Here is a 62,109-nt window from a genome sequence, read left to right as displayed (position 1 = left end):
ACATAATACCTTTGCTGCAACTTGCCCTACTTAAAAACGTTTCATATTTTAGCTTTTGTAAAACTTACATAACGTCTTTGTATAGAACAGCAGGTGGCGACCATGAAATGACACGGAAAGAAAATGCCTGTTAAATCCAGCAGCAACTTTATTCTTCTTCATGTTTACTTACGGCTAAACTACTTATTAAATTAAATGTCGTAATTATTTTTATGTTTTCAATTTATGTACACTTATGAAATTCAAAAATTCATCAAGCGAAAACATTTTGCGAATATCTGAAACAAATAAATATGCACTAATGACTAATGACTGGGACTTGTGTACACATGGAAGAATTGTACTGTCGGGATGCATTGCAATATCAGAAAGAAGAAATAGGCTTGAAATTGTTTCAGTGGAAATTATGCTTGGAATTACTAGGTAATATGGTGACGTGAAGAAAGATAAATTACGCCCGCGGAAAATAAGCTTGGAATTACGGTTAAGGTTATGTGAGAAGTATTATTGGTGAGAGCAAACATCGGTTATCAAAATATCGCAAGTATTTACCGATATCCGATATTGAAAAATGTGCCGATATTACCGATCTCCGATATCGAATATTGAATATCGGGCCATCACTAATAGAAAAAGTGAACAAAAATTTTATGTCACTGGCTTTTTTGGCTGAAAATGTTTTTACAATGTCCTTAAAATAATGCTTTCAAACTAACTTGTTCTCTATTGATATAATGCTCAGGTTGGATAGTCATTATAGTCTTGTAAGTTTCTGAGGTAAATTTTTTATTTTTAGTTTGCTAAACCTCCATTCATTTGAGATGATCGAGAATGGTATTGTGAGGAAAACCTTAAATGCTTGGGGTACGCGTCTTCAAATCCGTTCTTATGTATTAACGGCAAAAGATGTGCTGCTGTTGTCCCATCACCTTGTGCTGCACAAGGCAATAGCCAACTACCACGGCTTCACCTCACCTAGAATGCCTCAGTCTTGCTGAGGTCATGTTACAACCCAGCTTCAGGGCTTAGCACTCCATCATCAGGGTGTACTTACTTCTTCCGCTAGGGCTTTCTCATGAGGCACTACCTCAAAGATAATTGGGCCATATGTGTGCCGCGTCGTACAAGCAGTCGGTGTAGTGGGATGTTAGTGTATAGGAAATAGCGTGCGAGAGAAAGGAAAGCATTTGTTCATAACATGTGGACAACAAGCAATGGTATAATCACATACCAAAAAATCTGTTTCATTTTATTTATGTTTTGCAGTGGTAAGACACTCGTATTACTGTATTACTCGTCGTACTCGTATTACCAAATAATCTGTTTAGAATCTTGTTTTGGCCATCTTGATTTCGGTTTATGTTTTTTTCTCTAAAGCAGTCGGGCAGATCCTGGGATGGTTACTCACTATAGGCCATGACTGGTGGCTGGCCACTCTCCTGGAACTGTGTTGTTGAGTTTACCCTTCTGTAATGATCTTTGTTGACAAGACTTTTAACCCATGCAAAATATGTATCAGTTTGGCTTAACTTGTTTGCTTTTGTTTGCTTCATGTGCAAAAAACTATAGTCTGTGTGCACCTGTGTGTAGAGCTTGGTGTGGGCATTGGCTGCAGGAACAGCCTTAGCATCTGATTGGTTCCTCCTGATATTTGCACCATTACAGATGAATGAATTAGGACCTTACATATCATCTACAACGGGATTATTAGGGACTATTAAAGGATGGTGAGAGGAGGTTAGATCACGAGAAGAATTAAAATATAAGTAGGAATTGTTAGTAACTCGAGAAACAATGACTAGAGACAGCAATGTTCACTAAATTTTCTATTGTTTGAAATATCAAGGGTTGCCACCCGCCAGGAATAAAACCCATTCACCTCACTGATGTAGCCTTGAGTCATTGGAGTTTTGAATAGGAGATAGGTAATATGTATATGTTATTACTGTGGGATGGCCACAAGTTACTCCTGTGGGCCTTGCAAATATTAGCAACTAAAACAATCATTATTGAGATAATCCTACTGTGTATAAGATTTTTTTTACATGCATTAGTAGTACTTTAAAAAAAGAATATTGAAAATGTATTAAAAACTAATTTGTGTAAACATGTCCTTTTCACTCTAGCAATATAAATGAGTGCTTAAAGCCTCATGTAAACACATTCTGTTACAAAGTTATCGGTTAGAATCCAAAATTCTGCACTCGCCAGCCACAGAGATGATGGTACAGGCAGTAAAAGCTTGCAGTCATTCTCCCAGGTACAAGGTCACGTGGGACTCCCCAGCACCTTTTACATTGACAACCCCGAGGTGGTGATTATATGGGCAGCTACATTGTGGCAAACTCATTGACCGGTTGCCTGCCATCCCAAGATCAATCGCAGAGCCTAAACGTCATTCCCAGCACAGCCAATATAATGCAACTACCATAGCTTATACACTGTCACCTTAGTTCGGAATTGTGCGATTTGTAGTTTGCGTTACCTTTACCCCATAATCTTACGTGTTTATTTAGACTATAACTATATATGTTAATAATAAAAAAAACTGTATTGTTTTATCAGGATATCTCAAAACTATTACAGCAAAATGAGAAAAAATACTGGTTGAATGCCAGAAAAAAAGTTCATATTTTTCTTAGTATGCTTAAAATCAAATCTGTATGTAGTTACTGTAAATCTTAATACTTATCGTTGTAAAATATGCCTAAAATGTTTTCTGGAACGAAAAACCCTTGCTGCAAGGGGTACTAAAATGCTGAAGTAGCTTGGCTTCTGGGTTATAGCAGTTTCTTGGCGAATAATTCACAGACGTTTCAGTCGACATTGCAGTCGCCATCATCAGGGAGCAGTTACCTACTGAGGTTCTTACAAGTTATCCTGCCTTTATATACTCTAGCCTGAGGGGAAGGTGCTTCCTGATTGGCTGCAGCGTGGGCCTTCCTTTCTTCTGGTTGGCTGGGCTGTTTTGCCAATCAGGGGCGATCTGTCTGATGATAATGACCTTTAGTACCCACTCCAGCTTCTCATGTCGAAAATTCTGCACTTTTCATTTCTATTCTTAAACAACTTTCTCTTAAACCAACAGATCTCCTGGTCAGCTTTGATGTCGTTTCACCCTTCATTAAAGTGCCCGTCCCAGAAGACCTTCAAGTTCCAAGTTCCGTGTGTCAGTTTATTGGTGCTTAAGAAATACTTAAAAAGTTAAACAAAATAAACATTATTTTGATAGAGTATATGGTACGGAAGTTTTATTTATTTTATTATATCAACCCTTTTCAGTGATGGTTTATATCATCAAAAATTGTTTTAAGTAAAAATTATAAGATTTACAAACAATTTGAACAGATTTAATAGTGTAGCTGTTAACGGAGTTATAAATTTTTTTTTAAATTTTAAATTTTTTTTTCAACCCCTTGCAGCAATGGTTTGTCTAATCAAAAGTTGTTTCAGACAAAAGTTTTGGATAAAAATTATAAGATCAATACAAAAATTGTTAAATTCAATGATGTGCCTAAGAAAGGAGTTATGATTTTTTTTTATTCCCCTCCAACCCTTGTTTTCTCAACCCCTTGAAATTATGGTTGGTCATATCAAAAAACCTATTCAGACGAAAGATTTTGGTATTACTCCTACAAGTTATAATACATTCAAACGGATGTGATATTTTCTATATTATGGGAGTTACAGCAATTTTTTTGATTTTCAAAAATACTTTCCCATTTCTACTCCTTTGGTCGGATATTGCCTATTAACGAACTCGACGGAGATTTTCTTTTTATTAGATTTTATTTATGTAACAGTTTGGTAGTGATTTGTGAAAATTTGCGACAGTTATCATATACACAAAATTTGATATATATATATATATATATATATATATATATATATATATATACATATACATATATATATGTATATATATATATATATATACATACATATATATATATATATATATATATATATATACACACACACACACACACACACACACACACATATATGGTTTTGGGGTCTATGGACCATGAAATTAAAAACTATAATAAAAATTTTCCGAAACTCGCACCATGGTAACGGCTACAAGGGGTAGGTAGTATTTCTTTGAAATCTACCTAAAACCTGTCGATAATATATGGCCACATGCACTCACAGAATGTACACACACAAAAATTATCTGGAATATTTTTAGATTCTCCCCTCCTTCAGTGGAATGCTAGCCTAGCAAGTCACGTCACTTGCCGGCGCGCCGGCTGGGCGACTGGCGTGGCAGCTGGAAAGACAAGCTCAAAGGTGCTATTTATAGTGCTTTTCATGCCCTGCTGAAATATTTTAACTACAGTAAACAGTTTTAAACACTGCAATTGAATTTTTTCTTTTAAAAACAAAGCTATAAATTTGCATAGTAACACTTAATTTTTTTACACTAAAAATGAAATAACGTCGCATAAAATTGTGCACCCCATAAGTGGGTTAATATAGCAATCACTTTCCGGCACCAGGTAGATGGCAAACTGCGCTGTACAAGGATATATTTTAATGAAATGAACTATGCCAGCTCGTGGAGTTACACTTACTAAAACCAAAATATGCTAGTTATTTACCCACATATTCAATTATTCAGTATAATGTTAATTTTGTTTTTACCGAGTAATAAACTCATGTAAGGGTATCAATACTTTTTTTCAATTAAAAAATTAATTATAATGTGCAATCCATACACTGTGTAAATGTGGTATGTATATTGTTAGCTAATAAGATGAAGAAAAAATAGGCTGCACACTCTTGCATTTTACTTTCAGGAAAGTGTGAAGTAAAACATAACAGTATTGATAGATACCCGGCGGTTAACCAAATGTTACATTTGACTATGTGGTGATATTCTTGTTATAATTTCTCTACGCTAGTTACTGTGACCATGCTTCATGATATTACCAGGTCTCTGTGATGCAGCCCAGTAATTATTGAATATAAATTTAATTAAACTTAAATTTTTGCAACCATATTGCACTAACAATTTTTTTTTAAGTATAAAAAGGTCTATGAATTTTTTTGTGGTATTCATCTTAAAAGGCATGAAAACCTTTTTTTGGCAAAATTGAAATAGAGCTATTATAGTTATTTGTACCCAAGAATAATAAGTTTTTAAACATTTAGAATGTAAAAACAAATTATTAGGATACAAACAATACCTATATATGTATTTAAAAACAGACGTTCCCTGAAGTGTTTAACAAAAATATCCAAAACATTGTAGCCGTCTTTGATAGCTACTGTAAAGATAAATAATGTAGTCCTTGTGAACTAAACAGGTGCCAGTATCTTAACTTATGAAATTTCATTACTGAAATATTTTTCTTAGAACTTTTTATCATACAAATCTTTCAAATAATTAAGCTATAGTGGGTTTTTATTGGGTAATTCCCACTATTAAACATTAAATGTTAACCTATGTATTTATAGACCTAGTGTGAAATTATTTTGATTTTTCAACAAAAAATCTTAAATTAGACCTGGAGAGGGTTTTTACTGAATACGTACTACTTCACAACAGCTGGTGTGCATATATTTTTGCAAGAGTGGAAGCACCCACTATAAACACTTGTCATTTGCCACACATCTCCCAAGTGTAAAACGTACAAAACTACACTTTAATAAGTAACACACTGGAAGGAAAAGACACACTAAAACACATTCATTTTTTTCACACTTTTTTTTTGTATACAGTTTAATAAATAAAAAATTTATTGACTGAAGTTTGTCAATGTGATGGTCGCTCTAAAAATCAAGAGTAATAAATTACTAACACTGTGACACCAACTTCTCAAACAGAAAAAGAAATGAACTTATTTTCAAGCTCAGCACCATTGATTTTTATCTAAATGGAGTTTATTTTTAATTAGGGATGGGTTGAGTACACATTTTTTTCGATTCCGATACCGGTACCGATTCCTAAATTTCGATTCTCGATTCCGAGTCATTCCAGTTTTCGATTCCTGGTAATTCTGGTCACATAATTAAAACTACTTAAGAATTGAATGCATTACATAATGATAATAACATGTATAAAGGATAATTATAAACTTAGGATTAAATGTTGAGGGTTTTTTTTTTTTTTTTCAATTACCAGTGAAGAAGCATCTTCACATAAAGTTTGTTTGCTAGTAAGTACTAGGCTGTGCACAAAGAAGTTCACAGGGTTCTTTAACAGGCGATAACGCCGATAACATAACATCTTTGTTCAAAATGGGTTCAAAGGTAGCACTACTTTTTTCTGTGGTACCTTTTGACTTAGTTGGTGACAGTGCTGTAAACAAAAGTTTGTTTTTCTTCAAAGACTATTTTTTCTGGTAGTAATGTGTGCCGGGATTTCAAATGCTTCATTAAATTGGTTGTAGATTTGTAAGTACCGCTCCGTGAAATTTGCGCACTACCATGATTACAAATTGCATATTTGTCATTTTCACTTTTGATGCGAAAATGATCCCAAACTTTAGACATGTTGATACAATATCAGACCATTCGCATCGTAATTTGAAACGACAGTCGGCGAACATTTTTTTTACTAACAAACTAGCAAAACACTTGAAAATAGTTTTAGCAAAACAATATTTGTGCCAAATAAATAGCATAAATGCGAAACAATTCACAGTAACCTCAATAGCACGACGGTGAATTACGCCGTTTAAAATCGATTGTTGCTTTCATTATACAATTTGTCCCGTACGCAACGAATCGATACGTTTCGACTTGACTTTATATTTTATGGCCACCAGAGATTTTGTGGAGGCCATCATCCTTGAATGGCTCACAACCACGGTCTAAGAAGGGGAGGTCTGGACACTCGCCAGATAAAAGTGACCACTTACTGTCTCCATAGTTCGTTCGACGTCCGCTATTCAACTCTAGCGCTAGGTGTCTTGCGGTGGAAATATATCATTAGGCGTTATGATGATTTTGTAAATTCTCGTGAAAAACAAACAAGAGGTAAATAATATACGATACAACGATAGTTTAAAATCATCGCCGGAGGACGCACAGTAACGTGATAATCGGGCATAGGGCCACATTTCCGCAACCTAATTTGTTAATGTCTATTAAACTTTAAAAAATACACTCGTTTAAAAAGGTAATTTTTATGCAAATTACTGGAAATATCGCAATGCCGTTTTGCAGAATGATCAGGAATCATGTAAGGAAGTAAAATAAGTTTTGTTTTTACTTTTTTTATTTCCATGGTGGCCCTATACTCCATAATTACAAACGTAGAGAGTTACGACAGTATTTGATGCACTGCAATGAATTTTAATATAATTACACTATATTTTAACATTTAAAATTAAAGGCTGAATCAAATTACATAACTTGGCTGATTTACGTATTTGAATAACAATACCAAACCTGCATTTACAATACATTATTTGCTACACAAATAAGTGCCATCGTCAATGTTTCGTGTCTCATGTCAAGTGTTGACGCTTCAGCTTGGGTGCATAGTAGGGACGTATTTTTTTAATTTTTTTTATTTACATTGCCTTACAATATCCAAATAAAAAATATATACGTTTTTATAAGTTGTCGAAAACAAACAAGACGCACATACACAGCAAGCAAAAATAATTTTGATAGCCGCATGAATGCACAGGTATTGTAATGTAAATTACAAACTGCTATTACTCCTAAACGAGTTTGAATTCCGTATCTGCGCCTTTTAAGATAACAAAGGAAAGTTTAAAGCACTGAATTAAAGTATTTTGGGATTTTTATAATTTTTTTAAGGAAGAGATCGCACTCGTTTTGCAAATTTTGTATTTTAATAAACAATGGTGTATTGTCAAACTACTACTTACAAACAGGTATTATCAGGGTTGTGCTGGTCATTAATAAAATTCGACATCATACATTCCATTTTTAAAAAAGTTGGGCCTATACAAAAATAAGTAATCTTTAGACTACATTCATACAAATAATAAAAATTAACTTACTATTCCAATGACGTTTCCGAACTGATCTTTGTGTTCCTTTTTTTGTGAGAATGTCGTCTTCCACAAAATGTTTTTCGCATACATAATGGGATCTTTTAAGTACAAACTTGTCTCATGGAATTGCTTTCTGCCACAATTGCCTAACATTGTCATCATTGGGAACTCGGAATATTGCAACTTTCTCGTCCGACTTTGCCTGATAATTTGTTTTGCACCCAGGTGCAACATAAAGGTTAGGCATTTTCACAATTAAAATAATATACGCTTATTCTCTTTACTAACAATCAATGCTCCTTGCTCACAATGAAGTTCCCGCCAATGCTAATGTGGAAACTATACTTCGTAACCTAATTGACCTAATTTATGAAATAATTCCCAAACTTATAAAAAATAAACACATCCAATTCAATACTGTATCGATATCTGGAGATTAATGCATTTTAAACATTTAAACGAAAATTTAAATGATTATTATGTTGAGTTGTTCATAACAACAAAGCTTAAAATACCACCGCAGAACAACCAGCGCTACACGTCAGATGGTGGAGCGGAGCGGAACTACGGAGACATTAGGTGTGCCACTTTTGCATGCTGGCCAGGCTGGGGAGTGTCCAGACCTCCCCTTCTTAGACCGTGCTCACAACTAAAATGGTGACGACACGTGATGTGAACTCGTTTCATAACCGTCACTTTCTTCACAAACAACAATGGACTTTTCTTAACTGCAAATAAAATTAATAAGTCTTTTTACAATTTATTTACGTCTAATACATGAGTGAGGAATAATGTTCTTCGATCGTGGAGTTTTAATTAGAGGTTAAACATGCCCGGTAACATTGTTTTTATTTATTTTTATTCGTATAAAATTAATATTTAATAATAATGAGCATTATTAGGAATTTTATGCGCATACGGCAGGTAAGATGTATTAAAATAAGTAAGTAAAGTTCAGACGAAAATATATTACTTCTGTATTTTCTTAACTTAACCGATTCCTAACCTACCTTGCCCTTTTTTAGTACCCGATACTGAGTACCCAAATTTTTTAATAATCGGTGGTATCGAGGAATCGGAGAATCGAATCGACCCATCCCTATTTTTAATATGTAGTCCCAAACAAACATTTTTTTAAACCATTTAATTTATGTTTGTTTAACTAAAAGTTTTGAAAAAATTAAATCATGAAGATAAAATATTATTCCAATTATTTCACACATTCTAACAGGATGTAAAAAAATCTGAGCTTTAATTAATTACCAAATATACTTGATTTTAAGACGCACGTTTTTCATTATTTTTTGTATTCTGAAAATGGGGTGTGTCTTAAAATGAATTAATAGCATTGTTCATTTGAAAAATCTATTTAATTATTTTTGATAAACATAAGTTTTCTATTATCTTAGAAATGACTGCGCCAATTCGAGTAACCTCTTTTATCGCATAATCGTCGCACGCACGTAATCGACACACCTATATTTTTGGCCATCAAAATTGGGATAAAAAAACTTCTCGCTTAAACATCGAATTATGTTTTTGGTCCCGCTATTAGATGCTGAGCACTTTGTGTAGGTATCTTTTCCATATGAAACGATGTATTTAAAAGTAGAAATCTAATATTTATTCGAAAATTACCACTTACTTATTTAATTAACTGAAATACGAAGTTGTCTAACGTGTAAATTTACTTTTAAAGACGTTTTTAAAAGTTATTAACTTTATCTGATCGTCTGCGTCGCTGCGGTGTACCGGTGTAGATATCTTTTCCGTATAAAACTATGTAATTTAAAGTAGAAATCTAATATTTATTCGGAAATTACCACTTATTTATTTAACGGAAATACGAAGTTGTCTGACGTGTAAATTTTCTTTTAAAGATGTTATTAAACGTTATTTCCTTCATCTGATCATCTGCGTCGCCGCAGTGTTCCGCTTATGAACATGTAGCCAGCGCTAGTTGGCATTATTCATGTTTGGTTATGTTGCTTCCCGTATAGAGCGCGCGCACGTAGTCGAATATCGATATCTCGCCGATTGCATGCAGTGCGCGCTCTCTGTCGAGTGCCGAGTTAACTACATTTGATGGTCCGCATTCTTTTGTGGTAAATGTGTACTACGGCAATAGTGACGCGTTAGTTCACGTCGCAGATTCAAGTGGCCTGTGTTCGCATTACAGTTTGGGTTTTCTATTTAAAGTTGAAGAAAGGTTTGTGTTTAATGAATTATTAATATAAATTGTTTGGTGTGCTCTTGTATACTCCAACATTTTTTTTTTTAATAAATGTATTTTCCATGAACGGTTTTTTTTATGAATAACTTTACCTAATAAAAGTTTGTTTTTTTTCCGCATAATCGTCGCACCCCTACTTTTCAAACTTGATTTTAGAATAAAATGTGCGACGATTATGCGAGAAAACACGGTAAATATGGAATGTATAATGATGCAATGTGTACTCAGTTCCTGGCAATAGGAGTTTTGTACTGTTCAAGTAAATAAATACTCTACAAAATGGATAAAACATACATAATCAAGTAACAAAATGACAGTCCAAATCATGACAAATTTACAGTTACTTTCCTTGTTCTCTCACAAGTGTCACAATTCAACGAAACAAACTGAGCACTTCACACATGTCCCCTGCTTCACTCCCGACATTTTCCCGTGACATTAGCTCGCACTGTCCATCAAGAACGGCTAAAACAGGTTTCACAATAGCACGTCAAAATGAGCTCCAACCAATCAGAGAGTTGCGTGAGCAGCCAAAACACCATTATAGCTTGTTTACTTTTAGCCGAGAAGCGCATAAATAGTCGAGGTTAATAACATGTTCACAGTAAAAAAATCTAGGTGATGTAACTGTATGCAAACACTAATATAATGTTGTGAGGTACGTTTAGTTAAAAATGAAAGTATGTTTTTTGTTCCTTATTTACTGTTTTATCTTTAAATATTCTCACAGTTATGGCAAAATGGCTAAAGCTGGAGTGGGTAGCACGAATGTATCACTCGTCACTCACAATCCGTCGTTCCACTGTGAAATGTCAGGAGAAACTCGTTGAGCATGACATGCAATTGTGAAACTCACAGTTAACATGCAACCCACGCCCGCGCGCACGTCTTGCCTACTCCAGCACCAGCTTGGCCGGCTTGCCATTCAGTTCCCTGCGCAGGCCGTGGTACAAGGAGAACTCCCGCTTGATGTACGCGAACAAGATGTCAGTGATGAGGAAGATCTGGAATTAAAGCACATTACCAAATCTCCTTCCATCATCTTTTATGTGACACAGGTACTATCACATTAGACAAGTGGTAACTTATAAACTGGGGATGGACCAATCAAATCCTTGAATCCTCAAGTATCACAAAATCCTTAGTATTCGAAGGATTCAATATTCGAGGAAAATGATTCAATGAAAGATAGTAGAGGGAATAAAGCAAATTAAAAAATTCAACATATAACCTCTGAAGTTAACTATTTTTTTTTTCTACATACCAGTTCTGTTACCATTCCCCAAGATAGTGTACTTTTAACATGTAACTATATAAATAAAATTACAATATGTACTGATTATGAAAACATAGTTTGTGAAACATTTAAAGGGTTGAAATTTTCAGCACCATAGTTGATACTTTTCATTTCTTGTTAATTATTTTATTTTTACCCTTGTGCACTAGATTCGGATTCGAGGGGTATATTTAAGATAATCTTTGAGATTTGAATTTCAGTATCGGATTCAAGAAAATTCGACCAATCACTATTATAAATCTGAAAAGCTTGCATAGCATTTTCATCTTAAATGCTGATACAGTAAAAAACACTCTTCAAAAACTCCCACTTAAGAAAATTTCATTATAATATGTTTAAAAATTTAGCACTGGACATACATACATATATATTAGACACACACACACATACATGCACACACTCGCACATGCGCGCACGCACACACACGCACACACACACACACCACCCCGTGTTTTATCGCATAATTGTGGCACATTTTATATAAAATTAGGGGTATCGTTTATGCAAAAAAAATTTTTTTGTTAGTGTAAAGTTATTTATAAAAAAAAATCCATGGAAAGTACGTTTATTTAAAAAGTGGAGTATATAAAAGCACACCGAACAATTTAAATTAATAAGTCATGCAACGAAAACCTTTCTTCAACTTTAAAAAGAATAACAAAATGTGAATGTGAGCCTGAACTAACTCATAACTATCGTCGTAGTACACACCACAAAAGTGTGCGGGCCAACAATTGTAGTTAACTCAGCTCTCGATAGACAGCGCGCGTTGCATGCAATCGGTGAGATATCAGTATAGATATTCGACTACCTGTGCGTGCTCTATACAGGAAGCAACATAACCAAACATGAATGATGCCAACTAGCGCTGACTACATTTTTATAAGTGGTACACTGTGGTGAGGCAGACGAACAGATAAAAAAGTTATAACGTTTAAAAATGTCTTTAAAAGAAAATTTATACATCAGACAACTTAGTATTACAGTTAATTAAATAAGTAAGTGGTAATGTCAGAATAAATATTAGATTCCTACTTTAAAACACATCCTTTTATACGGAAAAGATACTGACACAAAGCGCTCGGAATCTATTAGCGGGACCACAAACATTATGCAACGTTTACGCGAGAGGTTTTTTGACGTGATAACGTCTTATAAATCGATGAACGTCGGCTGCACGCAGGAAAAAGCATGACTCATTGTCACGTTCCGCCTGAGCTGAGCGTGCAAGCGATAGCGCGGAACAAGCAATAGAGAGGCACGATTGGCTTGTGACGCATCTATCTCTCTTCCACTCCATCGGCTGATGTGTCCGAGTAGAAGAGAGACAGCTGCAGCACACAACCTACACGTGAACTGTTTTGTCAACTGTTTATAAAGTGAAGTGAAAAGTTAATGTGGTTTCCATTGTTTATTACAACAACAATTGCGGCAAAAAAGGTAATTAGTTCTTGCATTTTAAGAATTTGATTAGCGATATAATCTAATATATTTGTTCTCTGATTATTAAAAATGTAGCATTGGTTGGCGAGTGCAGTAATAATAGGTTATGTTACAATTATGACTAAAAAATTATTATCTCACATAAACGATCATATAAAAAGTCAACTGACTTTATTTAGTATTCAATGTAAAAAATTGTAATTTTCAATTTACTCCTTCTTTGTATTATACAAAATAATGATAATTCAGTAATAATAATTCAATTCATTTCAATTCATAAGAGTATGCAATTTTTTATCAATGTTTTCTTATGACGTTATCACGTAAAATTATCGTCCGTAAACCGACTTTACAGACAACCCCTTTTTTTTTTCCAAATTTTGACACCCTAAAATATAGGTGCCACAATTATGCAATAAAATAGAGTATATATATTTTTTTAAATCAAATTTTTTCCTTTATTAAATCTAAATTTCTAAGTACATAGATAAGAGAGAGAGAGAGAGAGAGAGAGAGAGAGAGAGAGAAGACTATTTCCTATATAAAAATGAATTAAAACAAATTATTACTCACTTCAAAATAATTGCTCAGAATATCAATAATTATTGATCAATCAATAATGATTAATTAACAATATATATTATTCACTGTTGAAATCTCACACCATAAAGAAAAACTGTGCATGTGTTACTGTTTCTTCAAACAATTCTGCCATTCGGAACATGCCAAATCTCTGAACAATATATGTAATTCACAACAGGTAGTGCTATCTATGTGGGAAATGCAGTGACTGTCTGAACCGCGCTTTCTCGCTACTGGTTGAACAAGGAGGAACGCGAGCGCACTGGTAGCAAATATATATTTCAGGGCACTCACTCACATCTAATTGTATAGGTTACCTATATCTATTTTATGAAACAAGCACATACACTCTCACTCTGTCTTATTGTTTCGTTCATCTATCTCTGTCGGTTCCATTTTTTTAGGGCAGACGAAACACTGAACAAAGAGAACAAAAACGAGCCCAGCAACGTATATATCGTAGTGCTCTTTTTATATCTCTTTGGACTAGTACCTATTCTCTGTCTTTTTCACGTCACAAACATTTCACAAAAATGTTTCACGAAAATGTTACACTAAAATTCAGCCTTGAAATTTCACTCTCATCACACCTAAAGAAGTTACACTTAAAAAAAAAATTAAAAAAAAAATCAGGAATGAATGAATTAGTTGAAAATGACGTCTCACTGAAACTGAGGTCATCAGAGATGATGAGGGGTAAAGTGGTGGTGATGGAATTTCCTGGGGGTGAAGACGGGAGCACCCCAAGAAAACAGATCGTATCACTGCAATGTTTGCCACATTGCCCACTAGTGAAAAATTCAGGATTGACCCTGCTCAGGATCAAACTGGAATAGCATTAAATGGGAGGCGAGTGATGTGAATGCTCAACCACCGTGGCTACTTAAAAAAGCATCATGAACGTGTAAAGCAAGAAAAAAAGTGGTTGGTCACAATATTATCAAGACTTTTTTTTTAAATACCAAAGGGAGTATAGGATAATGCAGGACAAACTCCGCTAATAGCAACAAATTACAGTCGCAGGTTTCTAATGCCTACCTGGGCCGTAGCAAATGCCAGCGTCACGCCAAAGTAAAAGTTCGCATTGGCGGAACGAGAATAGATCCACAGGTGCCAAACGATCGGTGCCAGGACCGAGGTGATGAGGAAAAAGCAACCAACCACAAACCCTTGTTGCATATCTGGAATAAAAAAAAATAACAAAAAAAAAATATAAGTATATAAAGCTGAACAATTTGCAATACATCATCCAACATGAAATGTTGCATAAGAAGAACAACCATATTGTTGCAGATTAAGCCTGTTAGCAATATAAATTTAATTCTTCATTATTTAATGGTTTTAAAGGATACGGTTACCACACAGTTCCAACAAACCAAAAATTTCAAAAATAATAATTTGCTATCAGAAAAATTAACATTTAAACCTATATATTGAACTCAGAAGCTTTAATTATTATTATTTCTGATGGTTAAAAGAATAAAATTAAATTCCTGTCACCATAACTTGTAATGACTTTTATAGTTACACAGGATGCTATTGTTTATAACTACATATTAAAAAATATAGATGGGCCAAAATTCTACTCAGCTTGAAATTTACATTCTTTGTGCTCATCAGGACAAGACACAACATAATTTTTTGTCAATTCTATAAATAGGTATTCGACACGGACAACAAACATAAAATAACTCAAGACTAATATGCAAATATTTTATTGTGAAATATTGTTTTTAAAGTCTTACTATTTATGTTTTCCCTGCCTTTCACATAGTTTTATTAATGTATGGGTTATATATTAAATTGTTATAATAACAGGAAAACGTTTATGCCGATATTTATGTCTCATAATACTGGAAATTAATACAATTTATTGTGGAATGAAATACCAGCAATATGCCATGGATATGTTACACAGCAAACAAACTTTGAGAACAAAATATTTTACTGTCAGTATACAGTAGAATCCCGTTGATGCGACCCCTCACGGTTTCGGGAAAAACGGACTTATAAACGGAATGTTCGCAATAGAGAATTCTGGGCCCCCCTCCCCCCCACAAATATATTCAAATACATAAAATACTCGCGCTAAATGAATTCACGTCACGCGAGTTCGGCTATGCTAGCCGGCTGGTTGTTATTTTCGTTCAAAACGTGGCGAAGGAACTTGTGTGGATCAGGTAGAAAACATTCGACTATAAACGAAAGATATAAGAACAATGCTATCCTGAAATGCTGTGACATGTTTTTGGAGTAGATAATCACAGCGACAGACCGACAGGATGCGCTCCCGCCCTTGCCGTCAGAGATGTTTATTTTGACAGCTCAAGCAATTATCTTTTCCACGTCCCTTCGCAGCGTAAAAACAAAGAAGAAAAAAAAACACGTTGGAATGCAGATGGAAAAATAACTATGCAGTAAAATAAATATATTTACGGCCCTCCTAAATTTTTCTATTCAATAAAACTCGAGGTATTAGTGATTTTTCAGCAGCACAACTGCTGTGTGATTAATAAACAAATTGTATCATAATAATTTAAACTTATAAAGTATTCATTAATGGCGAAGGACAGTCGTATAAGCCCATAAAAATATTTTACAGAGAATGGACTATACAACCTGGCTTTTGCCGCACACGGTGTGGGAGGGGAGGAGGATGCTGACAGTTTCTCACGCAGGATGAAATAAGGGAGGGAATGTGTTGAAATGTTATTTGGAAAAAAGGGGGGGGGGGGGGGGGTGTTTTTACATAGTTTGTGGTGCGGGAGGGTAAGATAACATGACAGCTGAGACGGCTTTTCGTGCGACAGTGGAGCGTTGAGCTCGTCTAGACACTGCCGCTTGGACAGTCTAGAGGGGTGGTATATATTTTTAGCCGTCTTTTGTATGCCTGCCTGCTTACGGTACAGTTCCCGCCAAGATAAACGTGAACACATAGCGCCCAACAAAGTGTAACAGACTTGTTTTTCAGTCGATTTTACTCAAATTTTCGACTTTCTCTGCTTAATTTTTTCACGGATTTTTAAAAAACGGTCGTATAAACGAAATGGACGCATCAGAGGGGGGGTCGCATCGGTGGGATTCTACTGTATTTTTTTCTACTACTTGCAATCGATAATATTGATATTATGCAAGAACGGAGCAAAAACAAAAATTATACGTCATGTAGCTGCATTTTCATATCTTTGATTACCTATTTACAATATTGATGACATTATTTTTTTGTTTGTAAACAAGGTTATAATGCAAATTACACTATTGAATGCCATTTTTTAAATACATGATGTGATGTTTGAAAATGCCTAAGTTTTGTGATATTTGAAGTGGGATAAGGAGGTTGCTAACCAGAAAATGGAAAAGAAATACTGGCTTTAACCTTTCTTTCAGTTGTGTTTACAGTTTTCATTTCAGTTATTTTATAGTGCAAGTTTAAGTTTTTAATATGTACATTGAATGGTGTTGTGTAACGTATTTTGGGTCTGGTCAGATACATTAATAATACACATATTTTATACATAAGTAGTAAGTAATGTAACTGACCCAACAGGCCAAACTTTCACTTAGTTATTATTTCTCTTACTTACCAAGAAGCCTCTTTTCTGAAGAAATATCAAAATACTGTGTTTTATCGCATAATCGTTGCATGCGCGTAATTGTCGCATGTGCTTTATCGTCGCACCGATATTTTAGGACATCAAATTTTGGCGGAAATAAATTTCTCGCATAAACGTTGCATGATGTTTTTTTAGATTCCGAGCGGTTTGTGTTGGTAGTTTCCCGTATAAAACAATGTATTATAAAGTTGTTACCGCTTACTTATTTAATTAAATGAAATACGAAGTTGTCTGATGTGTCAATTTTCTTTTAAAGACGTTTTAAAACATTATAACTTTTATCTTTCGTCTACATCGCCGCTATGTACCGCTTATAAAAATGTAGCCAGAGCGTAATTCATGTTTGGTTATGTTGATTCACGTATAGAGCGTGCGCACATAGTCTAATATCGATACAGATAGCTCATCGATTGCATGCAACGCGCACACTCTGTATGGTGCAGAGTTAACTACTTTTGATAGCCCACGCTTTCTCGTGGTGTGTACTATGATAGTTATGCGCTCCAACTCACGTTCGCGTCACAATTTTGGTTTTCCTATTTAAAGTTGAACAAAATGTTTTTGGTGCATGACTTATTAATTTAAATTGTTTGGCATGCTTTTTTATACTCTACTTTTTAAATGAATGTTCTTTCCTTGAATAGGTTTTGTTTTTATGAATAACTTTACCTAACAAAAAATGCTGTGTTCACATAATCGTCGCATCCCTACTTTTCAAACTTGATTTTAGTATAAAATGTGCGACAATTATGCGATAAAACACGGTATATTATATACCCTATGGAAACAAGGAAAAAAAACTTAGTACTAAACCAAGACACTGATTAAATTAATTTTCAAAAATTATTTTACATTTACCACAATAAAATCTTTACTAATAAGTTTCTGCATGCAATAGGTATTTACTTTGATCATTAGTATTATAGCATAACCCATTTTAATACTCTACACCTTGGGGGAAAAAAAACTGTAACTTCTCGAGCTCGACTCAAAACCAAAATGTGACTCATCCATCTGCCACCTATAATTAAAAATATAACAAAATTTTTTTTATCCATTCTCTAAACAATCTGTTATATTACATAGTATATACAGGTAATACCGTATTTACTCGCAAATAGGTCGCCATCACATATAGGTCGCACCCATAATTTGAGGTCTTGAATTTGGTATTTAAGATTCCCCCCATATAGGTCGCACCGGTAATTTAATGACGCGAACGGCCGGCGCGCCGTGCACGAAAGAGTTAACAGGTACTGTAAAACTCCGCTACTACGAGAGCTGATAATGGCGTGATAAATTGTTGTAACAACAAGTACTCGTAATAACCGAATATAGAAAATTGAAGTCAAGTTAGATTCCTGACTTCTTAAAATGTCTTAATTGTAGACTATAACTCGAAAACAGGGATTTGTATTGAAAAAATGCACAGAATAAAAGTAGTAGTAAATTTAATTACGAATAAAAAAGGCCTGTTATGATATTTATATCTACAGCGGTTTTCATTATGGGTTCCGATAAATACTCACGCTAAGTGAATTCACGTCACGCGAGTTTGGCTATGCTAGCCGGCTGGTTGTTATATTCGTTCAAAACGTGGCGAAGGAACTTGTGTGAATCAGGTAGAAAACTTTCGGCTATAAACGAAAGATATAAGAACAATGCTATCCTGAAATGCTGTGACATGTTTTTGGAGTAGATAATCACAGTGACAGACCAACAGGATGCGCTCCCGCCCTTGCCGTCAGCGATGTTTATTTTGACAGCTCAAGCAATTATCTTTTCCATGATCCTTCACAGTGTAAAAAAAAAAGAAGAAGAAAACACGTTCGAATGCAGATGGAAAAGTAACTATGCAGTAAAATAAATATATTTACGGCCCTGCTAAATTTTTCTATTTAATAAAATTTGAGGTATTAGTGATTTTTCAGCAGAAACTGTTGTGTGACTAATAAACAAATTGTATCATAATAACTTAAACTTATGAAGTATTTATTAACGGCAAAGGACAGTCGTATAAGCCCATAAAAATATTTATTTTACCGAGAATGGACTATACAACCTGGCTTTTGCCACACGCGGTGTGGGAGGGAAGGAGGATGCTGACAGTTTCTCACGCAGAAGGTTGAAATAAGGGAGGGAATGTGTTGAAATGTTAGTTGGGAAAGGGGGGGAGGGTGTTTTTACATGTTTTGTGGCTCTGGGAGGGATGAGCCTTGAAGAATTAGCAGGGGATGGGAGAGGTAGCGTCACGTCATGTAAGACGTCAAGCCGCCGCTACCGCCAGCCTGGCCGGACGAGTTTCTTATGCTCTCGCAGAAGCTACCACAGTGGCTTTTCGTGAGGGTGGGTAAGATAACATCTAACATGACAGCTGAGACGGCTTTTCGTGCGATTGTGGAGCGCCGAGCTCGTCTAGACACTGCCGCGTGGACAGTCTAGAGGGGTGGTATCTATTTTTAGCCGTCTTTGTATGCCTGCCTGCTTACAGTACAGCTCTCGCCAAGATAAACGTGAACACTTCGGCTCAACAATGTGTAACAGACTTGTTTTTCAGCCGATTTTACTCAAATTTTCGACTTTCCCTGCTCAAATTTTTCACGGTTTCTCAAAAAAGGTCGTATAAACGGTTTGGACGCATCAGAGGGGAGTCGCATCAGCGGGATTCTACTGTATTGCAAAAAAAATTCCTCAAAAATTTTAAAAAAATTTTCTTCACATATAGGTCGCACTTCATTTTCCCCCCCATCAAATCTGGTAAAATTGCCGCGACCTATATGCGAGTAAATACGGTAAACAAAATAATTTAATTTGCTATAAATAACAAAAAAAAAATTCTTTAATTTTTTTTTTAAATTACTTTATTAAAAATTTGCATTTAGCAAACAAAAACCAAAAACTATCATGGCAGGAAACGCCGAACCTTAAATGACAGTAATGGGTAGAATAAAATAACCATTAAGGTGTGTGCCACAGTCTTAATAGGATGTCAAACAAATCCACAATCTTGACTTTTCCCTGACTCCTCAAGGTATTTTACAGTCTTTTATTGACCATAACTAGGGACAAGATTATGTGGTGAATTGCGATAAAGCGAAAATTTACACCAAGAAACATATCAATATACCATATAACACCAAAATGTATGTTAATACACCATAGAGCACCAAAATGCACCAAAATATAAAGAAATTAATGCAAATTTAATCAAAAACATAAACACACAAAAACTTAATCTTTTAATATATTAAATTCAATGAATGTAAATTATTTAGCATGGAGTTTGTTAGTACCAAAATGTACAAACCAAATAAATTGAATTTTTTTTATAGTGGAAACCCTGAATTACACTTTTCAAGGGGAAAACTGAAAATGGTGTTATTCGGGGGAAAGTGTAATTGAGGGGAAAGTAAAATTTTACTAAAAACTTCATGAAGATGTGTATAATTCTTCAAGTCAACGCTTGCTGTAATAAAGTTTTACAACAATAACTATAGGTATTATTTTTGTTTGCAATTAACTTGAGTAGTTAATGGCAATCTCAAAACTTAAGTAAAAATATATTATAGGCCTAACATTTAACAACTTGACCATTCTCATGGGCATTAAATATGTCCTTGGGTGATAACCCTTCAACAAATCTGGCAAAGTGTTTTTCCAGTGTTCAACTGTTTCCAGATCAACACTTTTGCTTTCACCGCAAACAGTATGGTACACAACATTATATCTCTTTTTGAACCGATCATTCCAACCATTTGAGGGGGTAAACTCAATGCCTAAGCGATCCGCAATCTGCGTTGCTTTCTCGCGAATCAACCTGCCGTCCACTGGAATGTTTGCTGCCCGTGTAGCATCAAACCACTCATTAACTAAGCCGTCCAGTTCTTGGTATTTGGACACCTTCAAAGTTTTGATATTTTTGCCATTAGTACACTTTGTTCTGCGGCATTATTGATGGATGTTCGATGACGAACAATTATGTTTAATGTAAACACTGGAATATCCAATGCCTTGGCTAAGGCCACACGCGATCCAACGTGGTTGTCAAACTGCCTCAAAATATTACATTTTTGCTCAACTGTTAAAGCGTTTCTTTCACGACCACTCGCCATTGCACGAATATTGCAAAAATTTAATCACAAACGTGAATAAATTATCTGTAGAACGTGTCAATAAAGCGCAAAAATTTACGTCAAGGTAAACAAAAATAAAGCCCAGAATTACTGGTACCAAACCAACACACGAACACAGCGGTTCGCAGTAGTGTTTCCAACATTTGCCAAGGAGCGAGAAACTGTACATGTATGTGCTACGTGGACGTGTTCCTTTCACTACATGGAACAATCTGAAGAACGAAAAACATTTTGTAACAATAAAAGCACACGAATTTCCATTTGCGACGTAGTGCACAACATTTATGTACGTAACGGAACGATACTCTGTTTGAGGAATCGATAGAATCGAAATGGAATATGTATTCTTACTACAGTTGCGGTTGGCAACACGTAACAAACGCTTTATTCGATGACAACGGTGTATATCACGGGAAGGCATTTGATTTTACCATGTGATTAGCGGGAATGTAATGTATTGTAAACATAGGACAAATGGCGGGACCAGTAAAAAATGGTTTAATTGACGGGAAAACGCTATTCGCGGGAACGTAATTGCCGGGTTCCACTGTATTGCAACTGTTATTAGTAACTAATTTTTACATTATGCCATTGGTACATTTTTTTAAATGTACATATACTTCCTGATTTATTTTTATTGTTTCCAGTAGTTTGATGTGCTTATTAGTTATTACTAATAATTATATTGTAAAAGTGCATCATGTATCAGTCAAAATTGACACTATTTTGGTGAAATATCATTGAACAAATATGTGTCATATTTGATGAAAATTGTGCTATCATTGTGAATAAACAGAGTTCATAAAAAATAACAGCAATAACCCCAAAATCTTCTGCTTTAAAAATGAAATTAACCTAAAAATTAAACCATAATATCTTGTTTCTACCCATAACACATAATAGTAGTTCTGCCTTACAAATTCTTCAAATTCATAAGAGAAATGTTTACTCAATGAAAAAAAAAAGTAAACAATGCGGATGTTTATTAGATCACACTCCGAGACACCCTCACTAGATAAAATTCAGCCAAGCTTGCCTTTAAATACAACTCAGCTGAAAAACACTTGGCATGACAGTATCAAAATATAAATCAAGACTGAACACAAATTTGATATGCATGGCTAAGTTAATGGGTCAGTAAGACAGAAAGGGCCTTTGTAAATCCAGCTCTACAAATCCCGAGTGCCAGGTCGCCAAGACGTCAAATTTTTCTTGCTGCCAATATATAGCTATCTTAAAAACATCAGCCAATTATTTTGCTATAATACAGTAAAACTCTGTTAAGATGATTTTCAAAGGACTGTCTTTGAAAAAAAAAACCACTTTCCTGAGAAAACTTCATACACGGGAAAAGGAAATTTCTTTTTTCTTTTTTGTTTTTTGAAAGTACACATGATTAAATTGACAAATGACAACATTTTCTTACCAAATATAGGTCATAAACCTATAACACAACAAAAAGTTAAAAATATTATTGAAAACATTAATTCTTACTTGTATATATGGTTGAATAAAAAAGTGTAAAAAGAAAAATTGAGGTTGTGTTTGTTTTTTGAAAGAGAATTGACACACTGAAAATATATTATAATTAAGTGTTAAACTCCAGTTCAGTTGACACCAAATTACTAGTAAATAAATACTACAAAATAAAAGCATATATTGAACCATCTTAAAAGAAATTGAAAACAAAAACAGTGGCCTAAACGTGTGACAAAACTTGCGTAGCGTATCCAATACCTATAACTAACATCACAGTACACACAAAATACAAAAAGAGTTCAGAAGGCTATCAAACATATTTTACTCAACCTTGATAGCCGCACGTAACCGACGAGTAACCAATATGCAACTATTTTGTTGTATAGAAATGACATGTGTCCAAGAAATCGGAACTATATTTAAAATGCAATAAGTTCATGCGTATTACCGACATCATAAAAGAAGAACTGCTCACAAACGTATTGTGCAATGGCCTGCTGCACAGCGACCAGGGAGACACTCACAGTTGAAGAGGTGCTTCCACATGGGCAGCAGCGCGAGGTAGAAGCCCACGTCGCCCAGGCCGGGGTAGGACCGGAACACGGCCGAGAGGGCCGTGAGGCTGGCGGCCAGCAGCATGGGCTCGGCGTGCAGGCGCAGCGCGAGCGAGGCGGCGTACAGCGCTGCCGCATTGATCTGGAACGCGCAGACGAACAGCGGCCGGAAGTGCTCGAACATCTCCGTGAAGAAGTACCAGAAGAGGCCGATGTTGGGGCGCAGGTCCGGCACGTTCAGGCTGCGAGGACACGACATGTCGACGACGCCATCACTCTCTCAGTCTACACCATTTCCCTGAGTTTTCCCTGTTTTCCCTATACAACCAAACTACCTATTTTTCCCCTGTAGCATCAATCAATCTTTTAAGATGATAACCGTAAATTAAGCTACAAATACTTATCGAAACAAATCTTTTCCTGCACAATACACAGTTTGCTCTGTTTCCATCAATGCTGCCAGTCTGTAATATAAAAGCACTATATTTAATAAAATCTGGTAAGAATATATAATTACTGTGACTACATCAATGAATAAAGCATTTGATTGTGCTTCAAATCATTAAATTAATACATAGTTGATTCACTTATTGTATCATGCTACAGTACAACCCCATTTTTAGAACCTAGTTTGTTACGACCACCTCTCTATTACGACACCTTTTCAAGGAAACATGAATTTTTTTAAAAGTAAAAATTTTGAAGTAGATAGGCCAAAAATACTTTTAAAGTGTGTTGCGCTATGTTTCTCTTTCAGAACTGTACTTCACGTAGTGCAGTAGACACCACCTCCTCCCACATAACAGTTCTGTGGTGCCGGCATGTCCCGCCACTAGACAACCACTGTGATATTGCTTGCTCTTGCACATGCTACCATCTTTGTTTGCAACTTTTACTACGACTTGGATTTGCACGGCTTTGTGTCTCTCATGGTTTTAATTACTGTTTATTGATGACTTGTTAGTTTTTACTCCGATTCAGAAACTTTTTTTGGTTTGATTTGGAGAACAATAATAGGTGACCCAATCAAATTTTTTTTTGGAACAGCTCCAACTTGGTTGCGCTTTACGCTAGATTTTGTAAATATACCTACTTTTTGAGGGCCTGCTTTTTTTTTATCATCATATGGACAATGAAAAGATCAGGAGCCTAAAATTTTGGTAATTTTCAGGGTCTCTAAGTTGTTTTTCTTTATTTCATATGCAGAATAAAATTCTGATTTTTCAAGATATTCTAGGGTTATTCACAGGAGGGTTACATTCAGCAACTAAACATAGAGAAAACTAATAAAGAAAAATATTGATTTAACACTGTTGGTCAGCCATTACAACTGCATCATCGGCATAATTAATTTTATAGAGAAGAGAGTTAAAAATATATTAAAAAAAAAAAAAAAGTCGGAAAACAGGAAACTGATAACGTTTATATGTGTCTGTAAAACAGCGGACAACACTATGCCCACCCAGTGAATAGATTCGTTCAAAATATGGCGAAGAAAACTTGTATGGATCTGATAGAAAACATTCTTCTATAAACATGACTCGTTTATCTTAGCATGCTACATGTTTCTGGAGTAGATAAAAAAATTTAAAAAAAAAAGTCACTTCACAGCAACCAAAAATTTTCACCCCTTTCACATAATGTGCATCTAGCTGCTGTCCATCCTCCCCTGCACTCCCCTTCCCCTCCCTTCAAAACATTACACATCTCACCCACACAAGCTAGTGATAAAAAAGTGGTGTCAGCGCTCAACCTCTTTAACTTCTCTGGATGGTGTGGTATATAGTTAAGACCCACATCTAGTAAATTAACATTTTCATTATGAAATTAGTGTCCAATGTACTTAATGCTCTTTGCACTGCACTAAGTTCATGCTAGTTTTGGTGACAGCAGTAAGTGATCAAATATGCTTTTCATTTTCAAAGATATGTTATTACAATAAATTTTATATTTAATTTTGAAAACTTGTAAATTTTGTGCCATAGACGACTGTACACAGACTTGATGCAAAAAAAATGGCATATTTTGACAGATAGTGGTCGGGGCAGTCTTCAAGCTGTCCTAAATGTTTATAACGACCCCCCCTGCCTTCCCTATTTCGATCCTAATTCCAGGAACCATGAGGGGCCATAACAGTGGGTTTTACTGTAGTATTAAAACTTGATAATCTCATTTGACCTCTAGCATTTGGTCATATTTCCTGGGTTTTTTTCCAGGGCTTTGAAGGCCCATTTCAAATTACCTGCGTTTCCCTGTTTTACAGGTTTTCCTTGTCTGTGGAAACCATGCATGTATGCTACTGGCGTATGTTTACTGAAAACTAGTCATGGGCGATAGGATAAAAACCGATACAATCCAATTACAGATACATTTGTTTAACAGATCGAATAACTAATCAGAGTGCAAGTCTCCGGAAATTCAATATTTGTAAGTAATGAGTTAGTATCTTAATAATATTCATTATTTAAAAGATTTTTGGTCAATGACAAAATGAGGTATTTTACAGCATAAAATTTATGATCACAATATATATGTTATGCCTTTGACTAATGAACAAACACAACATTCAAGTTACAGTTAAATTACAGAAAACTGAAGTAAAAGATGCCATGGAACGCTAAACTGGTAAATATAAAATTGGGCAACACCTAAAGGTATGAAAATGTACTTTTTTCATGTGTATCTGTTTTTTATAAATATCAGTTGGAAACAATTACATAGGAAATCTAGAAAATTGGGAATACTGACCGATAATGATTCTCAAAACTATTACATCGGTATACATGCGGCGGCAGATACGCACATGAAGCCGTATGTTTCAGCGAGGAAGTCCCATGACCGGGTGAGCCGCCAGCACGCCCACAGCAGCGCCCCCAGCATCGCTAGGAACGCGAGGCAGGTGAGGCAGGCGGACGACAGGGCTTGCCGGTCGAGGCGCATGTGCCCGGCCTGACGGGCAACGTAGATGCTGGCCGGGACGAGCAAGACGGCGGGGTAGAGGGACTGCAGTGTCGCCACCGCGAGGAAGAAGCAGCACGGCAGCCTGCGCCCTGACAACAATATTTGTTTTTTTTTAAATACACGTTTAATATCTTGATGACAATGAGGCCAATAGAGAGACAACCATACAACCACGCTGAGCAGGACTATGAGGAAGCGATCAGGCATAGCTAGAGTCATGTATTTTGCACGAAAAAATCTCATAGCTCATTATACTGCAATAAGATAAGCCTGCGCTAACGAATGTTCTCTTATAATTGGCGGCCGTCTGCAGGAGAAGCCATTTGCCCTATTTGGCCGGGCCATTCTGGATGTATTTTCTTCAGAACTGGATGGTTATGATTGGCATGTTGACAGCAGAAACATACCTGAAAGAAACCCAGCCAGGCAAAAAAACACAGACAATGCTAAAAAGTTTCAACACACTCACAGCTGGTATAGGAATATTTTTGATAAAAATGCATGGCCCTAGCCATAACCTACCATAAAAAACCACACCAGCGTTTGTATGGAGTGATTTTGGTTAACCATGGTTAACTGAAACCAAGATGCCTGAACCAGAATCACAACCCACGTACTCTAGAATGTGAATTAGTTACAGTTCTAAGACTAAGTCACTTTGCTGTGTCTATGCTGACAAGCGATGTTCACACTACATTACGATCCTTCACTACACCAGGTTTCAGCCAATATCCAAATTTACATTATTTCTTTTTAGTTTTTTTTAGCTAAGAATAAATGATTGAATAAAAGCTTAGCATTTCACTGATGTTGGTGTCATTAGAAATGAAAGTACCCAGGGAAAACCCCCAATGAAACGCCTGTCCAGTTTCTTGATCGTGCAAAATCTGGTTCTGACCCAGCCTGGAATAACTGGAATAAATATCAAACCACTTTCATGGCGGCAAGTAATCTGACTTCTCTAACACGTGGCCTGTAACTTAACATTTGAAAGTTTGGTAGGATCCATACATCTACCATACCAACTGGAAGGAACAAAAAATAGTAGTTTAAACAGTACTACCAATGCAGAAAATAAATTATTGTTTAACATCTTAAATTATGATAATCATATTTTTCATATCTCTAACAGACACCATTCTTATTTCTACTGTCAATATCAGTAAAAAACCTATTTGCAATCAATATGTGTTTAGGCTTGTATAGGACACCAGCCGGAGCCATTTTGTGTTACCAATGTGGTTAAACAATCAATTCTACCTGTAATTCTTGGAAAATACCACACACGTGGCCATCAAAATTCTGGCCAATGCAAAATTATATTCACCTTTAGCTAATCTGAATTGTTATAAACATTGTATCAGAGCACAGTTTAATCAATTTTTCAATCTTATTTTTACTGTGTACATCAATCTCATCCTATCAGCATTGCCAGATAATTTCAAGATAACCTATAAATTTTGCAGCACAAACATCCACGGGATAAATGGTTGAAGATATAATTAACATTATTGAGAGGAAATCTTAATGGGTAATGGAAGTAATTTGTAACAGCACAAAAGAGTTAGGTTTAGCTAGTATGCAAATCTCTTAATTAGTGAATTCTCATGAAAAAAGTCCAGTAATAAGTCCAATAAAAATAAATATATTAAGACTGTTACCATTGAAGAGCTGTGCCATATCAATCATGTTGGATTATTGCAGAAGAATTGGAAGAACCATATTTGCTGAACGGTTTCCTGGGACTTCAATAAAAAATGGGAAATGGGTCTGACACATAAATAAAGATATAATAATTTGTAAAGTTATTTCACTAAGAGATTTCCAATGAAATTAGCAGTATACAAATTTACTTTTAAACATCAAATATTGAAGTCATCTACAAAGAATATTTGTGAAAATAGTCTGCATCAGTTGCTGGCTGATCAACTTTTCCAGAGGCCCCGAGTGACGATACGGTTTAGCACTTCAATAGCAGCCATTTAAGAAAACCAAAATCAGATGACAAGTACTGCAATGAAATAAACTTTTTAAAGAATTATTACAATCATATTTTTAGCTTTTAGATAAACCCATTCCATTTCTAACTGGGGCCAGAGGTAAAGTGCACTCACTTGACTTCTTCCCTTCCCAACCCCCTTAAAAGATATTGCCAGTAGGAGACAGCACACATCCTGAACACAGGGAAACAAAATGGTGTTGGGAAATTAGGAAACATCCGTGTAAGGAGGCAGTGATAATGATAACCACGGGCATCGACCCGGAAGCTGAGCAACCCCTTGAAATAAAAAAAATCCACTCACTGATTACTTGGGTCAATTAATGCCACCCTCAAAATGAGTAATAGGTCAAATCCAAATTTTCTTGAAACCAAATTTTCTCCAATCAAGAATACTTCAATCATAACCCTTGAATCCAAAATTGGGTCTCAAGGGTCAACAATAAAATAATATCCAAAAAATATTAAAAAAATAATTGTGTGGAAACATTCAACACTTTAAATGTTTGTTTCACCAACTAAGTTTCCAGAATTAATACATATTGTATTTTATATCTATATATTACATTAAAAGTACAATATACAGTAAAACTCGTTTACGACGTTCTCGCATAATATGTTTTCCCGCTTTCTTATTAAGTTCGCAAAATTATTCTCTTGATCATTTCCATGTATCCTTATGTTAATTTTTCCCATTCATAACGTTTGCATTAATAGATGCTTCCCGCACATAACGTTCGGCATTTGTGGGGAAAAAAAATTTATCTTTAAACTTTTAAACTTTATTTATTTATAATTTTCAAAAATTAACTTATTTCCAAACGATAACAAAATAATATGAACTTGCATAAGACCTTCGAAACCTTTGCAGACGCCGCACACTGTTACACGTGTATTTTTCGACCGTTCATCTGCTTGCATTGAGATGCTGTTCCATCTGTACGCCATTTCCCCTATTCAAGGCAGAACATCTGACAAATGATAAACGTGCACGACCGTCTAAACCTGTGCCACACGTCGCACACTGTTACAAGTTTTATTTTCGACCAATCATCTGCTTGCATCCGTATAGACTGAGAGGCTATTCCATCCACACACTTTTTTTTCCTATTCGAGTTATAACACGTGACGAATACGCAGCAAGCCATATTTACTACCAGCCATTACTCTTTTTTTAATTTTGCAATATTTTTAGGTGTGATTTTAAGGTTATCAAGCATAATAAAAATTTTGTGTTGTGGCAAACAGAGCATAATGGCATCTACAAGTAGTGGAGGAACCATTAAACGCAAGGCATTACCGTTTGAAGAAAAACTGAAAATAATATCAGCAGTTGATGCAAATCCTTTGATACCAAGAGTGAGTATGGCAAAAAAACTCTGGATGCCACCATCTACTTTGAACAGAATCATGTTGAAGCGAGACCAACTTTTGGCTACTAATGTTTTGTCAAAGTGTAAAAAAATGAAGATTGGTAAAAACGAAGAAGTTGAAACCAATTGCATGTGCTTTTACATGCAGTGCAAATTGTAAAACTCTTCAAGAGCACGTACATTTTTCATGCACTTTTGAAGATTATGTTTCTTTTGATGATGCGGTTCTACCGGTTGATGTACGTAATACAATTATTTATCTTTTGCAGATTTGTACGTACTATTTGGCAAACAATTTTTTTCTTGATCCTATCCTATCTCAAATGTCAAGTGAGCCATTTTGAGGTAAAGAAAGACAAAAATACATGTTTCATTTGGTTTGGTTCGGATAAAAAATTTGATAAGATTTATGTGTGTGTTTCTGTGGAAGTATAACTCACTGAATAATTTTCCACTTTTGCAGAATATGTTTTGGTAAATAACCGGAAAATGTTTCCAAAAATACTTCTCCAGAAAACTGACCCCTCTGGTAATAACAGTTAACAGTGCTGCAGCCTCACCCTGCACCATGAAGAGAAACGTGGCGGCCAGGCAGAGGTTGGCGAACACCGTGGTGGTCATGCCCACGCAGCTCAGCACGTTGTAGGGGTTGAACAGGTAGGCGGAGGCGACGTAGACGGGGGCCAGCTCCAACCCCTCCTCCTTCAGGAGCAGAGCCTCGCAGTCCGTGGCATAGTGGCACCTCTCCCGCGCCTGCCGCTCGCGCTGCCACGTAAAACACACGTGACGTGCCATTCAGACCACATCTAGGTACCGTGCACAGCTACATAATGTCTGCTACAAAGGAAACCACAGATAAAGATTTTTTTTTAATTTTAAATTCTTATCAAAGCTCTCTGCTCAAGAAAAGGATACAGAAATATGACTGAAAATGAAAATTAGCATGCAGTTTCCCACCTGATGCAGAATAACTACTAAGATGGAATGGGCTGAAACACATAGGAGTCTTTCCCTCCATACCCAATGGCCAGCCTGAAGAATGGTCAAGGTGAGATGAGATAAGAGTATGGAGCAGAACTGAATGAATTGATGGGGTAAACGAGAGTACACAAAGAAAACCTATAGGTCACAGCAATGTCTGGTTTGACCAAGCCGTGAATCGAACCCAGATAATTTTGGTGTATAATGGGTGTCTTAACCACCCAATTACCACGCCTCTAGAAATATGACTACCTTCAATAAAAGTTCTGTATCACATACTTGACGCTTAAATGAATACAGGGATAACTTTTTACCCCACACAATTATTATTACCAAGGTACGGTAACTTTCATATCCTGAAGTTGGTAACACTGAGTGTCCCAGTATTCTCAGTTGAGGTTATGAACTTACAGCTAGGAGTTAAGAGTTCCTGTTGCTCTCTGATAAAGGGGGGGAAAAGAGTGTTGGGGTATCAAGTTACCCTTGTATACGTTTGTGTGTGTAAAATGCCAGCAGTGTAAGTTTTTTTTTAAATTTATGGCGAGTAAAATGCATGTGAATGTCTTGGACCCAGACTTTGAAATAACTGTGCAACAATGGCTGAATGAAGTGGACTCGGATGAAGACGAAAATGAAAGTGATTGTGAGGACAATGTAGAAATCGTATCCGAACACGATGATCAAATTTCGGACGTAGAAAATTCTTACACAAAAGACAGTGAAAATGTCAACAATGTCGTCATCGGCCGGAATGGATTCAAGTGGAGTAAACTGGCGTCGCCTTCATCCAAAACTAGATGTCACAACTTAGTTTTGAGATTGTCAGGTGCTGTTGGACAAGCTAGAAATGTAGATAGTGAACTGAAAGCATGGAAAGTGTTGTTTGATGAAGCTATGTTTCATAGCATTGTTATGTATACTAACCAAGAAATAGATGGACAGAAACTGAGGTACAATAAGACACAAGGTATGTAGATGTCACCGATATCAGTGAAATACTCGCTGTAATAGGACTTCCGTATATCAGGAGCTCGGAAAGACTCACATTTTTCTACTAGTGAAATGTTTTCTAAACAGGGTACAAAAATCTATAGAGCTATTATGAGTGAAACACGATTCAAGTTCTGGCTTTCATGTCTAAGATTTGACGATAAAGAGAGCCGAAATCAAGAAGACAAATTTTCACCAATATGTGAGCTTTGGGAAAAATTTATAAAGCACTGTACAAAGTGCTATGTTCCACATGCACATTGCACAGTTGATGAAATGTTGTTGGGATTCAGAGGCAACTGTCCGTTTAGAGTGTTCATACCTTCTAAACCACATAAATATGGCATCAAGATGAACACCATGTGCGATAGTAGGATATATTATATGGTTAGTGCAATGCCTTACATAGGCAAAGAAGAGCGACCTTCACAAGAGCCTGCAGCCAGTCAAATTGCGAAACAATTGACTACATCTATCCATGGAACAAACAGAAATATAATGATGGATAATTATTTCACATCCATTCCTTGGGCGGATGACATGTTGAAAAAACATGGTTTAACAATCATGGGCACCTTGCGCCATAACAAAAAAGAAATGCCAGCTAGCTTCTTACCAGATAAAAAGAAGTCTGTTTTGCTGTTGCAATTTGCATTTTGTGAGAAAAAAAAAACGCTCGCCTCTTTCACTCCTAAGCACTCCAAATCTGTTATTTTGCTGTCTACAATGCATTCAACTAAGACTGTCAATGAGGATACAAAAAAACCAGAGATCATTGAGTTTTATAACTCTACGAAGAGTGGTGTTGACACGTTTGACCAAATGGTTCACAACTATTCAGTAGCACGTCGAATAAGAAGATGGCCACTAAGATATTCTTTTGGCATGTTGGATCAGGCAGGCATAAACTCGAACATTCTATTCAATCTAACCACAAAGCCAAAAAAGCCCATAAGAAAAGTGTTTTTTAATCAGCTTGGTTTACAGCTGGCTAGGTCCCATATGGTGAATCGCCTTTCAAAAAACTTGCCTCAACAGCTGAAGAAAGATATTGAAGATATTTTAGAAGTTGACAAAGAGGTAACACCAATGGTACCCACAAAAAAAGTCTTCAAGGTGTCATTTGTGTGATAGAAGTAAAGACCGCAAAACAAAAATTTCTTGTGCAAAGTGTGCTAAGCCTGTATGCACAGATCACAGAGTAGATATCTGCTCATCTTGTAACAAATAATGTAAGTTTGGTTATAAAGGGAATGTTTTTTGAACTATAAAAAAATTGTCTAGGAATGCAACGTGATTTACAGCTGGCTAGGCCCCCATACAGTGAATCACATTTCAAAAAACTGATCTCACGAGCTGAAGAAAAGATTTCGAAGATATTTTGGAAGTCAACAAACAGGTTATGCCCGTGGTACCCACAAAAAAGCAAAGTCTTCAAATGTGTTATTTTATTTTTGTGATTATAAGTAAAGAATGCAGAACAGAAATATATTCTAAAAAAAAGTGCTAAACTTGTGTATAAGGTGTGCTAAGCCCATGTGCACGAAATAAAAGTAGATGTCTGTTTGTCCCGCAACAAATAATTATCAAGTTGATTTAAGACTATTGTGAGCTGTAATTGTTTTGTATGTTGGTAGTACATGTCTACACATGTTGTAAATGATATTCAGAGTAAAATGTCAGAATATGTGCGCATTTCTGATACTTATAAAACTGGGGAAATAAGTTACCCCGTGTATAGTTCTTAAGTGTATGCAACAAACATGTAACCACTTAAGGGTCAAGTTAATTTATTTATTCTGATGGCATCATCCTGTATATATTGATACTCTGTTATCTGATGCTTGCTCGTTAAATTTAGTACCTACGTCGAAAAATTCTGGACATAACAAAAACTTGTGATAAATCAATGAATTATGATCCTAAGTTGAATACGAAAGAAAAAATTTCCACACGACCTAACATGATTTGCATTGTGATATTCGAGCTTTGTTTGTCGGTCATTAGGATCAAGAGATATGTGGATACATGATACAAAACAGTTATCTTAAAAACAAAACTGAGCCAAAAGTATTTTATTTAATTAGAGGCAAGGGCTTACCAGCTGAGCCATGTAGCAGCGCGCGGTACAGTAGAGTAGGTGGGCGGTGGCGAGGTCGCAGGCGACGAAGACGGGGCCCAGCCAGGAGGAGAGACCCCGTATCAGCCAGCCGTACGCCACCAGCCCCAGGGGGCTCTCGTGGAACAGGTCGCCCGCATAGGGGTCCACGCCCTCATCGCGGAGGTGCACGCCTTCCGTCACTGCGTGCACGCAAACACACACTTGGTCGTAAGACCCATAGAACAAGGAGGGAGATAGAAGTGCGGCTCTTACAGTGGAAACTGAAACAATGTTTTGCGTGACCTGTAACTCTTTCTGTCGGATGGGCCCATAACTACTTGCAAAAATAAAAAAAAAACTCAGTTGGGTGGCTGAAATGTTTAAAATGTTAATTTAACTACTTGACTAATTGCTTAGTAACAGAGATTAAAACTGGACCAGAAGCACTTAATGCTAATTTGTAATAAAATATATAATTAGTATGATATGCAAAATTTCTCGTATGCCGCACCACAAAATCTGTGACTACCAAAACAAATTGAATTAATTTTCACTGGTTTGATTGCATGATAATAGCATTTATGCATATCTTCTCACAGTCAGTGTAGCTATGTTAGTAATATATTATGAAAGCTACTATCTAGCAGGTGGGCCCGAAACTACTTTAAAACACTAGGTGTCAAGTCTCTGCAATTAGAGTTTCGCCCCCATGATCAGACCCATTCAGGGATGACACCCCCAAGAAACTGGGTTCTTTGGGTACATTCAGGTTGCAGCGAGTTAATGTTGAGGTGAAAGAAATATAAAGTAAAATTATCCTTGACTTTGCCATGTATTTAGGACTCTGTCTCATACAACATGTTCACTTTTTTCTCATTTTTTCACTGCTATTTTTTGAGGGCTATTTAAAAAAATTTTAACTCAATACATCCCCTACATTTGTTGCTCTGACACAAATATTTTCAACACATATTCACTTAGAGTAATATCATGGGTGTAAATAGTCACGCAAGTCTTAGTATTTATCATCACTTGTGCAACTTTTTACACCCATGATATCTGTGGGAGAACAACAAATGCAAGGGAGGTATAAAGTTAAAATATTATAAATAGAAAAAAAATAATGATAAGAAATCATGGAGGCATGTAAGAATGAGCAATAATAGCAATAACAATATGTGAGCTAGGTTTCTGTATCACACGGTAATGCAAAGAGACTTATGGCAATTTGACCTCTAAAACAGCAATAAGCTCATTTTCGGTGCCGAGTGCTGAGCGAATAAATGAATAATTTAGAGCTTAACATCTCATCGACATTGGAGATGATGAGTGATAATTTTTTTGAGATTGGAGGAGCGGAAAAATTAATAGGAAGAGGAAACGGAGTATTCCACGAAAACACACCAGCTCAATGAAATGTATGCCTTGTTTCCCCATTTGAGAAAAATCTGAGTCTGACTATTCAACCATCATGAAGTGAGACTTTCAAAGGGCTGGAATCAATCTCATGACCCTCGCCAGACGAGTTTGACATTCAGAGTTATTGAGGCACATAAGGAAATTACTGGTCTGCCAGAGGCAGATCATGAGGGGAGGGGGAGGGGAGGGTGGCTAGAGGCACATATAACCCCTCTCCCTTCTAAACCATGAAGGATAAAAGATGCAATGGATGAAATGACTAAGTAAAATTTTAGGCTGTTTATACATCTTAAATACTTATAAAAGACAGATATTTAACTATTAATAACTTATTCTGGATCTAATTTATAGTATCTGGATATTAAGTCCTGTTACCCTGATTTCATTGGAAAGGGGGTATTCAGGGTTCCGCTGCCCCTCTCAGAACCAGTCCAGGGGCCCTATTCTTGAGGCTGTCGGAATAATTCCACAAGAGGAATGACTGAAATCCAATAGATTTGTTAAACCCTATTCTTGAACACTCACTAGCTGAATTATGTAGGCCTACCGGATTGACGTCACTGACTGTTGAAATTATTTCGCCACCTCCTTTGCTGGCAGAGTCACGATTCCACTAGAGATTTGAGTGTGTGTTGTTCAACGGAACTTTGATTTATTGAAAATGGATGCTCTGTTTACTTTAAAATTCTGTGGATAGTTGGTTAAGTTAGGTTAGTTACATTTAAATATTCGAAATAGTGTGGATGACTAGTTATATTAGGTTAGCTACATTTAAAACAAGTAATAATTATTCACCCCATTATGTGATGTATGTTTTGATAAAAATATGTGCTGTACCTAATATTGTATGCAGGCCTATCACCTAGACATTTATTTGACTGAAATTTAATTTAATCGTAACAGAAAAAAAAACTTTATATATATAAATTCATATGCGATGGGTTTAAGAATATGTCCAATTTACTGCATTTAATAATTGCATCACAAGTCACATTCCAACCTTTAAAATTCATATGTTTGTGAAAAATAGCTTGTAATTGAACTACAATTTAAAGTCTAAGAATCTTACATTTGTTTCTGTGATTGGCAATGTCAAACAGTTTCTTAAATATTAATTAAAGATATATGTACAATATTTTGTTACTTAACATTTTACCTAATAATGGAAATTTTCGCTGAGTAGAAATTTTATACGTACCTATTTGTGGCGCTTTGTGATAAGTTTTTCACACTAAATAGTGGAAAAATGTGTTATATTTTTATTGGATCAGAACTAGAGAGGTAGGCTTATATAGGCTATGCACATTTATTCGTAAAATGAGTCCAATTATATATGGATTTTGTTCAATTACGATTCATTATGAAAATACAGGTTATTCTTTACCCCTTCCTATCATGCAAATGTAGCCAACATTCTTGTCATGCAGGTAGACAAATGTAGAAAATATCATTGACAACAACATACACCAATAAAAACCCACACAATGAATAATGACAGAACAGACAGTTGCTGAAAGATTGTTTTGATAAATACATAGATTATTTCCAACAAATGACGAAATTTCTCCTGAAATAATTTCCGAGAAATTATCCATAAAAAATGTAATTTTGTAATGACTTCAGTGGTTATAAAAATATTAATGTACACATTAATAAATGATTTGCTGAACCAACAAACATTACATAAAATTTATTTTCACCTCAAAGTATACAAAAATTAGATGTGAGTTGAGCCAATTAAGTATAAACTGTAGACTAAAAAAAATGTCTTTTTGAGTGATAATAAGAACTTTTATAATACTAAAAAAAACATATATGTGTAAATATTTTTGAAAATATTTGTGTTTTTTTAGTACTTTCTCACAAGAAAGAAAGTTGAAATTTACAGTACACGATAGTATGTTTCCCTGCTTAAAAAATCTTTTTTTTCGTTCATGTAAGTGAATATAATTTTCCTTTTCTCGGCCGTAAATTTACAACTATTTTTTAGTTATTACTTATGAATTTATAAACATATCTTCCAATTCCTTCAAATAGAGAAAAGAAATGAACATAATAAAAAATTAACACATTTTCATGAGAAATGCTCCTTCCCTCTTTGTGATTGGCCTTCTACCAGTGAAGTTAACACTAAAAGCAATGTTGCCACACTTCCGTAGAGACTTTTGTTAACCCGACAATGTTCATTCTGATACTCGCTATAGGCACCAAGTGCACTACTCTGGCGGCAAACATGGTAACTATCTGCAGGACGTCAGGAGTTGAGACACTGCGCGTCACCAACCTTCAGGGTAAATTGTCAAAACAATTAGGAATATGGATGGTTATCAAACGAAAAGGTAACGCAAATTGCTGTGTGGTTGGTACAGTAATGCTTACAGTAATACAAAATCAGATAAATTGTGTTTTATTCATTCCTAAAATAAAAAAAAACTAACAAGGAGAAAGGACATTTTTGTGAATTAAAGCTGTATGCCTAACACTGCTTATAAAGTGTGATAAAGTTTAAAAAGTATTGTTACGATCGCGCTTTGCTGCAGTGCTTGGCGTCGCCGCGCTCGTTCGGCCTGTCTGCGCCCCCTTCCACCCGCATCCTCTCCCTGGTATCTCGTGTCATATTATCTCGTGACATTCTGACCTTCGCAGCGCGCACCTGCCTGAGATCGAGTTGCGTAAAAGAGGCCGCACTGCGGCATAAAAGGACTCAGACATGTTTATCGGCGCGTTTTGTGGGAACCCTATGATTGCGTTTATCGGCGTTCTTTGAGCAGCCGCAGCGTATTTCGACAGGACTCACGACGCGTTTCTGGGCCTTTCGACGGCGAAGGTCGCGCGATATCTCGGAGACATTCCCGATTGTTCTGGACGGTAACCCAAGGGCTATTTAAGGAGGTGGGGCCGACCTTCGAGTCAGTCGGAGACTGAGTGAGTTCTCCCGCGGCGGAGATCCGGGCGATAGTGCCGCGGGTGCAGCAGAGTGGCGAAGTCCTTGGACGAAGGTTCCAGGCCAGGGAGTGAGTGAGTTCAGTGGAGTCGGGAGTTTTCCCGCGGCGGAGTTTCCGGGCGATAGAGTCGCGGGCGCGGCGGAGTCCCGAACGAAGTTGCGAGCGAGGAGTCAAATGGGATCTCGGTGAAGATGAAGTGAGTCTCGGCGGCGGCGGAGTGCGGCGACGGAGTCCCGCGGGGGAGACCCACGAGGGGTGCTGCGGCGAGAGTTACGCCGGAAGTGCGGCCCAGCGAGGTGTGCGGAACGAGTGACTGGGGAATTGACATTTCTTTAAGTGTAATTAATTATTTGCCATCTTAGAAGATTAATTGTAAGTGACATAAGAAGTGGAAATAAATAAAACTGTGTGTGTGATAAAAATCTTTAATTGGGCTATCCTTTACGAACCCGCTGGAAAATTGTAACATTTTGGTGTCAGAAGTGGGATAGCCCTAATTAATAGATTTAGGATTCAGTTAAGGATAGAATTTAGTTTACAAGAATATAGTTAGTGTTTAGAACTTTAGTGAATTTGAAATTTTCTAAAGTTAGTTTGAGTATACTGTAGTCAGTGTTAGTTTTGAATGTAATAGAGTTATTGTTAGTTAGGTCATTTAAAATTAAGAACAGTATTAGAAAAAAAAATATTTAGGTTGTTTAATTAGTAAATGCTTTAGAGAGAGATGGCTGCTGAAGAGTTAAGTGTAGAAGATATCAGGAAGATAAGGGTTCTCCTGGAAGAAATGGCGAATGACATGAGGGCATGGAGAACCAGTATGAAGAACTGCGAAAGAAGTGAAGAGTGAAAATAATGAGAGTAAGGACCATCATGAAGAAATGAAGAGCGGGTGAGACAATAGCCTAGAGGAAATGAAGAAGGATCAGGATGATATGAAGAATGGCCAGGAAGAAATGAAGAGTGAGAAGAAGACGGAAGTGAAGATAAGCATAGAAGAGAAGAACAGAGAAATGAAAACCAGCGAAGAGGAGACCAGCGAAGAGGAGATCAGCCAAGAGGAGACCAGCCAAGAGGAGACCAGCCAAGAAGAGAAGAACAGCGATGAGAAGAACAACGAAGAGAAGAACAGCGAAGAGAATAACAGCGAAGAGAAGACCAGCGAAGAGAAGACCAGCGAAGAGAAGACCAGCGAAGAGAAGACCAGCAAAGAGAAGACCAGCAAAGAGAAGACCAGCAAAGAGAAGACCAGTGAAGAGAAGACCAGCGAAGAGAATACCAGCAAAGAGAAGACCTGCCGAGAGGAAACCAGCAAAGAGAAGACCTGCCGAGAGGAAACCAGCAAAGAGAAGACCTGCCGAGAGGAAACCAGCCAAGAGGAAAACAGTCAAGAGAACAGTCAAGAGAACAGCGAAGAGAACAGCAAAGAGAACAGCAAAGAGAACAGCGAAGAACACAGCGAAGAGGATATTAGCCATGGAGAGGAGAACAGCCAGTTCATGAAAATGAAAGAAGAGCTGAAGAAAAGTACAGTAGTAGTGAAGATAAGTTACAAAGTAAGGAATATTGAACAAGAAGAAATGAAGATAAACCGAAGAGAGAGGGAAAAATGCACAGAAGAGATGAAGAAAAGCTGAGATGTACATGAGTCAAGAAGAGATAGAGAAGTGCAAAGAAGAAACGAAGAAAGACCAAGAAGAGATGCAGGAAGACCAAGAAGAGGTGAAGAAAAACCAAGAACATGGGAAGAAAAACCGAGAAGAGAAAATTAGAACACAAGGAGACATGCAGAGGGTGCAAGGAGAAACTAAGTGCAGTCCAGGCGAGACTCAGAAGAACCAAGAGGGCACGAGTAACAAAGAAGAGACGAAGAAGAGCCGGGAAGAAATGCTGTGTGAACAAGTAGCTGCGAGAGAAGAAATGGAGAGAAAAAGGGAAGATACAAGGAAACCGTTGGAAGACAGTAAGTAATGCACTCAAGATTATCGGGTCCGTCCAAGGCAACGGTCGGCCCGTCTCGGGCAGCTGGCTGAACGACAAGGGGCATCTGTGACGCAGAAGTGTCGCCGGGTGACAAGAGAAGCTACATCTAATGAGAGAGAGGGTTATCTGGTGAGACTGTACAGCCCGCAATGGAGGAAAGGCAGGAGGCCTAAACTTCGAGTAGCATGGGGACCTCCAGGAGGAGATGCAATACCTGTTCGGGGCAACAGGTTTAAGGAGGGGGCAATGTTACGATCGCGCTTGGCTGCAGTGCTTGGCGTCGCCGCGCTCATTTGGCCTGTCTGCGCCCCCTTCCACCCGCATCCTCTCCCTGGTATCTCATGTCATATTATCTCGCGACATCCTGACCTTCGCAGCGCGCACCTGCCTGAGATCGAGTTGCGTAAAAGAGGCCACACTGCGGCATAAAAGGACTCAGACATGTTTATCGGCGCGTTTTGTGGGAACCCTATGCTTGTTGCGTTTATCTGCGTTCTTTGAGCAGCCGCCGCGTATTTCGACAGGACTAACGACGCGTTTCTGGGCCATTCGACGGCGAAGGCCGCGCGATATCTCGGAGACATTCCCGATTGTTCTGGACGGTAACCCAAGGGCTATTTAAGGAGGTGGGGCCGACCTTCGAGTCAGTCGAAGACTGAGTGAGTTCTCCCGCGGCGGAGATCCGGGCCATAGTGCCGCAGAGTGGCGAAGTCCTTGGACGAAGGTTCCAGGCCAGGGAGTGAGTGAGTTCAGTGGAGTCGGGAGATTTCCCGCGGCGGAGTTTCTGGGCGATAGAGTCGCGGGCGCGGCGGAGTCCCGAACGAAGTTGCGAGCGAGGAGTCAAATGGGATCTCGGTGAAGATGAAGTGAGTCTCGGCGGCGACGGAGTCCCGCGGGGGAGACCCACGAGGGGTGCTGCGGCGAGAGTTGCGCCGGAAGTGCGGCCCAGCGAGGTGTGTGGAACAAGTGACTGGGGAATTGACATTTGAATCAAGTATTTGAGAAACAACATAAGTCACAAACAACAGATTTTACAGAAAGTGAATAAAATGTAATAGTCAATGGCATGTGGCAAAATATGTATATGTGATACTATGGATACATTACAACATTACTTTACTTCTTTTTAATGTAAAAAAGAAAGACGTTGTATTTACAACCCCCCCAAAAACTATATTTAAAAATGCTGGACTTATGTTGTTTCTCAATTTCCTAAATAAACTCAAAATATATTATTCTGAAATGTGCTATATTGCTTTATGGTAGTCATAATACTCCACAAAACATAATATTTATTTGCGTACACAAAGTACCAATAATTATATGAATATAAATACATCCAGTCCCTAATGCACTAATATAGGTGATATGAGAAAGTCTATACGATGTAGTTTTTAGATCTACCTTTGTATATGCGGCCTACACCAACTTTAACATTGAGAGATCGCATTTTAATATAAATAAGTATGCACATGTCCCTCTTCAAAATGCACTATTTGCTGATGATTTGCGGTAAAGTCTACATTGATGTGGTTTATCATAATGCTGGTTTTGCGTTACTTCTGTTACACATGTTGGCCACAAGAGTAGTTAATTCATTATAGAATGACTGGCAATCTTCTGTGTGTGGCAAGTAGTTTTGCAACTTGCGGAGGTCATCTATTTTGTTCTGGTTGATAGGGATGCAACCTGCAGGATACACCATGTTTTTTGGAAGAACAAGGTCCGCAAGTGTGCAATTTAGAACCCTAAAATGGTGCTTGACAAGGGAATCAATGAATGGTCGTTCCACAACAAGTCCAGCATTGTCACTTGCATAACTGAAGTGCATGAACTGACTTGGTTTGAAGCTTGTTTTCTGGTCTCTAGGCACAGATTTTCCATAGGACCCTTTGTGAAGGCACATTCCTCTTAAAATACTTGGGCCACCATTGCTTGGTGTCGAGAATGCTGATGGAATCTGCTATTACAACAGTGAAGGATCTCTTGCAGGATGAAGTTACAATTATCTCAACATACTCCTTGATGGTGTACACTCTGTCGTACGTCTTGATTTTTCTCTTGAGTACTGAGAAATCCCTATTGCAGGACAGGAAAGAGTGCCCTCTTATTGGGAAGTAATGTTCGATATGTCTAAAACGTTTTAGAGAAGTCAAAGCAGACATTCTGATGAATGTATGGTTCTTATTTTGTGCGCTTCACCCATCAGAAAATATGTACAACTCTTTGACTCCCTTCAATGACGTATTCAAGAACTCAAAAACAAATGAACATACCTCATAAGGCTCCTTTGTTCCAATTCCCTCATGGTACACAAAGAAAGTTGCATTGCCATCTTTTAGATTATGTATGCAGAAAACACTGATGGCTAACTGTCTCAGGTAAATCACCTCCTGGACTGGAATGCAAGGCAACTGTAAATTCTGCATGAAATCTATGCAAATGGCTCCCAAATCACCCGTTTTATCAGCTTTGATTATCTCGCTGATTTCCTTTATTTTCGTTGAAAATTTCTTAGCTCGACGCAATTGCACACATTTTACTGCTTCAGCTACTTTCTTTGCTTTTTGGTTTAAAAAGGGGCTTTTAAGTTTTACATCCAACTCCTCACAAGTCGCACATGTATCTACCTGGGGTTGTCCAAACGACAGAGAAAAATACTCTGAAAACTTTCATATAGAAGTGATATTTTGCAACTGGCATCTCAGGGTACTTCTCTTGGAAGAGCGAGTACATGATCTTGACGTCTAGCTTCTCGCTTAAGTAGTGGTATTCTTTGCTACTGTAGTGTGGTATATAAACTGGAAAAGAGGATATATGCTGCTTAATAGCATTTATTACCAACCCTGATTTGGTATTACCTGGGATTAATTTCCCACGCATATCATGTGGACTTTTACCTTCAGAGAGCAACTTACAGAGTCTACGAACACGTTCCTCCGAGATAGCATGTACCTATGTTACAAACAGCTGTTTTACATACTTGATGTTTTCCTGAAATTGTTGATATTTCGTATACATATGTACATCCTCTTGATGGTTTAGAAGAAGCTTCCTTTGAAATGCGACATCTACGTCGCATAACCTTTTTGTGGAAATAATAAATCTATGGCTGTACGGGAATCAAGCAAATTGGTGCTTTGTGGTGTTTGAGCGAGGTATTTGAGAAACAACATAAGTCCTGGACTTATGTTGTTTCTCAAAAACATAGCAACTAGAGAAGGCTATATCTATGCAATGATTGCGTGGACTTACGTGGTTATTTGCTAGCATGTACAACTACCCTCCAACAACCTGTTATTGTTGGTAACTCATTTTCGCCAAAATGTGGACTTATGTTGTTTCTCAAATTCCCGATTCATTTCTTTAAGTGTAATTAATTATTTGCCATCTTAGAAGATTAATTGTAAGTGACATAAGTGGTGGAAATAAATAAAACTGTGTGTGATAAAAATCTTTAATTGGGCTATCCTTTACGAACCCGCTGGAAAATTGTAACAGTATGTATACATTATTAGGTAGTCCGTTAATTACGCACAAACTATGTGGAGATTATTTTAGTGGCACGGAAACCACATATTTGACTTAAATTCGTGCAAAATTTCTTTAGCTCAGATAGTAAAAGGGAGACATGTGAAACAAACCATAAATATTCAGAATATTTAGTACGAAAATTCATACATTTCCATAGTGTAACAAACATACCTTTTAAAAAGATTAAACAAAAATATATATATAAAACAATACAATAATTATTTACTTTCAGGATGTCACATCCCGTTATTTATTTATTACATCTGGTCTGAGAACTTATGGATAAAGTTTTGCCATCATGATTCATTAATTTCAAGAAAAAAATTTCTAACAGCAGAACGTGTTTTTAAGGTAACCATCAATTATGTCCAAAAAATACAGTGTGTGTTATTTTCATTGGAAACAAAAGGTTGGGTATCTCAAAAATCCTGAATACGTCCCCAGTATGTTTCCAAATCAATCTAAAAAGAAGACTGCCTCAATGCACGCTTTTAAGGAGTGTGAAAGAGCCGCTAAAAGGTTAAAAACAGTAAAGATTATGAAATTTCAATGAGTGATTTTATTTCGAAAAAACTAAGTTGCTATACAAACAGGTGTTCATGAAACCATTGGTTGTAATGTTGTTTTTCTAAATGCTTTGGTGGACGATCAATTTACACATTCATTACAAATGATCGTGGATTATTGCCTTTAGAATATGGTGATGAGTTTAAGGCTGTCAATGTTTTACAGGAAAGGGGATCTTTGTTGTAACACCACTATGTCTTCATGATGGAAAATGAACAGTTGAAGAAGTGAAAACTACTTACAGTATTGCCAGTGTTTGAATTCACGTGGACAGGTACATTCAAGAAATTAAAATCTTAAACGCTTTATACAAACTATCAATTGAACTGTTCCTATACCTTGAAAATCTAGTTCATGTGTGTTATCTTTAGTAAATTTTCAGTCTCCTTTTATTCAAAACAGTTTTCAACAATCTAAACATTCTAATGTAATACATGTATTAAATAAACATTTTATCTGATTAGTGAAGATAAGATAGATAAAACGAGACAACAAAGCTTGATGAAAAATATAAATGCAAGTGACATAACAATCTGCGATAAATAACATTTTTTATAATTGTTATGTTAGATAAAATATTGTTACGAACGTTAGCCAGGCCGCGTCACGCGCAGCTGCACGCCGTAACATGAGATGTGCCGTGCGCACCTGGGTCGCCGCTTTATCTCCCTCCAGCCCTCTGCTCCCCCCGTGCGGCACTGTTAGTTTGACATCCGAAACCTGCCAGCTGTTGTGTTGCGCGAGCCACCGACACGTGTTTTCGAGAGATTTCTGCTGTCGGGACGGCTCGGAGCGACGCGACGGGCCCCGGCCGCTCTCGTGAGTTCTGGAATTGCGGCGGGGCCTATATATATGCCCGAGGACGCCGATCGAGAGTAGAGAAAGAGTGGAGTTCAGAGCGAAGTCGGGAGTTTTCCCGCGGCGGAGTTTCCGGGCGCGGCAGAGTTTCGAGCGAAGTTCCGAGCGAGGCGTCGAGTGGGATCCCGGCGAAGGGGAAGTACGACAGCGGCGGCGGAGTGCGGCGACGGAGTCCTGCAACGGAGGACCACGAGAGGTGCTGCGGCGAGAGTTGCGGCCCAGCGAGGCGTGTGGATTGTGAGAAACGAGTGACTGGAGGAAGCAACATTTTTTTAAGTACATTTTATTAATTGGAATATTTAGATTATTAGCTGGTAATGTAAATAGTGGCAATAAATAAAACTGTGTGTGATAAAAATCTTTAATTGGGCTATCCCCTATGAACCCGCAGTAAATCGTAACAATATTTCTATTATTCAATGAATTTCTCAACATAGGTTAAGTCCTTTTATAATGAGCATACATGTGGTTGTCTACTGTAAAAATACAAATCACATGTACCTATTCCTGATTAATACATTATTATCGGATATTGGGTAGAAGACATACATAGTATTAATATTTAATTGAACATTTTTTTCCTTTGTATAGAAATAAATACTACAATTAATACTTACTAGGTACCGCTTCTATTATGCACATATTCCTGCATAAAATGATACAATTTAACTACTAATAATATTTCAGCCCTGCCTCGAGTTACTACAATACCAACTGGGCTTCTATAAAGCCATGAACTATCAGATCACAACATACAACTACATTATATAGCCTATTATTTTGTTGATAATTGACAGTGGCTTCTAATTAAAACTTTTTTTTCCATATTTCACATTTCATGCAGCGACACCAACTAGAATTAAATGATTATCTGCCAAAAAGTATTTGCAAACAAGTGAAAATTTTCTCTGTTCACTGAGGTGCGGATTCCTGACACTTTGCCTGGTCGTATGTTGTTACAGAAATCTAAGTGCCTTTGCATTGTTAACATTATATATTTTCGGTTTGCAATGTTTGACGAAAAGTAATGAAATATCAGCAATGGACTATAATTATAAAATAGAAGCGGGTACAGGATATTATATATCTGTCTTAGGAAATGTCACTTTACCTTAAAATACTTTTCTTTTACAGTCCTAGTCAAACATGGTTTTAAAACCCATGTCATGGGATGTTAGTTTTCAAAATAATATGTTCGTTGTTAATTTAATAAAGACTCCATCAACGCATTTTAAATAATTTCCAAGTCCTACTGGGCAAGGACAGTTCATATTTATAAGTTTTCTTCTACCATCAATTCACAAAAACAAAATAATAAACAATTAATTTAAGAGATAGTGATGTATAAATGCAGGGAGATAAATTACTTATTTAAAGCGTTACTTGGTAAGGTGGAAGAGTAAAATACATTTGACAAATCCCTTCTCCTTTTAATACAGAAATTTTGCCACTCTTTAATTTCCTTGATATTATTCACATCTTTTTGCTCATCTTTTTCTTTTTCAATAAATTATTCTAAATAATGATAATATATTTAATCAATAGGAAACTGTATGTAATTTGAATATCACAGATAATTTTGGAAAGAATCTGTCAATGTACTCTGTGACCCTGAGATCAGTGGGTCGCAACAGTACTGCAAGATGTTCGAAAATGAAACACTACGCAGCATCACCAGTACAATTTTCAGGCCTTGCACGGTGCCTATAGCAGTTTCAAGAATAGGCTTTTAGCTCTCTACTGGAATGAATGTATAGGACCATTCCTCTAGACAAATCATTCCGATAGTGTCAAGAATAAGGTCCCTGTATCCACCCCTGATGTCTGCAACTGATATAATTGAAACCACATAGGAAAATTATAATTATTGTAACAGAAGCCAATTTTCAAATACTTTTTGGAAAATTATGATTAGGTACTGTAACGCGAGTTGATTTTCAAATAACTTACATGGTAAAATTTACCTTTTATTTTTAAACATTAACACTTATGGTGTGGGACGGCGGTAAATATGTAGTGTACGGATTAGCGCCAAAAAAATCGTACAAATCTGAAATAACTTTCATGATGTGCTCTTTTACGTCCTCTTTTCATAACTGCCTGCGGAGATAAGAAATTCCAATTACTTTTGGAGACATCACTGTTCTTATTTTGCAATACAAGACCTATGTAATCATTCGACCGGTGAAATTTTATATTTTGCCGTGTTTGCGTAAATGCCTAAATAACAGAAATTTTCCATTAGGTAAGGTTAGTTACATTATAAATACTTCAAATTAAACGGAAATTAAAAATAATATCAATTTATTTTACTTGTTCTATAGTTTTAAGTATTTATAATGTAACTTAACTGAACTAACAAAACGGGACAAAGGTAGATTAGGTCAGGTCAGCTACATTATAATACTTTGAAACTGAACGGACATTAAAAATAATAAAATTATTTTTAATGATATTTTAGTTTTAAAGTATTTATAATGTAGCTGACCTAACCTAACAAACCGGAACAAAGATTAACAGTAGGAATGAACGTAATTTTTAAAGCATAAAAATTTGAAACGTTAAAAACTCACCTAAGTTGGAGGCGGCCCATTGGTTCATTTGAATATTGGCCTATCACGAACTATCACGTGACAACATTATCCAATAAAAAAAACAATTGGTACTCGTAAACAAAAACAATGATGGAAGTCGTGTGAATGTGCAGGTATAGTGATTAAAATTTAAAAATTCGATATCTCCAAAAGTAATTGGAATTTCTTATCTCCGCAGGCTGTAATGAAAAGTGGACGTAACAGAGCATATAATGAAAGTTATTTCAGATTTATAATTTTTCTTTTACGATAATTAAAATTTAAAAATTCGATATCTCCAAAAGTAATCAGAATTTCTTATCTCTGCAGGCGGTTATGAAAAGAGGACGTAAAAGAGCATATAATGAAAGTTATTTCAGATTTGTACGATTTTTTTTTGGCGCTAATCCGTACACTACATATTTATCCTTCAGTTTCAACACCCATTCATTTCATCAATGCTACAATCTTATAACACTACCCTTCAAGGACTCATGACTTTAATGACACAGAGATCTTAAGCTCTAGTTCTTTCATTCAGTAGGGTCACTCTCAGAGACAACACTGGAGGGGGGGCAGAGGGGAAAGGAAAGTGTATTTTGTATTCAACTTACGATGATTATTCATTGTATTATCACAAGTTTTTATGTGCAGGATCTTTCTACGTACTACTAAATTAAAACAGCAAGCATCATGTACCACAAGATCAAAATGTACAGGATCAAGTCATTAGGATCAAGGGATAAATATGGATATGATTCGAAACTTTTACCCTCTATTTACCCTCAAAACAGCATTTCAAAATAACTGGATTATGAAAAATTACAGTTTATAGGTTATGTTGGTAACAAGTGCAGTGATGCAGACGCCACCATTGTTTTTTAACAGCATAATCGAGACTGTTTTCCACGAGAGATTGCCCTGATGGTTGTCACCGTCCTACTGTTTATTGATACTAGCTGCAACTTGATCCTGTTTTCTAAAATACATGGATGTTTAATGTCAGTACGTTACACCTGGGGTCAAGACTGTTTTCCAATTTAATTAGTTTTCAGGATCTCTTTCAGAATTACCAGCTCTACTAACCTAACCTAACTTAACCTTACTTTAGTTATATTTCAACTTATTCCCAAAATTCATTAATCAAAACATATATCCAACAATACGTTTATATGGTCACCTTTCTTCCAAGAATTTAACGGGGTCGAAACTTCCACTCTGTCAGCTATTGTTTCTCTGTAGTCAGAATTTATCAACCAATACCTAATCACAGCAGCGACGGCATATTCCAAATAAAGAAGAATTGCCATAGAATTTCTTGTGATCCGTTAACTAAACTTCAAAACACACCAATCACGCCGATAATTTCTGAAAAAACGTTCTGTAAGTTAAAATTTAATATCATAATAAAGCAATAACTTGACTAAAAATACAAAACCCGCCCAACATTAACAGTGTTATAAGTTTTTGTTTACAACCTGATATGTGTTGCCAACATTTCATAAAGAAAGGTTGAGGACAGTAGCCATACTGTTGTAAAATATTTTCGCCATTTTTCATTAATATGCTCTATGGTCACCTCGCCATGTTAACTCGCTACCTTTGCTGCTAATGCCACAGAAGCGGGAGCATTTTCAAGAATTTAACCTTTTTCATGGGGTGTCGATGGGGGTCATATAATAACAAATAATATAAAGAGTTTTATGAAAAATTGATACAATAACTTTTGAGATAGAATAGTCACTATGTATGTTCAAGAGCAAATGTAGATTTAATTTCGCGCTGGAAAAAAAGGGGGATAGGGTGATAGGGACCTCTTTGTCTGCTGTTTGCTTTCAAATTCTTTGTTGGAGGAAATGATATATGTTTTAGGGTTTCTTATAAAGAACAGGCAGTGATATCCTACTTCCCCCCTTCTTTTGTAAAGTCACTGGGTATGTTAGGTAGTAAATAAATAGTTCCTTTGTAAATAATCTAAATACCTCGTTTAGGGTAAAATTTCAATCTGGATTGAACCTGGAGTGGAGTGAACATGGAGTGAATGTGTAACGAACATAGACTGACGAAATGTGTTTATGTTAAATATCACAATCCAGATTTAAATGTAAACAAGATCGAAGTTGGAGTCAACATGGACTGAAAATAAACTTGCCTTCAATCCTTTCCATTTAATTATGATCTGTTCTGTTGTTCTGTTGAACCCCACACTGTCAATTTCTGCCTTTGCACTTACTCAAATATATCACCTTTCCTATAATTTTTTTCCGTCCAGCAATCTTAAAATATTTTTTTTCAATCATTACGTCCAACAATAACTCTACTTCCATTTATGTCCACACATTCCTCTGCTCTTTTTTTGCCATTTTTACAAATTATGCCTGAAATGCAACGAGACCAATAACAAACAATGCAATATGGCGGCGGCTTGCTCGTGCGTGTTTTCTTTTCACTCCAGTCCGTGTTTAAAGTAAAATCTCAATCCGGATTCTTCAGTCCAGTCAACAAGTGGAGTGGATTATCTCACTTCACTCCAACTTCAGTCCACAACAAAGTGTTTTAAGTAAAATTTCAATCTAGATTCCTCACTCCACTCCAGGTTCAATCCGGATGGAAATTTTACCCTAAACAAGGTATTTAAGATGCATTAAATTTTGTTATTTTAAACACTGAGTGTTTGATGGCTAGTAGTAAACTATTTGGGAGAGTCAATTCTCAGTAACACTGCTATAATTGCTAGAACTCTATTTCCTATCACTATTATCACTATGCCAAAAACCTTGTCTACTGCTGTCTGATTTCTCAGTCATCTTCAGCAGCCACGAGATATAAATAAATGCTCGTCAGTGATCTTAACTAACTACAGAAAAGAGTATATGTCATCGAAGATTTAAACAATTGACGCCAGCCGATAGTGCGCCTCTTAGTCGCACAGGCCGCGATGCCTCTCCGACGCCTCTCAAAGCCGTGTGCCACGAACACGCCCGCGCGTGCAACATGGTGCAACGAGTGTGAGTGCACAGAACGACCCGCAGCTAGCACCACTACCGGCCACCTCGGCGGAAGCACTCCGCCGGGTGTCGCAATGTGCTTCCGCCGGACTATAATAGCATCAAGGGCACATGTTTTCTCTCACAGACATAAACTATGTAATGTATATTTCATCAAATGTTTTTATTTGTTAATTCCATTGTTCAACGTGCGAATAGGTCCTGGACTGACGGGGATGACCAGCGCCACCCGTCAGCGGCCCGCACCAGGTCGCCGGCGAGCTACAACAGCCACCGGGTGCCCCCGGCGACCCCGACAGCACCTGCGGTGCCTCCTTATGCACCGGCGTACCCCGTCAGGACTGACGGGGATGACCAGCGCTACCCGTCAGCGGCCCGCACCAGGTCGTCGGCTAGCTACAACAGCCACCGGGTGCCCCCGGCGACCCCGACAGCACCTGCGGTGCCTCCTTATGCACCGGCGTACCCCGTCAGGACTGACGGGGATGACCAGCGCCACCTGTCAGCGGCCCGCACCAGGTCGCCGGCGAGCTACAACAGCCACCGGGTGCCCCCGTCGACCCCGACAGCACCTGCGGTGCCTCCTTATGCACCGGCGTACCCCGTCAGGACGGACGGGGATGACCAGCGCTACCCGTCAGTGGCCCGCACCAGGTCGCCGGCGAGCTACAACAGCCTCCGGGTGCCCCCGGCGACCCCGACAGCACCTGCGGTGCCTCCTTATGCACCGGCGTACCACGTCAGGACGGACGGGGATGACCAGCGCCACCCGTCAGCGGCCCGCACCAGGTCGCCGGCGAGCTACACCAGCTACCGGGTGCCCCCGGCGACCACGGCAGCACCTGCGGTGCCTCCTAATGCACCGGCGTACCCTGTCACGACGGACGGGGATGACCAGCGCCACCCGTCAGCGGCCCGCACCAGGTCGTCGGCTAGCTACACCAGCCACCACGTGCCTCTGACGACGTCGTCAGCGCCCTTGGAGCAGTCGGGTGAGTCGCCCCACCTGGGACAGTTGGGACCTGAGGCTGGGTACCTACTTAGGATACCGGTGGCCATGAATGGGCAATCTGTGCATGCATTAGTGGACACGGCTGCCAGTCATTCCTACGTGTCAGCTCAACTCATACCCGAGGGGGACCTGATCCCGGAGCGTGAGAATGTACAATTAGCCACCGAGGGGGCGAAGGCACTTACGGTCGGCCGCACCCAAATCACCCTTGCCATTAGAGATCACACCAGTCAAACCACCGCCCTCGTGATGGATGGGCTCAGGGACCAGTTGATTTTAGGGTTGCCATGGTTAGCCCAGGAGGATGCTACAGTAGAAGTGCGGGCGGGGAGGGTGCACGTCGGCAAGCAGGAGAGGCGTACCGTATACGGCCTGGGTCGGCGGCTACCACCTCGGCGAGAGAACCCCATCACCCTAGATGAATTGCAAAATGGTGTACCACCCGAGCAGATAGACCTAATTAACCGGGTATTGGCACAACAACCGCAAGTGTTCGCTGCTACTGATATGCTACGACGCACCACGGTCGCTGAGCACGCCATTCCGACCAGGCCACATGAACCCCGGTTCGTCAAACCGTTCGGGTTCGGGCCCAAGGAGAACGATGTCATCCAGACGCAGATCGCTGAGATGTTGCGCGATGGCGTCATTGAGCCAAGTGAGTCCCGTTACAATTGTTTGATTGTGATGGCCAGTAAGAAGGATGGCTCAATGCGCTTTTGTGTCAACTTCAAGCCAATTAACGCAGTCACCATACCTGCCCCCCCTCCCCTCATCAACATCACGGATGCCTTGGCGAGGCTGGGCGACGCATGCATCTTTACCTCGCTAGACCTAAAATCAGGATATTGGCAGGTGCCGGTACGCCCGGAGGACCGGCACAAAACAGCTTTCACCGCGCCTGATGGGAGGCGTTTCCAGTTCTGCGCCATGCCGTTCGGGCTGATGGACGCCCCTGCGACTTTCCAGGCCATGATGGTCCGCGTCTTGGATGGCTACGCCGGCGAGTTTGCTGCAGCGTACCTAGACGACGTGATCATCTGGTCGCGGTCGTGGGAGGACCACGCACGCCACCTAGGCCTGGTCCTTGAGCGGCTGGCCAGACATGGACTCACATGCGCCCCCCACAAATGCCACGTGGGTGCGCGAGAGATTGAGTACCTGGGGCACCTCGTGGATGCCGAAGGCTGTCGGCCGCTGCCCAAACACCTGAACCTCATTGAATCCAAACCTGCACCCAGCACCCGTAAGCAGCTACAAAAACTCCTAGGTCTCTTGAACTGGCTAAGATCCTTTGTACCCCACTTTGCCAGCATAGTTGCCCCTATGACCGACCTATTGTCACCGAAGACCCGGTTTCGGTGGACAGAGGAGGCAGATCATGCACTGGCCACCGTCAAGCACGAGTTCCGGGAGTGCCACCGACTCGCCCGCTTGAGGCCCGACTCCCCGCTATACTTGCAGACAGATGCAAGCCAAGAGGGGATGGGGGCCGTCCTATACCAGGTAGGGGAAAACGAGGAACGCCGGATAGTGGAGTACGCGAGCGCCAAGTTCGGCCAGCCCGAGCGGCGGTACCATGTGAACGAACAGGAGTGCATGGCCGTCGTTTGGGCGATGCGGCGGTACCGACACCACCTGGAGGGCCGGCGTTTCACGTTGAGGACAGACAGTCAGTGTCTAAGCTGGCTGGATTCCGCCCAAGGCCGCAAGTCGAAGTTCACGCGGTGGGCACTCATGCTCCAGAGCTTCGACTTCGCGGTCGAGCATGTGAAGGGGCAGGACAACCAGCTCGCTGACGAGCTGTCACGTCACCCCGACCCTAGGTCCACTTTCCAGGACGACCACAGCTGGGAGGGGCTACTACCCCCACCAGGTACCCTACCTGTCGCCACCGGGGAGGAGGCACCAGCGGTGTTGTGCGCCATGACCACGCCCCCGGACATTGCCCCAATCCAGGTGTTCGAGACCCTCACTGCCCTAGTGGCGGCCGTGCAGCATGCCCAGCAGACGGACGAGGCCACTCAGACCGAAGTGCAGGCGGGTGAGGGAACAGTCCACCCCTACCAACGGGTAGTAGACGGAGTGCTACAGACACGGGTGCCTGGCGACATGGAGGCATGGCGTCTCTACGTACCCGGGTGCGCACGAGCTGGCGTACTACATTTTCACCACGACCATGACTTGGCTGGCCACCCCGGGGCAGACCAGACGCAGACGGACATCCGCAAAACATTTCATTGGCCAGGCATCACCCGTGACGTTAGGGGTTATGTGCGACAGTGTCAGCGCTGCCAACAGCGGAAGGCGCGGCGGATGGACGGAGTGGAGCAACAGCGCCCCCGTCGACCCCGTGACCCGTTCCACACACTGGCACTCGACATCATGGGGCCATATCCCCGGACCACTCGGGGCAAAAGATTTTTAGTGGTCATCACGGACATCTTCACAAGGTGGGTTGAGGCCTTCCCAGTGTCCAATGTGCGAGCTGGGACCATAGCAGCTCTACTGGACCAGGAAATTTTCCCGCGCTACGGCTTCGCGAGGGTTCTACTGACAGACAATGGGTGTCAATTCACTGGGAAGCGCTGGCGAGCTGACTGTCGTCGGTGGGGCCTAGACCACCACACCACCCCTGTCTATCACCCCCAGGCCAATCCGACCGAGCGTCGTAACCAAGAAGTAAAAGCACAGTTAAGATTGCGCCTGGGGGACGACCATTCTAAGTGGGATGTACATATACCCAAGTTACTGTATTGTCTTAGGCGCCGTACGAATGCCGTCACAGGCCACAGCCCGGCCGAGCTGCTGTATGGACAGAACCTCGCCCTACCAGGGGAGTGCCGGGTGGCAGCGGCCATCACGGACACACTAATCCGTCCGGAGATTGAGGAAGGGAGGGAACAGGCCAGGCAACAGCAAAACCAATTCCTATCGGAGCACACACCACAGACCAGTCACCCCCCAACGCCCCTACAACCTGGACAGTGGGTGTACGTGAGGCAGCACCATCTGTCATCGGTCGCTCGCAATTTCTGTGCGGGGCTGGCCCCCAAGTGGTCGGAGCCAAGGGAAGTGCTCTGGAAATCCGGACCCACGTCATACGCGGTCCGTACCCCCCGGGGACGGCCTGCCAAGGTCCACAGGGATGACCTGCGGTTGGTAGCACCAGGGGTAATGGAAGGCGTGTCACCAGGGCCCAACTCGAGGGTGCCTCAATCAGAGGGCCAGCAGGTAACGAACCAGCAGGTTCTGCCAAAGGGCACCGCCCCACCATCTGATGATAACATTGGACTTGAGCCGATACATATTGCCCCCCCCGAACTGGAAACTCCAACTGCCCGTACACTGAGCCCTCCGATCGACACCGCGGGTGGCACCCATCAGGACTCCCCGATATGGCAACAGAATGACGAGGAGGAGACAGAGGAATGGGATGAGCCATCATGGATGCTGAACATGAGCTTGGTAGATGCCAACCCCCAGATGTCTGTCGATGAGTCAGGTGATGAGTCAGAAGGGGGGGAGGAAGGAACTGACATTGGGGGAAGGTACCCATCACGCACGCGGCGGGCTCCAGTCCAGACGTGCTGTCTAGACGAACATGAGTCCATGGATATCACGCCCCTGGACGAGCCCGGGAAATACATAATTGAGGATGTCACCCCCCCGGACGAGCCTGAGAGAGACCAAGCTAGCCATGCCTACACCCTGGCCGAACATGGGACATACATAATTGAGGATGTCACCCCCCCGGACGAGCCTGAGAGAGACCAAGTTAGCCATGCCTACACCCTGACCGAACCTGGGACATACATAATTGAGGATGTCACCCCCCCGGACGAGCCTGAGAGAGACCAAGCTAGCCAGGCCTACACCCTGGCCGAGCCCGGGAGATACATTATTGAGGATATCACTCCCCTGGACGAGACTGAGGACAATACCTCGGACAAGTTCTTGCCCCTGAAGGGGTGCCTCCCGCCGAACATCACACCCGAGCAAGCGGCAGCCCCCTCCCCTCCACGGCGGCCACAGAGGACCCGCAGGGCTCCGGTTCACCTTGCTGAGTACGAATGGACCAATCATCAGGGCCAGGCCAGGGACCCTACAGTGCCACCACAGTGCAACTCAATGGAGCTTATCTACATCAAAACATCACTGCCCCTACTGAGGGGGAACGAGCATAGTGAGGGAGGCACACAGTCATTTTCTTGTTTGAAGAGAGATGCTCAGGGCCTAGAATCTCACCCCAGGCATAGTACACCACCCCAGTGCCGCGCTTCGAGTGCATCACTCCCGTGCGATCATTGTGAGGCGTCGGTGCACATAGCGGCCTCAGATAGAGGGGGGCATTTGACGCCAGCCGATAGTGCGCCTCTTAGTCGCACAGGCCGCGATGCCTCTCCGACGCCTCTCAAAGCCGTGTGCCACGAACACGCCCGCGCGTGCAACATGGTGCAACGAGTGTGAGTGCACCGAACGACCCGCAGCTAGCACCACTACCGGCCACCTCGGCGGAAGCACTCCGCCGGGTGTGGCAATGTGCTTCCGCCGGACTATAATAGCATCAAGGGCACATGTTTTCTCTCACAGACATAAACTATGTAATGTATATTTCATCAAATGTTTTTATTTGTTAATTCCATTGTTCAACGTGCGAATAGGTCCTAAACTTGGCCGCGTCTGTTTCCCGCGCGCTGCGCTTCTGGCGCGCAATTGGCAGGCCTGCTGTAGCGCTGTGCTACACGAGTGAGTCAGTACCCACCGGGAGCTCGAAGAGGCTGGTTGTCTTCGCGCAACGTTGAGAGGCCACCTTCGCGCTAATTCAGCAACCGCATCTAGATCGTGAGTACAACACCACTGGCCGTGCATCACCGCGCATCACCGCGCATCACCGCGCATCACCGCGCAGGTCTTAGCAGCAACGTCCGCCACGTACTGTTCGCTCAAAACTCCCCCCTCTCCATAGTAAGCGGGGTCATCGCCGAACAGCCGTACACGCGCAGAGCTCTCTAACCCCGAACAGTCGCGGCCAGGGGATGGATAGCACCATGTAGAGGTTGATGTGTAATAAAAACCACACTTCACGTAGCAGAGTGCATCATTTGTAGTATAAGGCGTCTTGGGTGGCCTAAACAGCCCAAGGATCACCTCTACGGACACGTCCCTGCCTCCCGCCACTTGGCCGAACCCAAACCCCGAGACCCATCCCGCAAGACTTGATAGCTTTGACAGGGAGGCAGCCGGAACGGTGTCACAATGTACCTACTTTATTTTGTTAATATTTGGTTAGTAGTATATATTAGCCAGTGGTTTTGCTGTTGGGGTTCACCATCTTTTAATATGATGCCATGGCCTTCCTCTTGGATTGTGATGTCGCGATGGCCATTTTTGAATCGAGTGCCCCACTTTCGAGCATTGCAATTTTCTTCCCTTTGCATCACTACCGAGTGTCCCACTCTCAAATGTTGCATTTTCTTTTACCTTTCCATTATGACCTTTAATTTGTTTTTGAACTTGACCTTGACATTTGACTTTGACCTTGAACATTTGAATTGTCATGGCCACCAACTTGGTTTCGGCCATTTTAGAATCCATCATTTTGGATTATGACATCACAGCCCCCATCTAGATTTATTCTGCTGAAGTTTGGCACCTTGGTTTATGATGCAACAGCTGCTATATGTTTTTCTTCTGCTGGAGGTAGCCATCTTGGATGATGTAATATTTGCCATCTTTGTTTTTACTATTTGTTCCTAAAGTGCTCCAGCATCGCTATCATACATTCATGTAAAATCAATGTTCCATTAATTACCAATGCTGTTATGACCCTAATAAACATATTAATTTTTTTATACAAAATACATTGGAAGCAAAGTGATTCGAGCAATGATAGCTCGAACTTCTGCTATGTATAACATATACCTTTAAACACACGGCCATCGAGACATAAAAAAGACTATGAATTAAATAATATGTTTATAAAAATGACACATATTCGCATCGGTAATATTTTTAATACAAAGGATTAATAATAGCATCGCCTATTAGAGGCCAAGCCTACATCTTTGGTTTAAATACTTGCTACTAGAAGTGCTAGTGTCACATATTGTACACAACATCGATTAGAGTATGCTGCCGACATCTTTGGTTTCAATTCTTGCTACTAGGATTGTTAGAGCCCGAATACAATAGTCCGAACCTGTGCGTGGTCCGTGTCCTTATTCGAATGTGAGTGACGTCACATTGTCTCACCGAAAACTGCCCTGTCCACAATTGCGATGTCCGATGTCCGAATGTATTGATTTCTAAAGTTGTCACCAGAGCGCAATAAATGTGCCAAACCAAATGTTTTTGTTTATTGTTTTGATGCTTTGTAGTTTGAGATTGAACTTTTGAAAGTTGTGGGAGTTCAATTTTATATATTTATTCAGTAAGGCAAAGTGGTAAATGTAAATGCTAAAAAAATGAACTCATATCACAGCAATCGGACAGCACTAATTTAAATGTCGTCTTGCTCTTCTTGACTTACAACACCTTCCATTTACTTCAATAACAAAAACAAATACCACATTTTCAAATATCGTGAGTGTTCTGTTCTTTTTCTATGTCCGAAATACACAGGTTGGGACAAAAAGTTCAAATTGACGAATGTCTTCGGACCAGGTAGGTTCGGACCTTCGCCCATTTGACGCATGACGTCAGAGGGTCGCGTGGACCAATCAGCGACGAGTGTCCTTCGGACACAGTTTAGGACATTGCTATTGTAGACGGGCCTTTAGTGTCGTGTATTGCACACAATTGCTCAAATGTGCTGCAGACATTTTGTATTTATTCATACCAACTACACTGCAGATGTGTCAATCACCAGACTGTTGTAGCATACATCATTTTTTTTGGCCATTTTGAAAATATGTTAATATGTTATTGTCAACCAAAACTTCGAAAAAAGTTCCAAAAACAATACTGCCTCTTAAAATTATAATTAATTTGATCTATATTCGTCCTTGGTTCGATCCTTGGTCTGTGCAAAATGTAATTTAGGATCAAAAATACTTAATTATTTAAATTTCACCTAAATTTAATATGTCAAAGTTCAAAAACTAAAATACCAAAAATTTTACAAACATTATTTATTGTGTAATTTTTACACTGCTAAAAGTGTAAACAAACATATTATTAAAGACTTTAGCGTTTCTCGATTAATTCATCTGCTACCCACCACTTGGCATAGCATTGTCCATTTCTCTGGTTAAGAATTTTCTCTACCAAATATACGTCAGGATTCATTGTAGGGTTTATCTCTGCGGCATAGAAGCCACCAGAATAGGCTTGCGGTCCAAATCTTTGGGGTAGTGAGTCCTAGACTCCCATTCGCACAGAAAAGTTCAGGATGCCCATTTGCAGTGAAACCTTTCTAGAAGACACCTTTCTGTTTGAAGATTCGCACAATGTCGTCGAAGTTAGCTTTATGCTTTTATGAATTTTTCTTCTTTTTGGGAAACACTTTTCGAAGGGGTGATCTTCCTTTAAATATTGGGGCTTCGTTTTTGTGGTAGAATGCACAATGGAATTGTATTCGCTTACTATTTTCGGCAAAATATCCAGCCACTTGTAATTTCTGTTAGCTGTGAACTGTCGCCACATCTTGGTGCAAAAAGTTCTGTTAAACCATTCAACAACAGAGGCTTTAACATTACTAAATATAGAGCAGTTTTTGATGCCAAACTTCTTCATCGAAGCCTTGAAGGTTGCATTTTAGAATTCTTTGACGAGATCCATTTGCAGATGTGACAGTACACCTCAATTGCCCAAAATGTCTACCGTGGCCTTGGTTACATCAATCGCATTCTTAGAATTCACAAGTCTACCAAAGCAAACTTACTATACATGCCGATGACCATCAACATGTACTTGAAGCTATTTTTCATTTAGGAATATAGTATAATCTCAACAAGGTTTGCCTGAAATAAATCATAAAGTCCATACCCTACAACTTTGCATCGAAGGTATTTCAGTCTTGCAAGAGCATGAATTTCGTGTGTGATTCCAGTTCGACTCACATTATGTAGGCAGCTTCCATCAGCTCTTCGAGTATGAAGACTATTTCGTTGATGTGCGAATAGTTCCTAGCACTAAGCGAAGCCAGAAGTAGTCTCAGATGATTGACGAATGGTCCGAGTCATCCTGATACACATGGTCAAAGTTCTAACCACTTAATAGTTTTTTTAACCTTTACCATGTACTGCAAGTTGACTGAAGAGATTAGCGGGAATGACAAAAATTTTATGATATTCGTCTTTATATATGCCACTTTCTTGATCGTTATCGCAGAAATGTGAATTAGTTAGCTCTAGCAGTTTTTTGTACTCTTGCAAATTATCATGGGAAAAAGCTTTAGGTTCCTTGTTAAACAACATTTTGCATAGCCAATGAGACTCGTGTGTTTTGTAATTCTGTACAATATGTTTCCTGGTATAAAGGCCATTTATTTAGTACTGACTTTGAATATATATACTGTATAGAAGTCGCCAGCCCAGGTTAAAATTTCTAATATGGTTTTGAGGTAGTTGGTTAATTCACCGCCGCAATCACCACCATCTCTAGGGCATCGACTTGCGGTGGTCCCTAGTCGACAAGTGTCGAACTCTTCAAACACCCCTTCCCCCTCCTGTTGAACGACCTTGATCTGCAGTGAATGATAGGTGGGGGTGCGGGGAATGACAGCGGGCGACAATGCTGCGCTCTAACGTGTAAATAACAACTAAGACGATAGGTACAGGACGTTACGGCAGCGCACTGCAGCGGTGAATTTCCCAAGCTGCTCATCATACGCTTCTGAAAAACGTAGAGTAAATCCTATCCACTCGCGACTTCAATACAGTATATATATTCAAAGGTACTGAGGAACCACTAATTATGTTTTCTGTACATTCGCAGGGCCGCAACTAAGGGGGGAGGGGCAAGCGGGGCATACGCCCTGGGCGCAAAGCTGCGGGAGCGCCGAAATCGCTTGCATTGTAATTCCTACTACAACTGGTAACTGGTAAAAAGTTTTTTAACTTGTATGCCAGGAATGTCTAATCTGATTTACAATACAACGTCTCAACATATTAATTTTAAAATACTCTGAGAAAAATGTTAGTTCATCATTAACATAAAAAATTGTAAAGGGAGAAGTTAGAAAGTTTTAATGCGTCCTCTATACGAATACAGTACAATGTTGTCAGAGAGGGTGGTACCACTGGCTGTGAGGAAGCAGTGGCGATGGAATAGTGAATGCCTTAAAATCCCGGTTTCAGGCTCTTCAAGCAATTAATGACAAGTTTAGCTTTTTAAATGAGAATAACATCTACAAAATGTAAGTTGAAGATTTTAAGACTGTAGCCAATTGGTTGTCTGAAACATACAAAGATGACATCAATGGAGAAGAAATAGCTCAAGAAATGGAAAGTTTTAAACACCACGCCTTGGCAGTTGATGACACTATGAAAACAGCATCTGCAGCGACCCTCTTGAAGCTCATTCACGAACACAGACTTGAAGAAGGATATCCAAACCTGACCACAGCCCTTAAGATATTTCTTACTCTTCCTGTAACAGTTTCTTCAGGCGAAAGAAGTTTCAGCAAATTGAAAATTGTAAAAAAAATTATTTAAGAAATAATATGAGGCAAGACAGACTGTCGAATTTGAGCATTATTTACATAGAACACAAGAGATCATCTTCTATTTGCTATGATGATATCATCAAAATCTTTGCTGCAAAAAGGTCTCGCAAGTTGAACTTGAATCTTTAAAATACATTTATGACGACAATTTAATGAACAAGTCTAGTGATTATATGGACTACTTTATGGACATAGTGGGTTCATGCATGGAAGTTACAGTAGCACAGAAACTGTTACATTTAGGTATGGAAAATGCTTAAATAGCACCATTTTTCCGTGGGAGGGCCCCCGAACCCCCCGCTTTATTGGTGTGGTATGTGCAAAAAAAGAGGGGGGGGGGGGGGGCGCATGAATCCATTCATGCCCCTGGTGCCAGAGAGCCTAGTTGCGGCCCTGTACATTCGTGTATATAGTATACCGAAATATAGTATTATGAACGATCTCAGGTATGGCCATACAATTGCACTAACTTAATGTAGATGTTTCCATAATATTTTCTTGTGCAGAAACTCGGTACCACTCGTAAAGTCGTCTTCCTCTGGAGCTAGTTCATGTTTCCTCTTGTTTGTAGTTGGCACATTGTCGTCAAATTCTGTCTGCATGGTGGTGGGAGTTTCTTCATTCTTTTTAATTTTATCAAAGTGGCTAGTGATTGGTTTAAATCTCTTAATTTTCCATTTCACGTGAAAGTCAGGCTCTTCTAGCAAGGATATATTTTGCACGAATAGGCTGTCACAGAAGGTAACTGGCAAAGATCGACAGTGTATGACTAAAAATAAGTGAAGTATTCCTTTTATATTTGTTGTTCATCCGCGGAAACTATA

The 62,109-nt window shown here is 39.1% G+C and overlaps 1 protein-coding gene across 4 annotated transcripts; it reads right to left on the bottom strand.

The window, feature by feature from the left end:
• Positions 1 to 10,440: 10,440 nt before the first annotated feature.
• On the bottom strand, positions 10,441 to 49,148 carry LOC134527630 (phosphatidylinositol glycan anchor biosynthesis class U protein). Of its 4 annotated transcripts, XM_063360480.1 has the most exons (8): positions 48,776 to 48,811; positions 47,596 to 47,645; positions 33,720 to 33,919; positions 30,208 to 30,412; positions 26,118 to 26,364; positions 23,285 to 23,556; positions 14,573 to 14,715; positions 10,441 to 11,216 (listed from the first exon to the last, which is right to left on the bottom strand). In XM_063360480.1, exons 2-8 carry the CDS (start codon positions 47,621 to 47,623, stop codon positions 11,106 to 11,108), a joined length of 1,206 nt encoding a protein of 401 aa, XP_063216550.1. In that variant the 5' UTR covers positions 47,624 to 47,645; positions 48,776 to 48,811; the 3' UTR covers positions 10,441 to 11,105. The 4 variants fall into 4 exon arrangements, with proteins under 4 accessions (XP_063216550.1, XP_063216549.1, XP_063216551.1 ...); XM_063360479.1 differs by lacking the exon at positions 47,596 to 47,645 and having other exon boundaries at positions 48,776 to 49,148; XM_063360481.1 differs by lacking the exons at positions 47,596 to 47,645; positions 48,776 to 48,811 and adding an exon at positions 49,074 to 49,132.
• Positions 49,149 to 62,109: the final 12,961 nt, after the last annotated feature.

This window comes from Bacillus rossius, chromosome 1 (assembly GCF_032445375.1).
Source record: "Bacillus rossius redtenbacheri isolate Brsri chromosome 1, Brsri_v3, whole genome shotgun sequence".
Lineage (NCBI taxonomy): Eukaryota > Metazoa > Arthropoda > Insecta > Phasmatodea > Bacillidae > Bacillus > Bacillus rossius.
Note: the sequence above shows the minus strand (reverse complement) of the source record. Positions and strands in the feature narration are given on the sequence as shown.

Coding starts and splice junctions, on each gene's coding strand:
- LOC134527630 (XM_063360479.1), bottom strand. CDS start 48,905: ATGGCAATTCTTCTTTATTTGGAATATGCCGTCGCTGCTGTGATTAGG. Junction 23,557..26,117: donor GCTGAAACATACGGCTTCAT/GTGCGTATCTGC, acceptor GTGTCCTCGCAG/CCTGAACGTGCCGGACCTGC. Junction 11,217..14,572: donor TGGCATTTGCTACGGCCCAG/GTAGGCATTAGA, acceptor CTTTAATTCCAG/ATCTTCCTCATCACTGACAT.